This window comes from Miscanthus floridulus, chromosome 2 (genome assembly GCF_019320115.1).
Source record: "Miscanthus floridulus cultivar M001 chromosome 2, ASM1932011v1, whole genome shotgun sequence".
Lineage (NCBI taxonomy): Eukaryota > Viridiplantae > Streptophyta > Magnoliopsida > Poales > Poaceae > Miscanthus > Miscanthus floridulus.
In genome coordinates, this window is record NC_089581.1 from 54,438,746 (window position 1) to 54,510,414 (window position 71,669).

A 71,669-nucleotide genomic window follows, 5' to 3' on the forward strand; every position below is an offset into this window, starting at 1 on the left:
TTCCAGCCCCAGCCGGCAGCCGCCAGGTATCTCTGTCTATGATCCTAATTAATCATGTATAGCCGACGCTGCCCTATGCTGAATCCGATAGTGTTTTTGTGATTGATTAATCGGTGATTCATAGACCCAGACGGATGGACATCATTTGGGATTTGCAAAAACTGCGATTTAATTGAGTATTCAAATATTCAATCTGCTAGCACTTAACTGCCTAAGGTAATTATTTAATCTTTGTGAATTTTCTCTTTATATAATTATTTAATCTTTGACTAATTATTTTTCTAAATCTTAGCATTACCATGTCATCAAGGAAAGTGGTGCTTCGACGCACGTGGTTGAAGCACGAGGTCGGATTCACATCAAGTTCTACGCTCGGATTCACCACAAGTTCTGACTTCTGACCCTGATCTGGCCAGCAAAATTCTTTATACACCAATAATAACTGTTTGTTTCTGTGCACGTCAGGATGCAGGCAGGGCGGGTTTTTAACTTTGTCCACCAACCCGCCCCGCAAAATCAACGTTCGCGGACAACGCGATTCAGCTGCAAGTTTCTCGTAGCCTAACATCGTTTGGTCCGCTAAGCCCACTGGACAACACAGTAAGCTCGCTAAGAACCCGCAAGAACCACAGCCGCTGTCGTCGAAGCTGACGGTGTCGTACTACCTCGAAACCCCGCAGATGGAAAGTATGCTTGCCGCCATGCCAAGCGCCGGCGACATGCCCGCGGTGGAGGAGGAGGAGGCAGAAGGCAAGAGAGGATGGGGCCGACATGGCTGCCACGCAGATGCAGACGTTCGCTTCTGGGGGATGCTGATGCCGCACAGTGCACGCCAAACTTCACATGTACCAAACCCAACAATTACCGTGGACTTTGCATTACGCATCACTGTGATTCAGAACGCTCATTTGTGTTCATCAATTCGCATCACTATGATTCAGAACGCTCCTTTGTGTATTATGTTCATCAATTCGTAGTAAAACTAACACTTAAGCCTAGGAAAATGCACTCTGGCATGATCATGTGACACGCAGGGTTTTTAATTTCAGTATTGCAAAAATTTCTAAAAAATTAAATTAGATCCAAACAAATATTAATATGATTTATGACTATGCATCCGCATAATTCCGATGAAATTTTGCCGAAATTTTTGAACCCTGGTGACACGCGCAAGTAAATGCAGACGAACATTGGATCTTCAAATGACACACATCTGAAATTTGCAGAGTCCCTCGAGAATCTCTGCACAACACAATTGCCGTTTTGGAGCCCATAATAAGGGGGGGGGGGGGGGGGGGGGGGGGGGGGGGGGGGAAATAAAAAGGAGTCACAGATCCATCAAATGTCAGCGCCGCATATTTTTTCTTGGCTCGGAACACAACGGATCAAGCAAGAACTAATGATAAATCAATAAATGGATGGTATCATCACGCATGCTGAACGCCCGGCCGGCCCCGCGATCCATGCCATGCCTGGTCGTCACATCACATCTTGGCGGTGGCGAAGGAGGCGGAGGATCCGGACCGGTCGTAGTAGTACTCGGGGATCGCCTGCGGCGGGCGGGAGAAGGAGCGGTTGGCCTCCTCGAGGTCCTCCTCGTCCTCGTAGTCGCCGTCGTCCTCCGCGGTGTGGAGGTGGATGCAGGAGCAGCGCTCCAGGGACGCGAAGAAGGCCGACGCCACGCCGGTGGCCACCCACATCGCGTAGCCCTCCATGTTCCCGTACGACAGGATGCCGCCGTTGGCGTTGATGCCGTTCATGGCTGCCGGCGGAGGGAGAGCGGAGACGAGGCGATGGATAACGGATTTGGTCGGTTGGTTTGGTTTGCCTTCGGTTTCAGACCCGTCTCTGTGTGGGTTGTTGTTGTTGTTGTTTCGATTTTTTTTAGAGAAAAGACAGTGATGATTGTTCCAAAATTAGGAGAGTTAGCCTGTCAATTCTTACTTTAGAAGGTTGTAACTTGTGAGCCATGCACAATATTGGGTTGTTCTGTGCCCAAAAGAGAACAAAAGAGAGTTACTAGAAAAGATGGTGATCGTGGCAGTCTATAACTACTTGTATCTGGCTTGGCTTATCAGCTAACCTAATAGTATTTTTCTCTTACATCAAACCAGCTAGTAGTACTTTCAGCATGAGCTTATAAGCCAATCCCGCCGAAACGAGCAGGCCGGATGTCCCTGAAAAGTGGGCGTCCTCACCAAGTCAGCAGGCATAATTGCTTAGTGATGCACAAGACAGCGCAAGAGATGTTTGTTCTTCGACATGCTGCTGATTGGAAGATGTAGGAGATCCTAGATTCCTAGCAGATGAAACAGCAACCCTGAGTGGCAAATAGATCAACTTAATAGCTAAGGTAGCTAGGTCTGAACGAATGCAACGTTTAGTTGCTCCTCCATGTATCTTTCTGTTGGCTGGTATTGTTTGGGCTGGTTAAACTATGGTGAACCACCATGTTTATATTATGGCACGAGTGCTCACAAATTACCATTTCAAAGTCTCGTTGTAGGTCCACTAATTAAATAGAATGAATAGGTTCCACAATGAATAACACAAAATCTATTCAATCCGTTTACTGTGATTGCAACACTCTGGGCGCTCGACGAATCCAGTGTAAACAAAACCTAAATAAAAGAATCGATCTTGCTCAGCTTGACCCGTTGAGGGCAATCGTAATGTTTGTTACTCAATTATGGCCCTGTTCGCTTTACTGAAAAACCATGGCTGAAAATACTGTTCGCTTGATTTGCTAGTGAGAGAAAAACACTATTCGTTCACTGAAATAGTACGATTCATAAGACAAGCGAACATCGCATATACCTATCTTAGAAGAAAGGAGAGAAAATCATTTTTTATTCACTTTGGATAGCTACAAGATGGAGGTGCATCATAAGAAACTTATTGTTTCCCTTCGAAAAAAAATAAGAAACTTATTGTTCATGTCAAGATTGTTACTCAACTATATCCATTACTCCCTATGTCCGTGACAAAAAGATTCCGAGCGAGTTTAGGACAGATTGATATCATATAGAAAAGATTACATTATCCTTTATTAACTAGAGTAGTTGCATACTTACACACTGATCGGTGATTGTTCCAATGGCACATTAATTATAGCATTATTACACACATCCAACCGTAGAAACCCAACATTAGATTTTGAGATATGGGGGGTGTAGTAAATGCAAGGAGACTTTGACAAAAATAAATGACCCGATGAACCATTTAGGCTCCGTTCGGCTTACCCCATATTCGGCATTGTTCGGCTTCTTTTTTCAGCTGGAACAGTATTTTTCTCTCACAACAATTTAGTCAGAACAGTGTTTTTCAGCCAGTTTCAACCAAAATTCTGCCAGCCGAACGGGGCCACTCCAAAAGATTGATTTATTTTGTAAACAATTTTTTAAGCTGAAACAAAGCCAGATGGAGTAGTTTTTTTTAATAAACTTTTAGCTCTTCGGCACATCAAAAATAGGAAAAGTTATTTAAAGCGTACTTTTAGCTTTTAGTTCATTTCAAAATTTGTTTTTCGAATGCCAACTCAATAGCTAGTTGTTTGTTTTAGCTTCTGAATTTCAGCTTCTAAGTTTTCAAAATCCAACTCAACTGCCCAGTTGCATCGAACGGAACATGAGGGAGAAAGAACCAGAACTCGTCCGAAATAGACCGGGTGGGTGTACGTGCTCCCAAATGGCCGCGGCGGGTCGGGAGTCGGGACGCCTCGAGTCTCACGTGGGCCCCGTGGGGCTTCCCGCCAAGTCGGGACAAGAGGGACACGGTGGCACGGATAAGCCGATAAGATAGCGTGGAGAGCTCGCTCCGACTCTGCCTCGTCGCCACCCTCTCCTCTCCCTCCCCTCCTTCACCTCACACAGGCCAAGCCAGCCGCACCGCAACCGCATTGGCATGGCGTCGTCCTGCCTCGCCTCGCCGTCTGGCGCCGCGCTCTGCCGCCCGCGGCGGCCGAGGTGCCGCGTGGCGTGCTCGGCGGGGGCCGACGCCGGCGGGAACACCGAGCCGGCGTGGGCCAAGGGCGCCGGCCGCCTCGCGTGCGGCGTGCTGGCGGCCTGGGCCGTCGCGTCCGCGTCCAATCCGGTCATTGCCGCGAGCCAGGTTGGTGAATCTGAATACCCCTCTTTCTTATCACACATTCGCGTTGTGGGTGGGGTGCAATTTCTGGAATGTAATGTAGTTTTTATCGATAACGTCACGTTACAACACTAGGCAGTAAAAGGGAGCTATTGCTGGGATGGAATTTTTAATCTCTGTCAAATGTTAGTCTCGGTCTCACTGGATGTGATATTTCATTATTATTTTTTTCCTGATTGAATCGGCCTCACATTTTACGATCTGATAGCAGGCATAGTCACTATTTACTGATTCCCTTAATTCGGTTCAGATAAGTTGCTGTAAAATATATAGAGCTGCTCCATTGAAAATTTGTATACATGGAAAAAAGTAACTAGTTAAGTACAAGATGCTTGAGTTCTGTTAAAAGCGGTATTGGTACTTCACTACTCAAGAGTTAAGCACAAGACATTTCTTATGATGATAAAATCGGATCAATCTCAAGAGTTTGCCCTATTCACTTAAAAGAATTGTACAGCGACCACAGAATTTGATGTGGATACTGCAACATCAGTTGTTGAAGTTCAGCACGTTATTCAATTCAATTCTCTATATGATCTGGAAAGCACCTCAAATTTAGCATCACTTGTGTAGTTGTGTTCAATGTAAAGCTAGAAATTCTGTTCTTGGTTAGTCTTATGAGACTTCAGATTGGCATTGCGTGTTCAAAAGTGGGTTCTGGTACAGCTACAGAGAAGAGGGGAATATTTGTGGAGAAATAACCATTTTGCTGTATTTGGTTATCTGATTAACCAGATGAACCATGCCCATTTTCACTTTGCTTAGATTGAGTTCTGAACTATGAATACATTTTAGCTTTAAGGCAGAATTATTCTTCATTTTCTTTTTGATCCTGCAAGTGTGACCTGAATATACAACCAGTGTTCTCAGCATTTTCAAAAGCTTCATCATAAATCTAGGACTCATTTTTCCTTACTACAGCTGGTTTACTTTACTGAAATTACATTGTTCATTATTTGTTTTTTTCTTTTTTGCTAGAGATTGCCTCCACTCTCAACGGAGCCAAACAGATGTGAGCGTGCATTTGTGGGGAACACAATTGGTCAGGCAAATGGGGTGTATGACAAGCCCCTTGATCTCCGGTTCTGTGATTACTCGAACGAGAAAACTAATCTAAAAGGCAAGTCTTTAGCTGCAGCGTTGATGTCCGAGGCAAAGTTTGACGGTGCTGACATGTCTGAAGTTGTCATGTCCAAAGCTTATGCTGTTGGTGCAAGTTTCAAAGGTAGTAACTAATTGTGCACCTCTTTTTTTTTAAGGAAAAATTGTACAGCTTATTCTGTTCTTGTTCACTGCACAATATTGCTGAATTGTTTTTATACTGTAATACAGTAATACTGAATGAACAGAATGATGAGCTCTTCTGGTTCAAATGCTTTTTCAGGAACCGACTTCACGAATGCAGTGATAGACCGTGTCAATTTCGAGAAGGCCGATCTCACAGGGGCAATCTTCAAGAACACAGTTTTGTCAGGATCGACCTTTGATGATGCGAAGATGGACAATGTCGTGTTTGAGGACACAATCATTGGCTACATTGACCTTCAGAAGCTATGTAGAAACACCAGTATCATCCCAGATGCGAGATTGGAGCTGGGCTGTAGGTGATTCAACAGAGTTCATCCCTATGGTTCATGTTAACATGTCGATATGCCTGTCTATAGAGCCACCAAGACAATTGACAAGACGCGATCCCCAGCAGGAAGACGTGATGCCGATTTTCTCCATAACTATGTATCTATCGATCTATGTACAAACCTCTGTATATCTCAAATATCAGCAGCAATGTAACCATGCTCCTTAGTTCTTACACTTGCAAACTTAAACATCCCATATATATACTGTCGGTATCATAAATCGGGGTACCCCGAGCATACACCAAAAGAGTCACTTAAATCTCATCAGCAAACAAAGCCAGAAGGTATGTCATGGGTTCACCACCAGCCCTGTCCGAGCCCACCGGCTCTCCGCCTCGCCCGAGGCCTCGCGCGGGAGGTCTCGACACCCTGACGAAATCTCCGCCTCGCCCGAGGCCTCCCACGAGAGGCCTCGGCAAGGAGCCCAATTTCCGTCTCGCCCGAGGCCCCGTGCGTACAGCCTCGGAGGAGACAACTATTCTCCATATCGTCCGAGGCTGGCTTGGCAATTACCCGTCGCTCCCGCCTCGATCAGTCTTCCCGACAGCATGTCACGTCCTATTAATGCGTCAACCACTCCCGCAATCTCAGCCGGACGATGGCTGGACACCATGGAGTGGCCGACGGGACAAGGAGTCGCATCAACACCATACCGGCTAAGATAAAGCACGGCGGGGATTATCGGTCACTGTGTTCCGACGCTGTGCCCGCAATCAGCGTCGGCGCTACGCTGTGCCCCATAACACCAGCCCCGAAGACAACGCGGCATGGGAGGTCTGGCCCGGGTCATCATCACCTCCGAACCAGCGTACCAGACGGACCGCTCCCTTCGAGCCTCGGCACCCTACTTCAGGGCCTCGGTCATCTCAAGATTCGCGTCTGCCGAGACCCCCACCATGGTTCGGCCTCGGCACCAACCGAGCCTCGGCCTCGCGCACAATCAACCTACAGCGACCCGCACGATGACCGTCGCGCCCGTTTCGAGGTAGCCCTGGAGCTCCCATGACGCACAGGATCGGATGTGACCAGCACATCGCCCCAGCGCTTCAAGAACGGACCACTCCAACGACAACGCCGCCACAGGAACAGGCTACAGGGCTCGGACACGCCGCCTCCGTTCGCACGACGCCGTATAGTTAGCACACGTACTACCCTGGTCCTTCCTTGAACTATAAAAGAAGAGGATTTGGGCCGTTTCTAAGGGGGGGAGGGGAACACAGGCACACACAAAAAACAACACCCTGTAACACGCATACTCACCCGCTGTCTGAGAGCAACGTCTCAAGCAGCCCCCATCACTCCGTGCCGAGACCTAGGATTAGTTCCCCCTCTCACCCGGCTTGTAACCCCCTACTACAAGCACCTCGGTGCAAGGAATACAAGATCAAACTCTCAGACTGGATGTAGGGCACTGATCGCCTGAACTAGTATAAGCCTTGTGTCTCTTTGCATCTCCATCCGGGATTGGGAACACGCAGTACAAATTTACTAGTTGGTTGAGGACCCCTCGGTTCGAAACACCGACAGTTGGCGCGCTAGGTAGGGGCCTCTACGTGTCAGTTTCGTCATCCCAACAAGTTCCGGATGGCAGACCCCGTACGACCGTTGCGTCTCGGCACGGTGGTTTGGTTTGGGAGCCTAGAGTTCATGTCTTTAGGGCATGAGTACGACATGGTACTCCTCACGCCCCGAGCCCCACCAACCGACGACGAAGTCACGCACCGGCAGCCCAGGCGCAGGCGGCGCCCGGGCGGCCGCTCTCGCCGCGCTCGCCAGACACGATGCGAGCAGGATCACCCCGACGCTACACGAATCCAGGGCGACACGCCGCTCCCCGCCGATATCCTACGACCAGCTGTTGGCGCAAGGTCCCTGGTTGGGGACCTGTCTAGCCTAAGCTTGGACAAGGGAAAAACACCGGTGGCACGCGGCGACGCCCAGTCATCAAGCTCCGCTCCACCACTCCCTGAGGAGCCAACTCCAGCGGAGCAGAGCCCGGCGACGGCACCATCCCCATACCCCTTGGGGTTGAGAAATGCCGCCGCCTCTTATGCTTACGCTTACACTGCCGCTCACGAGGATCCCTTAGGACGCCGCCAGTGCTTCGCTCTCGACCTCGACACCCATGCCGACTCTTCGAAGGAGGACGAGGCATGGCCCAGAGTGGATTTCTCCGGACTCCACGACCCTAAAGTCATGCACCGCTTCTTGGCCGCAAGCGACTACTGCTTCGGCTACTCCGACTCCGACGACGAGGGCACCTACGATCCCACTCATGAGTGTTTCCACATCGGGCTCAGGATGCCGAGGGCAGACGAGGAGGACGAGGGGGCGGGTAGCCGTTCCCCACCTCGCCCGGGTACAGGCGCCGCCACAACTCCACGCGTTGTCCTACCGACAGCACGGAACGAGAACCTCGCCCTTGCACGACCTCAACACTCGGACCTGGAACAGCTTCGTGAGCTCCAGGCCAAGGTCGAACAAGACCGACTCCTTCTATAGAAGCTTCGAGACTCTCTCGAACAGGAGCAGCGAGGTTGTGGCGACGGCAGAGGAGCACGATGGAGGGCCCGCGATGTGCATCACCGCATCCACGACGACGAAGGGAGTGAGCAACCCTTAGTCTTCAATCGCGCTAGCCAGAACATCGTAGCTACAGCAATGCTGGTCCGCGCGATGCCCGAGCCTTCTACCACGGAGGGGCGCCGAGTCCGCGGTGAGCTCGAAGATCTCTTAGAGACCGGCACAGTACAGCAGGCTGAGAGTTCCGCCTCTCGACGGCACGGGGGCGCCTCGAACCTACCCACGGCACCGCCTTGGTAGGATAGGGAAGCCTCGGTTTGTCCTGAGCCCGCTCAAGCACCGATAGTCCACAGGGTCCCCCTGCTGCTTGACCGCCTCGGCAATCGATGCAATGCGTAGGGAGACCATGAGGTGGTCAGCAGGCGACGATGCCATGACAACGAGGGGCCTGCCTGGGGCTACCACCCACACCGAGGTGGCCGTTACGACAGCGAGGAGGACCGCAGTCCTTCTCCTGAACCGCCAGGCCCTCGGGTCTTCAGCAGAGCCATCCGCGCTACTCATTTCCCGGCCCGGTTTTGGCAACCAGCCAATCTTGCGAAGTATAGCGGCGAGACCAACCCCGAACTCTAGCTTGCCGATTACCGCCTGGCCTGCTAGCTAGGTGGCACGGATGATGACCTACTCATCATCCGCAACCTCCCCTTGCTCTGTCAGACTCGACGCGAGCCTGGCTCGAGCACCTTCCTCCCTCACAAATCCACGACTGGCGCGACTTGGTTAGGATCTTCGTCGGGAACTTCCAGGGCACATACATGTGCCCTGGGAACTCCTAGGATCTTAAGAGCTGTCGCCAGAAACTGGACGAGTCTCTCCAAGACTTCATCCGGCGCTTCTCCAAACAGTGCACCGAGTTGCCCAGCGTCGGCGACTCGGAGATCGTCCAGGCTTTCCTCTCTAGCACCACTTGCCAAGACTTGGTCCGAGAGTTAGGTCGGAACGTGCCATGCTCAGCTGCCACACTCCTCGACATCGCCACCAACTTCGCCTCGGGCGAAGAAGCTGTTGGAGCCATCTTCCCCGACAGCGACGCCAAGCGGAAGAGGGAGCACAATGCCTTCATGATCTTTGGCGGACCCTCGGCGTGCCTCATAGCGCGCCTGCGGAAGAGGGAGCACTGAGAGGTCTTCTCAGTCAAGGTGGCCACTCCCCGATACCTCGACTCATCTTGGGAAGCGATCACCTTTGATCGAGATGACCACCCCGACCATGTCCCGAATCCTGGGCAGTACCCGCTTGTTGTCGACCTAATCATCGGCAACACCCGGCTCACCAAGGTATTAATGGACAGAGGCAGTGGCCTCAACATCCTCTACACCAGCACCCTAGAGCTCCTAGAGATTGACCATTCGCGGCTCCAGGGCGACGCCGCGCCCTTCCATGGCATCGTGCCGAGGAAACGCACGTGACCCCTCGGGCGCATCGACCTTCCCGTTTGCTTTAGCACCCCATCCAACTACCGCAAGGAGGTACTTACCTTCAAGGTGGTTGGATTCATGGGAACCTACCACGCCATCCTAGGGCGGCCGTGCTACGCCAAGTTCATGGCAGTCCCCAACTACACCTACCTCAAGCTCAAGATGCCGGGTCCCAATGGCGTCATCACGATCGAGTCTACGTACGAGCATGCATACGACTGTGACATCGAGTGCATCGAATATGCCGAGGCTCTCGTGGAAGCCGAGACCCTCATCGTCGACCTCGATCGGCTCAGCAGTCAGCTGCCTGAGCCCAAGCATCGAGCCAGGATGTTTGAGCCTGCGGAGGCCATCAAACTCATCCCAGTCGACCCCGCCTGCCCTGACGACCGGGCGCTGAGGATAAGCGCCACCTTCGACATCAAATAGGAGGCCGTGCTTGTCGACTTTCTCCGCGCAAACACCGACATGTTCGCGTGGAGTCCCTCAGACATGCTGGGCATACCAAGGAAGGTCGCCGAGCATGCCTTAGACATCCGAGCCAGCTCCAGACTGGTGAAGCAGCGCCTATGCCAATTTGATGAGGAAAAGCGTAGGACCATCGGCGAGGAGGTGCAGAAACTTTTGGCGACCGGGTTCATCAGGGAAGTATCCCATCCAGAGTGGTTAGCTAACCCTGTGTTGGTCAAAAAGAAAAATGGGAAATGGAGGATGTGTGTAGACTACACCGGTTTGAAGCCTGTCCAAAAGTCCCCTTCCCATTACCTCGAATCGATCAAATCGTCGACTCCACTGCGGGATGTGAGACTTTGTCTTTCCTTGACGCATATTCTAGTTACCATCAGATCAAGATGAAAGAGTCCGACCAGCTCATGACTTCTTTCATCACCCCATTCGACATGTACTACTACGTGACTATGCCTTTCGGCCTCAGAAATGTAGGGGCCACTTACCAGCGGTGCATGACCTAGGTCTTTGGAGACCACATCGGGCGAACCATCGAGGCCTATGTGGACGACATCGTAGTCAAGTCTAGAAAGGCCGAGGATCTTGTTGACGACTTGAAGATAGCCTTCAAATGCCTTAGAGAGAAGGGCATCAAGCTCAATCCCGAGAAGTGTGTGTTCGGGGTCCCCCGAGGCATGCTCTTGGGATTCATAGTCTCAGAACGCGGCATCGAAGCCAACCCGAAAAAGGTCTTAGCCGTAACTAGCATGGGACCAATCAGAGACCTCAAAGGAGTACAGAGGGTCATGGGATGCCTTGCGGCCCTGAGCCGCTTCATCTCGCGCCTCGATGAAAAAGGCTTGCCTCTGTACCGCCTCTTGAGAAAATCCAAACGCTTTTCTTGGACCCCCGAGGCCAAAGAGGCCCTCGCCAAGCTTAAAGCGCTGCTCACCAATCCTCCCATCCTAGTACCGCCAGCTAGGGACAAGGCCCTCTTACTATACGTCACCACAACAACCCAAGTGGTCAACGTGGCCGTTGTAGTAGAGAGGCAGGAAGAGGGGCATGCTCTACCCATCCAACGACCTATCTACTTCATCAGTGAAGTGCTCTCTGAGACCAAAGGACGCTACCCCCACATCCAAAAGCTTATCTATGCCGTAGTCTTGGCTCGACACAAACTGCGCCACTACTTCGAGTCCCACACGGTAACGGTAATATCATCTTTTCCCCTGGGAGAGATAATCCATAACCGGGAGGCCTCGGGTAGGATAGCCAAATGGGCCGTCGAACTCATGGAGGAAGCCCTGACCTTTGCGCCTCGAAAAGCAATCAAGTCTCAGGTCCTGGCCGATTTTGTGGCTGAGTGGACCGACACCCAACTGCCACCTGCTCAAATTCAGACGAAGTGTTGGACCATGTACTTCGACGGGTCCCTGATGAAGACCGGGGCAGGCACGGGTCTCCTCTTCATCTCGCCCCTCAGAGTACATATGCGCTACATGGTTTGGCTCCACTTCGCTGCCTCCAACAATGCAGCCGAGTATGAAGCCCTCGTCAACGGCTTGCAGATCGCCATCGAGCTTGGAGTATGGCGTCTCAACATCCGGGGCGACTCGCAACTCATCATTGATCAAGTCATGAAGGAGTCAAACTGCCTCGACCCCGAAATGGAGGCGTACTACAAGGTGGTACGTCACCTAGAAGACAAGTTTGACGGTCTCAAACTCAATCACATCGCCCGTAAATACAATGAGGCCGCGGATGAACTGGCAAAGATGGCCTCGACATGGGCTCCGGTCCCCCCGAACATCTTTGCTAGGGACCTCCACAAGCCTTCCATTGACTATGCCTCGGCAGCAGAAGAGGGCCCACCAGCCAAACCCACCGCGGGCTCAACGCCTCCTCGGTTGCCAAGACCCCTTCGGCCGAGCCCGAGGTCATGGAAGTGGGCACGAGGCCTCCCCAGACCGACTAGAACACGGACTAGCAAGTCCCGTTCCTTGATTGGCTCGCTCAAGGAGAGCTTCCTAGCGATAGGACCAAAGCCCGACGGCTTGCGCGACAAGCCAAAACTTACATCCTCTGCAATCATGAATTGTACAGACGAAGTCCCTCTAGCGTCCTCCAATGATGCATCACCACCGAGGCAGGCCAAGCCCTACTTTGGGACTTGCATAGAGGGGCCTGCGGGCACCACACGGCGCCTCAGACGCTCGTCAGAAATGCCTTCCTCCAAGGATTCTACTGGCCGACGGCGGTTGACGACGCCACCAAGTTAGTACGCTCCTACGAAGGATGCTAGTACTACGCACGGCAGACGCACCTCCCGGCCCAAGCCCTCCAAACCATCCCCATCACTTGGCCTTTTGCCGTCTGGGGGCTCGACATGGTCGGGCCTCTACAGAAGGCACCTGGGGGCTACACCCATCTCTGGGTAGCAATCGATAAATTTTCCAAATGGATCGAGGCTCTTCCGATCAATCAAATCAAATCCGAGTAAGCAGTGCTATTCTTCACCGACATTATCCATAGGTTCAGGGTCCCAAACACCATCATCACCGACAACGGGACGTAGTTCACCAGCAAAAAATTCTTAGCGTTCTGCAATGACCACCACATCTGTGTGGCCTGGTCGGCCGTAGGACACCCAAGGACAAATGGCCAAGTAGAACGTGCCAATGGCATGATCCTACAAGGCCTCAAGCCAAGAATTTACAACCGGTTGAAGAAGTTTGGCAAGAAATGGCTCGCCGAACTCCCATCGGTCACTTGGAGCCTGAGGAACACTCCAAGCCGAGCCACGGGGTTCACACCTTTCTTCCTGATCTATGGTGCCGAGGCCATCCTCCCCACTGATTTGGAATATGGTTCCCCGAGGCTACAGGCCTACAACGAGCAAAGCAACCGCACCGCCCGTGAGGACGCCCTCGACCAACTGGAAGAAGCTCGAGATGTTGCGCTGCTACATTCGGCCAAGTACCAGCAAGCCCTACGGCGCTATCAGGCTCAGCGCATTTGAAGCAGAGACTTGAAGGTAGGTGACCTGGTGTTGAGGCTAACATAGAGCAACAAGGGCCGCCACAAGCTGACCCCACCATGGGAAGGGCCGAACATCGTCGCCCAAGTACTGAAGCCCGGGACCTACAAGCTAGCCAACGAGAAGGGCGAAATCTTCACCAACGCTTAGAACATAGAACAGCTATGTCACTTTTACCCTTAAAATTCCAAGCATTGTATATATTGTTTCTCGGAATACAATTAAGAAGCGTTCTTTAGTTGTTCTAATTTTTCGAGAAATCCCCCCGAGCCCATCGTGAGTCTCGGCAATACGATAACACTGTAAGGCAGACTCGGCTCTGCCTCTGCAGAACCAAGCCTCCCTCAGGGGCTAGATGGGGGACTCCCCCTGAGTCCCACGCACCATTTTTCAAGCACCGTTCCTTAGTCGTTTTTCAAAAAAATTCCTACACCAAGTCTCTAGCACGCTCTGATGAATCGGTTGTAAAAAGCCCACGGACCAAAGTCTGTTTCCTACGCAAGAGGCTGGTAGAGTCGCGAGACGGCCTACGCCTCCGGGCTACGGCACTCCCTCACCACCTCTCGCCCAAGGGACGGCTTAAGCTCCAAGGAGGTTTTTTGCAAAAGAAATCGGATCAGAAGCAACAGAGGGCAGAGGCTCGAAAACACGAGAAAAACAACTAAGAAACACAAATACTTCAAAAAGAAAGGCCTCGACGGCCACAAGCATTACGATACAAAGATAATTCCTACTCTATTTTTACATGGCCCCTTGGGCCCAGGTCAAGGCTCAGGGCCTCCAGCATCGGTAGACGGCAGGGGAGGGTCCACCTCCTCTTTGAACAGCGTTGCCAGCGCCGTGCAAGGGCCTTTCGCCGCCTCCATCAGCTTTGTGACCGCCGCATCGGCCTCCTCGTCATCATGAGGTAGGATATAGCCATCACTGATGGCCGGGAGGTCGACGCCAATGTAGTGAGAGGCGATGACGGCCGACGCATGCTTGACACCCATGTGCAGCGCTCCTCAGAGCCACTCGCGCATCTGGCTGCTCAGCGTAATCAAACGGCTCCCAAGGGAGCTGCCGGACTGAACCCCTTTGACTTCCAAGGCCTCACAGGCGGAAAGGGCGGCACTTTTTAGCGCCTCATGCTCCCTAATCTCGGTCTCGAGCACCGTTTGCACCGCACTGGAAGCCTCGGCCGCCCGAGTGACCTCCACCTCCAACTCTGTGCCCAAGGAAACGGAGTGAGATTGAGTGCGAAGAAAAAGCGAGCCAAAGAAGGGACGGAAGCCTGCGGAACTCACCCCTGGCCTTCCGCTCCCATCGTCGGGCCTCGACCTAAGAGGCCTCGACTTTCTCTCCCCAGCATTGGGCCTTGGCCAGGGAAGCCTCGGCCTTTTCCTTTAGGCACTGGGCCTCGACCCGAGAAGCCTCGGTAGCCCTGGAAGCCTCTCTCCCCAGCTCTGCATCACACCAGGGAGTTAGGAGGTGAACACAAGAAAAATGAAGAAAACGAGGGGGATAGTACTCACCCTCGGCCTTTCCCCTCTAGACCACAGCCTCGGTCTGGGAGGCCTCAACTGCCATAAGGGCCTCATCCAAGGCACCTTTTGTTAGCTGGTGCGCACTCTGCTCTGCCCCCAGCTGCCCAGCAAGGGCCTTGCCCAAGGCCATCGCTTCTTTAGCCCAGGACCTGAAGGCATCCCGATCACCGGCGATGCGGGTAAGCTCCTCCTCCAACTCCTTGACCCGCGCTGCCAAAGGGGCAACCTGCCCCTAGGCCGTGACCACCTCGACCTTCGCATCGGCACAACGAAGCCAAAGGTACTCCACCTCCGCGCTCCATGCCGCCAGAAGCTCATTAGCACCCGCGAGCAGACCCTTTTGCTGCTGGAGCTGGTCCCAGACGTCCCTCTCCCACTAGAGAAAGACCAACTTCCCAAGGGACTGGGTCTCGAGCTCCTGGGGAAGCAGAACAGGGGTCATTCACTGCAACAAAACTCAAAAAAGACAACGTCGCATGAGAAAAGAAAGCACGAACCTAGGCGACTCCGGGCAGTTCGTCGGCCACCACGAACAGCGCCGTCCGTAGTGATCGCTCCACGAGCTGGCGGTATTGCTCGAAGGTGTCCCAGCGCCCGCCCTTGTCTATGTCCTTAAGGGTGAATAGAGGCTCCCCCTTAGGGTCGTCTTGGCTCCGCCATAGTACACGCGGGTGATCCCACCCGTGAGGCTCGGGTCGCACCCGCACAAGGGCCAAGCTTCCCTTGCCTAGGGTCGGAGCCGGCTGTTCCACGGCGCCGGTCTCCTCAGCATCGACCGCCTCCCGCACTCGGGAAGTATCATCGGAGGAGATCGGGTAGACCTCTGCCTCCCGGGCACTCTCTCGTAATAACGGCGGGCCCTGAACCAAGGGCGCCACCAAGGCCTCCACCACCTTCATCTCCACCTCCTGAGCAGATGGCCTCACCGCCATCACGTCAGCCTCATTGATCTCGGGGGGTCCGGCCTCCGCAATCATGGCCTCGACGGTCTCAGGGGCTCCGGCCTCTACCATCGTGGCCTCGGTGGTCGCGGCAACATCGACCCCCGCCACTGCGGCCTCGGCGGTCTCGGGCGCCCTGGCTTCCATCACCTTAGCCTCAGAGACCCTAGGGACCTCGGCCTCGGTGGCCTCGGCAACTAAGGGCACCCCGGCCCCGTCTGACTCATGAGCCTCGCCCTCGCAGGGCAGAAGCACTCCCTCCCCCATCTATGTCGGGGTCACCTCGATAGCCCCTCCTTGGGTGGCCGACTCCTTTGAGTCGGCCCTCGCCGACGCCGCGCCGCATTGTAGGGTAGCCTGCGCCTCCGCCACCCAGTGGGCGGAGGAGCCAGGGCTCACCTTGAGCGCCTTGAGGGGCGCCAAGGAAAGCACCTCCACAGGCCGCTTCCGACTAAGGACAAATCACAGACAGGGTCAGCACGGGACCAAAGAGCAAACAGAAAACACTGTGGCTCTACCCAAAAATACACTTACCCCAAGCGAGGCTGTGACTGCTTCACCACTGCAACCCTTGTCTGCGCAGGCAGTGGCGGAGGCAGGGGCACGACCTCCATATTCATCGGTGCCGGTTGGTCCTCGATGGACCCCGGCGCCCCCTCGGTGTTCCGCGGGGGCAGTTGTGTCACCCCCGCCGCCACTTGCTCCACCACTGATACCGAGCCCACCAGGCTAACAGCATGTTTGCCCAACACCCGCTCCTCGGGTGTGTCGCCCTCGGCCCCGAGGTAGGCAACTACCGACCCCGGGGTAGCTCCTCCTCCTCCTCCTCCTCCTGGGAGCGCTGGGCTGCTTGCCAACGCCCCAGGCACCGTCTCCCCTACGTCAGGGAGATGGTCCAAGGGACCTCACCCCATCTCGCCCTCGTCATCCTTGTCCGAGGCATCCGTCAATAACGACGGCGACGGGGACTCCTCCAACGGGAGGCCATCCTTCCTTTGCTGCCGGTGACGCTCATCTAGTTTCTCGCGCGCGAGAATCTGCTTCGTACGCTTCGCCGCCTTGGCATCCTTCCTCTTTTTTTGAGCCTCGGCGTGCGCCCGGTTGACCGCCCGCCGCCTCATGTCCTCGGGAACAGGTGACAGAGAGGCTCGCACATCCCTCATCCCCTGTAGGAACGACAATCGCGCATAAGGGAATGAGAAATAGTGGAAAACAGAGAGGGCTCGGGGGCTGCAGCGGCGCACGACTTACCAACGAGAGGAACCCCCGTGACGGGCACATCGCGATGGGGTTTAGGTTGCCGCCTCTCAGCTTCGCCTCCACCGTCTCCCCCACCCAACGAAGAATTTCCTTGTCGGAAAGGGCGGAGGAGGACATCCGGATGCCCTCATTTGGCTCACCCGACCTCATCTCAAACAGGCGCCGCCACCGAGCCATCAGCGGCAGCACCCTTCAGTGGTGGAAGGCAGCCACGACCACGGCCGTAGTAAGGCCACGGCTCTGTAGCCTCTCTAGCCCCTCTAGAAGCGGCTTCAGCTTGGGCTGATCCTCCCTCAGGACGCCGTACTTCCACCTTTCCAGGTAGCTCCCCACAATCCACCCAGTGTAGGGGGGAAGTCCTTCGTCATCATTGCAAAGATAGAACCAGCTTGTGTACCAGCGATGATTGGATGACGCGAGCTGGGCCGGGATGTAGAGGTGCTGGCGGTCCTGACGCACTTGGAGAGTGCAGCCATCGGCCCTCACCGCTTTCCTCATGCCCGACATGCCCATCGGCTTAGTGGTGTGCCCTGCCCAGAAGAGATGGAGCAACAGCTCCTAATGGGGAGCAATCCCCAAGTACCCCTCGTAGACAGCGACGAAGATGGCCGCCTGCACGATGGAGTTGGGGTTGAAGTTGTAGAGCTCCACGCCATAGTAATGCGAGAGCACCTGCATGAACCGATCCGCCGGAATGCCGAGGCCGTGCTCGTGAAAGGAGACAAAGCTCACGACATAGCCGTCCTGAGGCCTCGACTCCGGCTCACCCGACGAAGCGATCCACTCCGGCCTATTGGGGTCTGTCACCGGACGAAGGAGTTCGCCATCGATGAGCGACTGAAGCACCTCCATGGTGACGTCAGACGGATCCCAAGGGTCCACCTCGATGACAATGATGTCACCGGCCATAAGGGCGGTGGAGGGTCCGAATGCGGTGGTGAGTTTGTCTCTCTCTCTCTGGCTCGCCGTTCTCCCTTCTTCTTCTTCCCAGTGTCCGCTGCTCTAGCGACGGCTCGATGGGGGCAGAACTAACGTAGGCAAGGTAAGGTAAGGAGGGGCGATGCTCGTTGCATATTTATGCAGGGTAAAGGCAAAACGGATGGACGATGAAATCAGGGAAGTTTCCCCTGAATCCGACGCGGTTAACCCTGATCCGATTTTACCACCCACGCGCCCATCTTTTTCTCATTAATTGTAGGAACAGTTACGTCCCGTCCGCTGACACCACGTCGCGCCCGACCGCTATGGCAGCAGGCGATGTTCCATCTCCCCAGAAAACTACCTCAAAAGGCATGCCAGCCGTTGCCGAGCCAATGGGGAAGATATTCCCCCCTGCCCTATTCCTTTCAGGTGAAGGAACCAGGCGTCGAGCCCGTTATGGTCCAGGGGTTCGAAGGCTGGGCCCCTAGGGGTTTCAACAGCCGCCCCAGGGCAACAGAGTCAGGGATGACCACGGGCGAGCCCATATGTGGCCAAGACCCAAGCAAGCGAAATGCTTGGGACGCCCAAAGTCGTGTCCGAGACCGGCAGGGAGATCTCTGAATGGGATCCCACCGTAGGGAGGCACCGAGCCATCGAGGCCCAGCGAACAGCCCCGGCACCCACTAGAGAAACTCTCCGGTACTCTTGGAGTGCGTCTCTAGACCACTAGCCGACCCTAAGTGAACGGGGCTCAGGCCTCCACTCGGACTATCCGATAACAGCTCACCGGAAGTGCCACTGCTCGTACCCACCGAGGGTAGCGAGGCACATTCCACCCCTCCTTCCGAGCAAAAAGGAAGCATGAGGGTCATACAAAAAGCCAGGGGAACCCCTGACGGCCTTCTTGCTCTGTGCAGAGGCTAAGGGGCTCTTCCTGCAACCTTGCCGAGACCCAGCGACCCTGGCTCGCACTCGAGGGGGCTCGGCAAAACAAACCCTCCTTCTGAGCGAAAAGGAAGCATGAGGGTCATACAAAAAGCCAAGGGAACCCCTGACGGCCTTCTTGCTCTGTGCAGAGGCTAAGGGGCTCTTCCTGCAACCTTGTCGAGACCCAGCGACCCCGGCTCGCACTCGAGGGGGCTCGGCAAAACAAACCCTCCTTCCGAGCGAAAAGGAAGCGTGAGGGTCGTACAAAAAGACAGGAGAGCTCCTGATGGCCCTCTCGCTCTGTGCATAGGCTAGGGGGCTCTTCCTGCAGATATGCCGAGACCCTGCGACCCAGGCTCGCACCCAAGGGGGCCTCGGCAAAACAAACCCTCATGCGCGAGGGGCGTACAAAAAGCCAGGGGGACTCCTGACGGCCCTCTCGCTCCATGCGGAGGCTAGGGGGTTCTTCCTACAATCTTGCCAAGACCCAGCGACCCAGGCTCGCACCCGAATGGGCTCGGCAAACAACCCCTCCGTCCAAATGAAAAGGATATGTGAGGGTCGGACAAAAAAGTCAGGAGGACCCCTGACCGCCCTCTCGCTCTGCGCGGAGGCTCAGGGGCTTCTCCTGCATCCAAGACAAAGACAAACAACCAAAGCCACACTGGAAGTTTTGTTAAAAACACGATAAAGGGCATCAAGCCTGTTACGGTCTAGGGGTTCGAAGGCTGGGCCCCCTAGGGTTTCAACAGCCGCCCTAGGACAACAGAGTCAGGGACGATTGGGGGCAAGCCCAAGTATGGCCAAGCCTCGAACGAACAATCACTCAGGATGCCCCAAGTCGTGTCCGAGACCGGCAGGGAGGTCTCCGAATGGGATCCCACCGTAGGGAGGCAACGAGCCACCGGGGCCCAGCGAACGGCCCCGACACCCACTAGAGAAACCCTCCGGTACTCTTGGAGTGCGTCCTCGGACTGCTAGCCGACCCTTAGCGAACGGGGCTCGGGCCTCCACTCGGACTACCCGATAACAGCTCACCAGGAATGTCACCGCTCGCACCCACCGAGGGTAGCTTGGCATATCCCACCCCTCCTTCCGAGCAAAAAGGAAACGTGAGGGTCATACAAAAAGTCAGGGATGCTCCCGATCACCCTCTCGCTCCATGCAGAGGCTCGGGAGCTCTTCCTGCGACCTTGCCTAAACCCCACGACCCGAACTCGCACTTGTGGGCTTGGCAAATGCAAAATCTCTCGCTCAAAGTGAGAAAAAAGACCCTAGGGGAATGAATCCACTCCCCCAGGGCCTCGGGGGCTACACCCGGCAGGTGCGCTCGCGCGCACCCACCGAGGCCTCGAAGTACAAAAAATGCAATCCCTACAGGAGCGGCTGCAAGCCGAGTCTCGACAAACCCTCAGGGAGAGTGCATGCACTCCCCCTAAGGCTCGGGGGCTACTGTCGGGTACCATAAATCGGGGTACCCCGAGTGTACACCAAAAGAGTCACTTAAATCTCATCAGCAAACAAAGCCAGAATGTATGTCATGGGTTCACCACCAGCCACGTCGAGCCCACCGGCTCTCCGCCTCGTCCGAGGCCTCGCGCGGGAGGTCTCGACACCCTGACGAAATCTCCGCCTCGCCTGAGGCCTCCCACAAGAGGCCTTGGCAAGGAGCCCAATTTCCATCTCGCCCGAGGCCCCATGCGTACAGCCTCGGAGGAGACAGCTATTCTCCGTATCGCCAGAGGCTGGCTTGGCAATTACCCGTCGCTCCTGCCTCGACCAGTCTTCCCGACAGCATGTCACGTCCTATTAATGTGTCAACCACTCCCGCAATCTCAGCCGGACGACGGCTCGACACCACGGAGTGGCCGACGGGACAAGGAGTCGCATCAACACCATACCGGCTAAGATAAAGCACGACGGTGATTACCGGTCACTATGTTCCGACGCTGTGCCTGCGATCAGCGCCGGCGCTATGCTGTGCCCCGTAACACCCGCCCCAAAGACAACGCGGCATGGGAGGTCTGGCCCGGGTCATCATCACCTCCGAACCAGCGTACCAGACGGACCGCTCCCTCCGAGCCTCGACACCCTACTTCAAGGCCTCGGCCATCTCGACATTCACGTCTGCCGAGACCCCCACCATGGTTCGGCCTCGGCACCAACCGAGCCTCGACCTCGCGCACAATCAACCTACAGCGACCCGCACGATGACCGCCGCGCCCGCTTCAAGGTAGCCCTGGAGCTCCCATGACGCACAGGATCGGATGTGACCAGCACGTCGCTCCAGCGCTTCAAGGACGGACCACTCCGACGACAACGCCGCCACAGGAACAGGCTACAGGGCTCGGACATGCCGCCTCCGTTCGCACGACGCCGTATAGTTAGCACACGTACTACCCTGGTCCTTCCTTGAACTATAAAAGGAGAGGATTTGGGCCGTTTCTAAGGGGGGGAGGGGAACACATGCACACACAAAAAAACAACACCCTGTAACACACATACTCACCCACTGTCTGAGAGCAACGTCTCAAGCAGCCCCCATCACTCCGTGCCGAGACCTAGGATTAGTTCCCCCTCTCACCCGGCTTGTAACCCCCTACTACAGGCACCTCGGTGCAAGGAATACAAGATCAAACTCTCAGACTGGATGTAGGGCACCGATCGCCTGAACTAGTATAAGCCTTGTGTCTCTTTGCATCTACATCCGAGATTGAGAACACGCAGTACAAATTTACTAGTTGGTTGAGGACCCCTCGGTCCGAAACACCGACATATACATATATAAAAGGAAGCACTATGGTTCCCCCCCACACATATTATTATTGTTCATTCACAATGCAGATGCAGTTATAACAACATTACTATCTCATGATGGATCCATGCCGTGGAATGGAAAGATGCATGGATGCTTTATTCTCCATACTACTAGTACTAGCATCACACGCTCTAACATGCGCTAGCTTTGCCAACCTTATTTGTTTGCCTCCTGGTCCTGGGTTGGCTCCTTGATGTGCATCCATTTACTAGTATACTGGAAAACTGGCCCCTACAAGGGCCGATGCTGCTCATGGATGATGCTATGCTTGCTGCATAGCCATTGCCGGGCACGTGGCACCTAGACGCACCATCTAAATGGCCGGCCCGCCGCCGGGCACTTGCCGGTGGTAAGGTCTTGTCTTCTTGTCTTGTTTGGATGGATTGTATTTCCGATCGAAGGGCTGCGGTTCACTCGACGTCGTTGCCGTTGTTCTGCTTGCCGCTGTCGATGAGGCAGGTCTCGACGCCGCCGGTCATCCAGAGGAACCACGCGTAGCTGCTCCGGTGGTGGCTGCTCTCGGGCTCCTCGTCGATGGCGCCGGTAAACATGTCCTCCGCGCCGCCCATGTCGCCGCGGGCGTGCCAGAGGAACATGCCGTACCTCCGCATCGCTTCGCCGTCCGGTGGTTCGGCGGCCACCGTCTGCTTGAAGTACATCTCCGCCCTGTCGTCACATGTGTGCCGTGATCACGCGTAAGAACTAAGAAACCAAGATTCCTAACAGGTTGGTTAATTAGATCGTGATTGAATGAAGGGTCGCATTTGAAAGCATGCATGCATGCATGGTCCAAGAGGCACCTGTTGATGTCCTTGTCGAACTCGTAGAGGAGCTGTGCGTAGTTGGACAGGATGAGCGAGTTGGCGCCGCCTGAGGCGATGATCCTCTCGTACGCCGACTTCCGGCGCCGTGCGCGGGCGCTGTCGATCTCCTTGATCTCTTCCTCATCGAGTTCCTCCTGGCCGTAGCTGTCCCCGAACAGGCCGCCGCCATGCAAGATTCCGATCTGGCCCCACAGCTCCTTCTCCATGTCCGCCTCCACCAGCTCCGGCATGTTGTCCTCGGGTGGTTCCTCCGTCGCGTCCCCGTTGCCGTCGGGGTGGTCAGCCTCTGCTGCGTTGCCCAACGCCGCCGCCTCGGGCTTCTTCGCCTCCATGCGGCCCCTTTCCGCCTCCACGATTGTGCCGAGGCAGCAGGCGACCATCCCGAGCAGCCCGACGGCGAGGTCTGGCGACTGGAGGTGAACCATGCTGAAGACCCACGCCACGGCGCCCCCAGCGCCGCGCGCGGCCTCAGCGGCGCCCCCGACCGCCGCGCCCTGGACGGCCTCCACGGCCTTGACAAGGGCCGCCACGGCGCACCCGGCCGCGCTCGTGGCCATCGCCCGCGGCACCCCTCGCTGCGCCGCCGCCTGCTTCCTCCTGGCCTGAATGGCGCGCAGCGACGCCGGCATCACGGCCATGGACGGTGGCTGCTGCTGGTCGTCCCTGGCGCCGCACGCCGCGGGCCTGAAGGACCGGGAGTTCCTCCGTTCCCCGGCCCTTGCGGGCGCCGGGAACGCCGCCAGCGCCAACGGGACGCTCCTGGGCATGGCGACCACGCTCGCCGGCGTCATCCTCGCGACCCACCGACAAGGCAACGCAAGGGACTCTCTCGAACGGAAAGGGTGTTGTGTTGGTTAGGAACGGAGCCTCCAACAGAAGGCGGAGTGGAATGGCGATCTAGCTTGCGGATGCGGAGAGGGAGGGAGAGGCAATGGCGGCATTTATAGGCCCCCTGGGCCGTGCCACGTCGGGGGAGGGTCGTGCTCCTGGACGATGCGTGCCTTGCGCGCCAGTTCGGGCCAGTTCAGCGCCTGCTTATTTCGTCGCGGAGCAAGGGGAAAAAGGCTCGGCCGCGCGCTGCTCTCGGCGAGGGTCGTTTTGGCCGCGCGCGGTGGCAGCACCCGCTCGTGTGATGCGCACGGCGATCTGGCGTGGCACTGCAGACTGCACGGGAACGTGTCCTTTGCCGATGCGAGCAGAGAACTGGCCGGAGAGGGATACCGGGAAAAAGATTAACCAATCATTTGCAAAATTAATTAATATTACTCCTGTTTCTAAGAAATTATATATTGTTTATTTTCTTTTTAGGAAAAAACAGCATTGAAGAAATTACTCATGGTTTGCTGCGGCATGTGACAGTGTTCAGTGTTGCAAGTTGCGTGTCGTTTATGTAGCGTTGTCACTGCCCGGGTTTTTAAGAAAACTTGAAACGATACTTAACATGACTTGGATTGATTGTTTTAGATTATAATTCTTTTCTTATAACAAAACTAATTTAATTGTCTTATATTACCATGGGGTCCATTGTGTGTCATGCGATGTGCGTACACGAAACCAATGCATCGAGGTTGGATCGCACGCTATGATATGCGGTTGTGGCATTACATGTAAAAAGGGAAAAACAAATGTGTGGCCTATTGTCACTTTTAAAAATCTGACGTGGGAAAATTGTCGTACATTGCTTTGTCGTATTAGCCTATATTGATATAGCAGAATCAAAGATAATTATGAGTTGGCATCGATATTCACACTAAACCCAGCTGCTGATGCAAGAAACAACACGCGGAACTTGTACAAAATAAGGTACACTGTGCACCAAACCAACACTACAGGTTGGATTGCACGTTAAGTGTAAGGTGTATGGTTGTCGCATTACACGTCAAAAGAAGGAATCAAATATGTGGTGCAATGTGGCGACTTGGATTGATTGATTTAGATTATATTTCTTTTCGTTTAGTGAAACTAATTTAATTATCTTATATTTACCATGGTCCATTGTGTGTCATGCGATGTGTGTACACCAAACCAATGCTACGAGGTTGGATCCCACGATAAGTGCATGATGTGCGGTTGTGGCATTACACGTAAAAAGGGGAAAAGAAATATGTGACCCATTATCACTTCTAACGATCTGACGTGGAGAATTGGAGTATGTTGCATTGTCGTATTAGCCTATACTAATCTGGCAGAATCAAAGATAACTATGAGTTGGCATCTATATTCTCACTAAACCGAGTTGTTGATGCAAGAAACAACACGCAAAAGTTGTACAAAATAAGGACCTAAAAAGGGGAAAATAAATGTGTGGTCTATTGTCACTTCTAACAATCTGACGTGGGAGAATTGTCGCACGTTGTGTTGCCGTATTAGCCTATATTGATCTAGCAGAATCAAATATAACTATGAGTTGGCATCGATATTCTCACTAAACCCAATTGTTGATGCAATAAACAACACACGAAATTTGTACAAAATAGGGTGCACTGTGCACCAAACCAACATGCATGTGACATGTTTTGTGTTCCAAATTACGTGTCATTTTTGTAGCATTGTCACTGCTTGGGATTTTTAAGAAAACTTGAAATGATGCTTAACATGACTTGGACTAATTGTTTTATATTATAATTCTTTTCCTATAACAAACTAATTTAATTGTCTTATATTACCATAATCCATTGCATGTCATGCGATGTGCGTACACCAAACAAATGCTATGAGGTTGGATTGCACGATAAGAGTATGATGTGCGGTTGTGGCATTACACGTAAAAAAGGGAAAAACAAATGTGTGGTCTATTGTCACTTCTAACAATCTGACGTGGGAGAATGGTCGCACATTGTGTTGTCGTATTAACCTATATTGATCTAGCGGAATCAAGGATAACTATGAGTTGCCATCGACATTCTCACTAAACACAATTGTTGATGTAAGAAACAACACGCGGAAGTTGTACAAAATAGGGTGCAATGTGCACCAAACCAACACTACAGGTTGGATTGCATGTTAAGTGTAAGATGTATGGTTGTCGCATTACACATAAAAAGAAAAATCATATGTGGCATAGCATGGGCTTCCACTATCTGATGTATGGTTGTCGCATTACACATAAAAAGAAAAATCATATGTGGCATAGCATGGGCTTCCACTATCTGATGTGGGAGAAACAACACGCGGAAGTTGTATTAGTCCATATATTGATCCAGTTGTCGGCGCCGCTGGACCATGGGGTCCCACCTAACACATAATGGCCATGACCCAATGCCCCGCTGGCTGTTGTTCAACATTGAAAATGACATGGTTATTGGGGGCGTGCCCCGCCTATGGGCACCCTGTGTGGCTCAATCACCGTCCTGGTTCCTCGTAAGAGCAAAATAACAGGAGTTGGACTCTAGCGCACTCAACATTTTGCTATAATAACGGGCGGAAGGGCTGACCATGTGCGAAGAGAAGGATGTGTCGAGCCCCCTTCTCACCGCAGCGAAGCAAGGGCGGCGCTTGCTGTCCCATTCTGAGAATTCCCTTCTCGCTATGGCAAGAGGGTGGACTCTGCGGCTAGGATCAGGTTCCGCCAAAGGAGGGCTAAAAGGTCCTAATGGCTAGAGGGGGGGTGAATAGCCTATTAAAAATTTCTACAACAATACTTAACAAACCGGTTAGACAATTATGAGGCGAAGCAAGTGTTGCGCTAGCCTACTAAAAAGCAAGCCACCTACCACAATTCTAGTTTCTATAGTTACTTCCCACACAATGGCTATGTCACTACACTAAGTTAGTGTGCTCTCAAAGACTAACTAAAGAGTCACACTAACCAAACTAACAAGCCCTCACAACTAGCTACACTAAAGAGCTTGATGACTAGTTTGCGGTAATGTAAAGAGAGTGAGCAAGATGGTTATACCACCGAGTCGAGGAGTGAACCAATCAATCACAAGAATGAATACCAATGAAGACCAATCACCTCGGAATCAAATGATGACACAATGATTTTTTACCGAGGTTCACTTGCTTGCCAGCAAGCTAGTCCTCGTTGTGGCGATTCACTCACTTGGAGGTTCACGCGCTAATTGACATCATACGCCAAACCCTCAATAGGATGCCACACAACCAACACAAGATGAGGACCACACAAGCCACGAGCAATTCACTAGAGTACCTTTTGGCTCTCTACCGGGGAAAAGTCAAGAACCCCTCACAATCACCATGATCGGAGCCAGAGACAATCACCAACCTCCGCTCAACGATCCTCGCTGCTCCAAGCCATCTAGGTGGTGACAACCACCAAGAGTAACAAGCGAATCCCGCAGCGAAACACGAACACCAAGTGTCTCTAGATGCAAACACTTAAGCAATGCACTTGGATTCACTCCCAATCTCACAAAGATGATGAATCAATGATGGAGATGAGTGGGAGAGCTTTGGCTAAGCTCACAAGGTTGCTATGTCAATGCAAATGGCCAAGAGCGTAAGCTTGAGCCAGCCATGGGGTTTAAATAGAAGCTCCCATGAAATAGAGTCATTGTACCCCTTCACTGGGCACAACACGGGGTGACCAGACGCTACGGTCAGATCAATCAAACATAGGACCCTAGCATCCGGTCGCCGATGCTTGCCATGTGTCATCGGCTTCAAACGCTGCTCGCCTGATCTTAATGGTCAAGTGATGACCGGACGCGCTGCTCAAACTGACTGGATGCTCTAGCACCAACGTCCGGTCGTTTTCAGTAAGGCACTAGAAATGAAAAATCATGACCGGACGCATTCGGTCATGCTCGACCGGACTCACCCAGTGTCCGATCACTCAACGTCACTTCTGCGTGCGCCACATAGGTGCGATCGGACACACCCAGCTAGTGTCCGGTCGAAGACCGACGCTGCGTGTCCTTAGCTGCCACTAATTGGACGTGCCAGTCCAACCGAGATCAGCGTCCGGTCGCTGTGTGACCATCGTGACTAACTCCTTTTCACCTCTATCTTCTTCACCCTTGCTCAAACGTGCCAACCACGAAGTGTATCACCTTGTGCACATGTGTTAGCATATTTTCACAAACATTTTCAAGGGTGTTAGCATTCCACTAGATCCTAAATGCATATGCAATGAGTTAGAGCATCTAGTGGCACTTTGACAATCGTATTTCGATACGAGTTTCACCCCTCTTAATAGTACAACTATCGAACATAAATGTGATCACACTCTCTAAGTGTCTTGATCACCAAAACAAAATAGCTCCTACTGTTTATAGCTTTGCCTTGAGCCTTTTGTTTTTCTCTTTCTTCTTTTCAAGTCCAAGCGCTTGATCATTACCATGGCATCACCATCATCATGATCTTCACAATTTCTTCATCATTTGGAGTAGTGCCACCTATCTCATAATCACTTTGATAAACTAGATTAGCACTTAGGGTATCATCAATTCACTAAAACCAAACTAGAGCTTTCAAGGGCGCATAGTCGGTCTCGGCTATTTGCTCAAGCGAATAGCCGTTAATGGTTTGACTGATCATTTCTGTAGGTTCCGCCAGAGGGCACGTAGCCAGTCTTGACTATTTGCTCAGGCGAATAGCCATTAATAGTTTGGATGATCGTTTTTATAGGTTCCGCCAATGGGGGCGCATAGGCAGTCTCAGCTATTCGCTTGGGCAAATAGCTGTTAACGGTTTGGTCGATAGTTTCTATAGGTTTCGCCAAAGGAGGAACCGCCTACCTCCACATGGCCTATAGCTTCTATCGATAGTGGCCCCCATGATTGGTTGGGTAGGCGACATAAGGCGGAGCCGGTCGGGCCTCCCTAGGTCAGTGTTATCCAAGGAAGGCGGGCACTCCAAATGGTGAACAAGCCAAGGCTACATGGATTATTCCCCGAATTTGCAGTAGTTGAGAGGGCATTTATGTCCTATGAGAGGCCTACGGGCATGTATAAATAGCCCCCGCTGAGGGATTGTAAAAGAGAGAGAAACAACTTCAATAAAATCGCTCGTCTTGTTTCGCTCAAGTCTTGTTTTATCCACTTCTCGTGCTTGATTTTGCTTGAGTGGCAACCGATGTTCGAAGGCCGTGGCCTAGAACAACATTGGCGTCCACCATGGTTGTTGCTTGAGCTTATCATGCCACAAAATAAGACGAAGATAACGATGGATAAAGCAGCACCATCTGTGTATATAGCCATTACGGCGGTAGTGGAAGTAGCCGCGTGAAATGATGCAGCAATAGTTATGGAACCAGCCACGCCACAGCCACAAATGGATAATACCATAGCACTAGGAAGGCAAGAGCAAATGCCAGAAGGCGACATCAAAGAAGTCAAGATCGACCAAAATGGCGATTGGGTCAAAGAAGATGAAGACGACGAGATCACTGAGCAAGCAAGAAACCTAAAGACCCTGAATCAGTACCAGCAAGACATCCTTAGACTCTAGAACAAGAAGGAACAGCTGCTCAGGCAAGCCGCTGCCCATAATAGAGCCGAATAGACGTAGAGGGCAATTAGGGAAGCCAAAATCGAGAGGGATAGATTGGCGAGACAAATTCAAGGACTGTAGGGAGCAAGAGCAGGAGGTGCCATCCGCACTGGCGGAAACATTGTAATACTAGATGATAACCTCCAAGAAGTAGACAAAAGTGCATATGACCCACTTCACCTTTGTCGAAAGAACTCCAACTATACCTGTGGCTAGCCAGCTACAAGCCTTGCATTCTGGTCTTCGACGGAAAGTCAAACCCAAGGAAGTACCTCATGAGTTATGAGACTACGGTAACATCAGCCGGGGGAGACGCTCAAATCCTCACAAAGTCACTCATCATGGTGGTCAAAGACATCACACATGATTGGTATACTTTGTTGAAGCCATTATCCATCAGGTCTTGTGGCCAAGTCAGAGCGGAGCTAGTTTCCACCTTCCAAGGTTATCATCCAGGAACAAAAACAACGAGAGATTTGCTAAATTACATTCAGCGAGATAACAAATCACTGTCTGAGTTTTTGGAAAGATTCATTCAGACCAAAGCTCAGGTGCCAAATGCGCTAGATGAGATGGTTATAGCAGTAGCCATGGAAGGGTTGGCCATAGGCCAGTGTGCAGCTCACTTCGCTAGGAATTACCCCACCTCCGTAAGGGAGCTATTCAAGGTAATGAGGCAATACGCAAGATCGAATGATGACTCAAAGGTGCAAAAAGTGACAAGAAATTCATGGAGGCAAGCAGGCAAGGCCCCCAGGCCACCACCAACACCAAGCTAGCGAAATATGAGACCATTCCGTGCAATCAATAATCTACAAGGGTGGCCAGAGCACAACTCAGTAGAACAAAGTCTCCAAGGACCACCGCCTAACCAATAATACAGAAGTTTTGATCAATCTTCATGTGGCGGGCGAAGAGGACGAACTCCCCGTGGAAGATGTGAAGGCAGAGGAAGGGGACAAGCTCTAAAAAGACCATATTGCACTGTTTATGGTGAAAACGCAGGACATTTCACGAAAGACTGCAAATATAACAAAATGGCTAGAGAACTCAAGGAGAAAGATGAGGCCACAAGAAGTAGCAAAACATCTAATCATGTGTTCCACAACATTGGTCACAAAACAGTAAACAATCAAGGTTATAGCAGCCACTATTTATCGGCAAACAGCAGCGCTTTCTAGCACCCTACCTTTTCACACGGATACAACCAGCATCCGTACGTCTAGTAGCAGCCGCCGTTTCTAGTATACCAGCATTTTGCCCAGATCCTAGGGCAGTCAGTAGTTGCATCCTCGCTAGTTTAGGAAGAGCAGTAACATTCAAGTCAGCCTCAGCCCACAAAGTAAGAAAATACTCAAGAACATCAAGCCGTGAACAATATCTTACCATCGCGAGGCCATATATTCGCAATCACTGGCGGATCAAACCAAGAGCACAAAAATAAGAGAGCCAAAAGAGAATTTGAAAGAATAGTGCACACCATCTCGCCAAGGGTACCTCTCAACAGGCCGGCTTGGTCCATGGTGCCCGTTACTTTTGACGAAAATGACTTTCAAGTGTAGAATTTTCCACACACAGATGCCTTTGTAGCAACAGCAAATATAGCTAGGTTCACTATACACAACATCCTCATCAACAATGGAAGCTCCGCCGACATCTTGTTCATAAAGCCTTTCGAGCAGATTAACCTTGACAAGCGAACGTTGGAGCCAACCGGGAACTTGTTCGGTTTCGGTGGGAAAAAGATAGACGCCTTGGGAAAAAGGCAATCCTAGTCTCCTTCGTAGAAGGCAAGAAGGTTCGCATAGAAACCATAACTTTTGACATAATCAACATGGATTATCCATACACCGCAATCTTTGGGAGGGGAGTTCTCAGCATATTTGAAATCATGATAAAGCAAAGCTATTTGTGCATGAAGATGCCTTTCCCTTTCGGCATCATCATGGTACACGGAGATCAAGCTGCATCTAGGCGAATAGAGGGCAAACCGATCCCTAGTTACAGCCTTGTAAATGAAGTTTCCAAGAAATCGCCTAGCGAAGCAGTAGACAGTGAAAACAAAGTTGAACCAAGGGCCGAAGCAGCCGAAGACACTCAGAAAGCCCCATTGTCAAATTAGTGCTACCTTGCGCTCGTGGGCTGCAGGCTCCCGTGTTTGCGGCCTTGGCCTGCGAGCGAGCCCGGCTCCCATGAGTCAAATACGACGCCGCCGCCGGGCCCTGGAGAAACGCTGGTAGGCTTCGTTTCTATGCGGCCAGGCTCGCGCGAGCGCAGCATGCATGCGGATGGGACATGTCAGTGAGACAGCGGATGCTCGCATGCAGTGAACCAAACAAGATCTCCGAACAGCCAGGCTCTGTGAGTGCGATAACCAAACACCAGTCATGTGCATGCGCTCGGCCTGGCAACCTGCAGCCTGGCTGCTCAGGTACAGCCTGGCTGCCCAGGTACACCCTCGCAAACGCACCCTCAGTGTTTCTCAGCCCAGTATAACATACATATGCTATACGCAGGCTGGGCACGCAGCACTGCAGCGATCGTCTCCGCGCGACTCGGCGCCAGTGCGACGGCGCTGTTCGACTTCCTCTCATCCTCTTTCCTCTGCATAGACTGCGAGTCGCCGGGCCGGCGGCTTGGCACGACCGCATAGGGCGAGGGCCACTCGGCGACGACGTATTCCAAGCTTCCAGCCCCAGCCGGCAGCCCACCAGGTACCCTCTGTCTATGATCCTAATCATTGTACAGCCGACGCTGCCCTATGCATAAATCCGATAGTGTTTCTGTGACTTGATTAATCAGTGATTCATAGACCCAGACGGATCATTTGGGATTTGCAAAAACTGCGATTTAATTGAGTATTGAAATATTCAATCTGCTAGGCACTTAACTGCCTAAGGTAATTATTTAATCTTTGTGAATTTTCTCTTTATATAATTATTTAATTTTTTGGACTAATTATTTTTCTAAATCTTAACATTACCATGTCATCAGGAAAGTATGCTTCGACGCCCGTGGTTGAAGCACGAGGTCGGATTCATATCAAGTTCGACGCACGGATTCACCACAAGTTCTGATTACTGACCCTGATCTGGCTGGCAAAATTCTTTATACACCAATAATAACTGTTTGTTTCTGTGCACGTCAGGATGCAGGTGGGGCGCCGCCCCGCAAATCAACGTTCGCGGACAACGCGTGTTCAGCTTGCCAAGTTCCCGTGGCCTAACATCGTTTAGTCCGTCAAGCCCACTAGACAACACAGTAAGCTCGCTAAGAACCCGCAAGAACCACAGCCGCTGTCGTCGAAGCTGACGGTGGTCGTACTCCTTCGCCACTCTGGCTCCGTTCGCGTGCCCTTAAACCCGGCTTGATCTTTGTTTCTTTTTTCATCCGGAACAGTGTTTTCCTCTCACAAATTACTCCAGATTCATCCAGAATTCCTCTAAGCTACCTCGAAACCTCGCAGATGGAAAGTATGCTTGCCGCCATGCCAAGCGCCGGCCGACATGGCCGCGGTGGAGGAGGAGGAGGAGGCAGGAGGAGAGGATGGGGCCGACATGGCTGCCACGCAGATGCAGGCGTTCCCTTCTGGGGGATGCTGATGCCTCACAGTGCACGCCAAAACTTCACATGTACTAAACTCAACGATCACCGTGGACTTTGCATTACGTATCACTGTGATTCAGAACGCTCCTTTGTGTTCATCAATTCGCATCACTATGATTCAGAACTCTCCTTTGTGTATTATGTTCATCAATTCATAGTAAAACTAACACTTAAGCTAGGAAAATGCACTCTGGCATGATCGTGTGACACGCAGGGTTTTTAATTTCAGTATTGCAAAAAATTTTAAAAATTTAAATTAGATCTAAACAAATATTAATATGATTTATGACTATGCATCCGCATAATTTCGATGAAATTTTGCCGAAATTTTGAACCCCGGTGACACGCGCAAGTAAATGCAGACGAACATTGGATCTTCAAATGACACACATCTGAAATTTGCAGAGTCCCTCGAGATCTCTGCACAACACAATTGCCGTTTTGGAGCCCATAATAGGGGGGGGGGGGGGGGGGGGGGGGGGCGGGGAGGGGAATAAAAAGGAGTCACAGATCCATCAAATGTTAGAATGGGGACGCAGCGCCGCATATTTTTTCTTGGCTCGGAACACAACGGATCAAGCAAGAACCAATGATAAATCAATAAATGGATGGTATCAGCACGCATGCTGAACGCCCGGCCGGCCCCGCGATCCATGCCATGCCTGGTCGTCACATCACATCTTGGCGGTGGCGAAGGAGGCGGAGGATCCGGACCGGTCGTAGTAGTACTCGGGGATCGCCTGCGGCGGGCGGGAGAAGGAGCGGTTGGCCTCCTCGAGGTCCTCCTCGTCCCTCGTAGTCGCCGTCGTCCTCCGCGGTGTGGAGGTGGATGCAGGAGGCAGCGCTCCAGGGACGCGAAGAAGGCCGACGCCACGCCGGTGGCCACCCACATCGCGTAGCCCTCCATGTTCCCGTACGAACAGGATGCCGCCGTTGGCGTTGATGCCGTTCATGGCTGCCGGCGGAGGGAGAGCGGAGACGAGGCGATGGATAACGGATTTGGCCGGTTGGTTTGGTTTGCCTTCGGTTTTCAGACCCGTCTCTGTGTGGGTTGTTGTTGTTGTTTCGATTTTTTTTAGAGAAAAGACAGTGATGATTGTTCCAAAATTAGGAGAGTTAGCCTGTCAATTCTTACTTTAGAAGGTTGTAACTTGTGAGCCATGCACAATATTGGGTTGTTCTGTGCCCAAAAGAGAACAAAAGAGAGTTACTAGAAAAGATGGTGATCGCGGCAGTCTATAACTACTTGTATCTCTGGCTTGGCTTATCAGCTAACCAATAGTATTTTTCTCTTACATCAAACCAGCTAGTAGTACTTTCAGCATGAGCTTATAAGCCAATCCCCGCCGAAACGAGGCAGGGCCGGATGTCCCTGAAAAGTGGGGCGTCCTCGCCAAGTCAGCAGGCATAATTGCTTAGTGATGCACAAGACAGCGCAAGAGATGTGTTTGTTCTTCGACATGCTGCTGATTGGAAGATGTAGGAGATCCTAGATTCCTAGCAGTGAAACAGCAAACCCCTGAGTGGCAAATAGATCAACTTAATAGCTAAGGTAGCTAGGTCTGAACGAATGCAACGTTTAGTTGCTCCTCCATGTATCTTTCTGTTGGCTGGTATTGTTTGGGCTGGTTAAACTATGGGTGAACCACCATGTTTATATTATGGCACGAGTGCTCACAAATTACCATTTCAAAGTCTCGTTGTAGGTCCACTAATAATAGAATGAATAGGTTCCACAATTGAATAACACAAAATCTATTCAATCCGTTTACTGTGATTGCAACACTCTGGGCGCTCGACGAATCCAGTGTAAACAAAACCTAAATAAAAGAATCGATCTTGCTCAGCTTGACCCGTTGAGGGCAATCGTAATGTTTGTTACTCAATTATGGCCCTGTTCGCTTTACTGAAAAACCATGGCTGAAAGTACTGTTCGCTGATTTGCTATGAGAGAAAAACACTGTTTGTTCGCTGAAATAGTACGGTTCATAAGACAAGCGAACATCGCATATACCTATCTTAGAAGAAAGGAGAGAAAATCATTTTTTATTCACTTTGGATAGCTACAAGATGGAGGTGCATCATAAGAAACTTATTGTTTCCCTTCGAAAAAAAATAAGAAACTTATTGTTCATGTCAAGATTGTTACTCAACTATATCCATTACTCCCTATGTCCGTGACAAAAAGATTCCGAGCGAGTTTAGGACAGATTGATATCATATAGAAAAGATTACATATCCTTTATTAACTAGAGTAGTTGCATACTTACACACTGATCGGTGATTGTTCCAATGGCACATTAATTATGGCATTATTACACCACATCCAACCGTAGAAACCCAACATTAGATTTTGAGATATGGGGGGGTGTAGTAAATGCAAGGAGACTTTGACAAAAATAAATGACCCGATGAACCATTTAGGCTCCGTTCGGCTTACCCCATATTCGGCTTGTTTCGGCTTCTTTTTTCAGCCGGAACAGTATTTTTCTCTCACAACAATTTAGTCAGAACAGTGTTTTTCAGCCAGTTTCAACCAAAATTCTGCCAACCGAACGGGGCCACTCCAAAAGATTGATTTATTTTGTAAACAATTTTTAAGCTGAAACAAAGCCAGATGGAGTAGTTTTTTTTTAATAACTTTTAGCTCTTCGGCACATCAAAAATAGGAAAAGTTATTTAAAGCGTACTTTTAGCTTTTAGTTCATTTCAAAATTTGTTTTTCGAATGCCAACTCAATAGCTAGTTGTTTGTTTTAGCTTCTGAATTTCAGGCTTCTAAGTTTCAAAATCCAACTCAACTGCCCAGTTGCATCGAACGGAACATGAGGGAGAAAGAACCAGAACTCGTCCGAAATAGACCGGGTGGGTGTACGTGCTCCCAAATGGCCGCGGCGGGTCGGGAGTCGGGATCGCCTCGAGTCTCACGTGGGCCCGTGGGGCTTCCCGCCCAGTCGGGACAAGAGGGACACGGTGGGCACGGATAAGCCGATAAGATAGCGTGGAGAGCTCGCTCCGAATCTGCCTCATCGCCACCCTCTCCTCTCCCTCCCCTCCTTCACCTCACACAGGCCAAGCCAGCCGCACCGCAACCGCATTGGCATGGCGTCGTCCTGCCTCGCCTCGCCGTCTGGCGCCGCGCTCTGCCGCCCGCGGCGGCCGAGGTGCCGCGTGGCGTGCTCGGCGGGGGCCGACGCCGGCGGGAACACCGAGCCGGCGTGGGCCAAGGGCGCCGGCCGCCTCGCGTGCGGCGTGCTGGCGGCCTGGGCCGTCGCGTCCGCGTCCAATCCGGTCATTGCCGCGAGCCAGGTTGGTGAATCTGAATACCCCTCTTTCTTATCACACATTCGCGTTGTGGGTGGGGTGCAATTTCTGGAATGTAATGTAGTTTTTATCGATAACGTCACGTTACAACACTAGGCAGTAAAAGGGAGCTATTGCTGGGATGGAATTTTTAATCTCTGTCAAATGTTAGTCTCGGTCTCACTGGATGTGATCTTTCATTTTTTTTTTTCTGATTGAATCGGCCTCACATTTACGATCTGATAGCAGGCATAGTCACTATTTACTGATTCCCTTAATTCGGTTCAGATAAGTTGCTGTAAAATATATAGAGCTGCTCCATTGAAAATTTGTATACATGAAAAAAGTAACTAGTTAAGTACAAGATGCTTGAGTTCTGTTAAAAGAGGTATTGGTACTTCACTACTCAAGAGTTAAGCACAAGACATTTCTTATGATGATAAAATCGGATCAATCTCAAGAGTTTGCCCTATTCACTTAAAAGAATTGTACAGCGACCACAGAATTTGATGTGGATGCTGCAACATCAGTTGTTGAAGTTCAGCACGTTATTCAATTCAATTCTCTATATGTTCTGGAAAGCACCTCAAATTTAGCATCACTTGTGTAGTTGTGTTCAATGTAAAGCTAGAAATTCTGTTCTTGGTTAGTCTTATGAGACTTCAGATTGGCATTGCGTGTTCAAAAGTGGGTTCTGGTACAGCTACAGAGAAGAGGGAATATTTGTGGAGAAATAACCATTTTGCTGTATTTGGTTATCTGATTAACCAGATGAACCATGCCCATTTTCACTTTGCTTAGATTGAGTTCTGAACTATGAATACATTTTAGCTTTAAGGCAGAATTATTCTTCATTTTCTTTTTGATCCTGCAAGTGTGACCTGAATATACAACCAGTGTTCTCAGCATTTTCAAAAGCTTCATCATAAATCTAGGACTCATTTTTCCTTACTACAGCTGGTTTACTTTACTGAAATTACATTGTTCATTATTTGTTTTTTTTCTTTTTTGCTAGAGATTGCCTCCACTCTCAACGGAGCCAAACAGATGTGAGCGTGCATTTGTGGGGAACACAATTGGTCAGGCAAATGGGGTGTATGACAAGCCCCTTGATCTCCGGTTCTGTGATTACTCGAACGAGAAAACTAATCTAAAAGGGCAAGTCTTTAGCTGCAGCGTTGATGTCCGAGGCAAAGTTTGACGGTGCTGACATGTCTGAAGTTGTCATGTCCAAAGCTTATGCTGTTGGTGCAAGTTTCAAAGGTAGTAACTAATTGTGCACCTCTTTTTTTTTAAGGAAAAATTGTACAGCTTATTCTGTTGTTCTTGTTCACTGCACAATATTGCTGAATTGTTTTTATACTGTAATACAGTAATACTGAATGAACAGAATGATGAGCTCTTCTGGTTCAAATGCTTTTTCAGGAACCGACTTCACGAATGCAGTGATAGACCGTGTCAATTTCGAGAAGGCCGATCTCACAGGGGCAATCTCAAGAACACAGTTTTGTCAGGATCGACCTTTGATGATGCGAAGATGGACAATGTCGTGTTTGAGGACACAATCATTGGCTACATTGACCTTCAGAAGCTATGTAGAAACACCAGTATCATCCCAGATGCGAGATTGGAGCTGGGCTGTAGGTGATTCAACAGAGTTCATCTCTATGGTTCATGTTAACATGTCGATATCGTCCTTTAAGTGTTCATGCCTGTCTATAGAGCCACCAAGACAATTGACAAGACGCGATCCCCAGCAGGAAGACGTGATGCCGATTTTCTCCATAACTATGTATCTATCGATCTATGTACAAACCTCTGTATATCTCAAATATCAGCAGCAATGTAACCATGCTCCTTAGTTCTTACACTTGCAAACTTAAACATCCCATATATATACATATATAAAAGGAAGCACTATGGTTTCCCCCCACACATATTATTATTGTTCATTCACAATGCAGATGCAGTTATAACAACATTACTATCTCATGATGGATCCATGCCATGGAATGGAAAGATGCATGGATGCTTTATTCTACATACTACTAGTACTAGCATCACACGCTCTAACATGCGCTAGCTTTGCCAGCCTTATTTGTTTGCCTCCTGGTCCTGGGTTGGCTCCTTGATGTGCATCCATCTACTAGTATACTGGAAAAACTGGCCCCTACAAGGGCCGATGCTGCTCATGGATGATGCTATGCTTGCTGCATAGCCATTGCCGGGCACGTGGCACCTAGACGCACCATCTAAATGGCCGGCCCGCCGCCGGGCACTTGCCGGTGGTAAGGTCTTGCCTTCTTGTCTTGTTGGATGGATTGTATTTCCGATCGAAGGGCTGCGGTTCACTCGACGTCGTTGCCGTTGTTCTGCTTGCCGCTGTCGATGAGGCAGGTCTCGACGCCGCCGGTCATCCAGAGGAACCACGCGTAGCTGCTCCGGTGGTGGCTGCTCTCGGGCTCCTCGTCGATGGCGCCGGTAAACATGTCCTCCGCGCCGCCCATGTCGCCGCGGGCGTGCCAGAGGAACATGCCGTACCTCCGCATCGCTTCGCCGTCCGGTGGTTCGGCGGCCACCGTCTGCTTGAAGTACATCTCCGCCCTGTCGTCCACATGTGTGCCGTGATCACGCGTAAGAAACCAAGATTCCTAACAGGTTGGTTAATTAGATCGTGATTGAATGAAGGGTCGCATTTGAAAGCATGCATGCATGCATGGGCCAAGAGGCACCTGTTGATGTCCTTGTCGAACTCGTAGAGGAGCTGCGCGTAGTTGGACAGGATGAGCGAGTTGGCGCCCGCCTGAGGCGATGATCCTCTCGTACGCCGCCTTCCGGCGCCGTGCGCGGGCGCTGTCGATCTCCTTGATCTCTTCCTCATCGAGTTCCTCCTGGCCGTAGCTGTCCCCGAACAGGCCGCCGCCATGCAAGATGCCGATCTGGCCCCACAGCTCCTTCTCCATGTCCGCCTCCACCAGCTCCGGCATGTCGTCCTCGGGTGGTTCCTCCGTCGCGTCCCCGTTGCCGTCGGGGTGGTCAGCCTCTGCTGCGTTGCCCAACGCCGCCGCCTCGGGCTTCTTCGCCTCCATGCGGCCCCTTTCCGCCTCCACGATTGTGCCGAGGGCATGCAAGGCGACCATCCCGAGCAGCCCGACGGCGAGGGTCTGGCGACTGGAGGTGAACCATGCTGAAGACCCACGCCACGGCGCCCCCAGCGCCGCGCGCGGCCTCAGCGGCGGCCCCCGGCCGCCGCGCCCTGGACGGGCCTCCACGGCCTTGACAAGGGCACGCCACGGCGCACGCCGGCCGCGCTCGTGGCCATCGCCCGCGGCACCCCTCGCTGCGCCGCCGCCTGCTTCCTCCTGGCCTGGATGGCGCGCAGCGACGCCGGCATCACGGCCATGGACGGTGGCCTGCTGCTGGTCGTCCCCGGCGCCCGCACGCCGCGGGCCTGAAGGACCGGGAGTTCCTCCGCTCCCCGGCCCTTGTGGGCGCCGGGAACGCCGCCAGCGCCAACGGGAACGCTCCTGGGCATGGCGACCACGCTCGCCGGCGTCATCCTCGCGACCCACCGACAAAGGCAACGCAAGGGACTCTCTCGAACGGAAAGGGTGTTGTGTTGGTTAGGAACGGAGCCTCCAACAGAAGGCGGAAGTGGAATGGCGATCTAGCTTGCGGATGCGGAGAGGGAGGGAGAGGCAATGGCGGCATTTATAGGTCCCCTGGGCCATGCCACGTCGGGGGAGGGTCGTTGCTCCTGGACGATGCGTGCCTTGCGCGCCAGTTCGGGCCAGTTCAGAGCCTTCTTCTTTCGTCGCGGAGCAAGGGGAAAAAGGCCTCGGCCGCGCGCTGCTCTCGGCGAGGGTCGTTTTGGCCGCGCGCGGTGGCAGCACCCGCTCGTGTGATGCGCACGGCGATCTGGCGTGGCACTGCAGACTGCACGGGAACGTGTCCTTTGCCGATGCGAGCAGAGAACTGGCCGGAGAGGGATACCGGGAAAAAGATTAACCAATCATTTGCAAAATTAATTAATATTACTCCTGTTTCTAAGAAATTATATATTGTTTATTTTCTTTTAGGAAAAAACAGCATTGAAGAAATTACTCATGGTTTGCTGCGGCATGTGACAGTGTTCAGTGTTGCAAGTTGCGTGTCGTTTATGTAGCGTGTCACTGCCCGGGTTTTTAAGAAAACTTGAAACGATACTTAACATGACTTGGATTGATTGTTTTAGATTATAATTCTTTTCTTATAACGAAACTAATTTAATTGTCTTATATTACCATGGGGTCCATTGTGTGTCATGCGATGTGCGTACACGAAACCAATGCATCGAGGTTGGATCGCACGCTATGATATGCGGTTGTGGCATTACATGTAAAAAGGGAAAAACAAATGTGTGGTCTATTGTCACTTTTAAAAATCTGACGTGGGAAAATTGTCGTACATTGCGTTGTCGTATTAGCCTATATTGATATAACAGAATCAAAGATAACTATGAGTTGGCATCGATATTCACACTAAACCCAACTGCTGATGCAAGAAACAACACACGGAACTTGTACAAAATAGGGTACACTGTGCACCAAACCAACACTACAGGTTGGATTGCACGTTAAGTGTAAGATGTATGGTTGTCGCATTACACGTCAAAAAAGAAGGAATCAAATATGTGGTGCAATGTGGCGACTTGGATTGATTGTTTTAGATTATATTTCTTTTCGTTTAGTGAAACTAATTTAATTATCTTATATTTACCATGGTCCATTGTGTGTCATGCGATGTGTGTACACCAAACCAATGCTACGAGGTTGGATCCCACGATAAGTGCATGATGTGCGGTTGTGGCATTACACGTAAAAAGGGGAAAAGAAATATGTGACCCATTATCACTTCTAACGATCTGACGTGGAGAATTGGAGTATGTTGCATTGTCGTATTAGCCTATACTAATCTGGCAGAATCAAAGATAACTATGAGGTTGGCATCTATATTCTCACTAAACCGAGTTGTTGATGCAAGAAACAACACGCGAAAGTTGTACAAAATAGGGTTCATTGTGCACTGAACCAATGCTACAGGTTGGATTGCATGTTAAGTGTAATATGTATGGTTGTCACATTTACACATCAAAAGAAGGAATCAAATATGTGGTGCAGCATGGGCTTCCACTATCTAATGTAGGAGGGATTAGCATACATTACGTATATTGATCTAGTTGTTGACGCCGCTAGACCAGGGGTCCCACCTAACATACGATGGCTATGACCCAGTGCCCCTCTAGCTATGGTTCAACCACTGAAAGTGGCGTGGTGGTCGGGCAGAGCAAGACACAACAGGGGTCCATGGCAATTGGCCACCTAGGGAGGGAGTGTGCTCGGCCAAGGACGCCCGCGCCAAGTAGTCCTGTACCGAGTATAGGACCAAGTCGGTTTGGCGGGTCCTTACGAAGGTGCTTGGAGATTTTAGAATTACCCCCTTGTCATGTTCACGCGTGGATTAGATCGACACATTAAATGAGATGGAACAGCTAGAGAGTGGGAGTGGGCAGATACTATTTTAATTACATGCTCATGTACCATTCATAGACATGCATCGGGTTTGCTGGGTTGTTGTGCCTACATCTCAATGACTTGACTTCCAAGGTGTGAGGACGACAAGGCAGCCCCCACAAACAGGACAAAAAGGGCACCGCCAACGTGAGCTAGCACGTGCTAGGGAGGCATTTGTTAGGAGTATGTGTGGGTGACCGGTTCTGAGGGGATGCACCCCCCTCCTGAGAGGGGGTATAAAAGGTGGCTTCCTTGGAGGAGAGGATTTCAGAAGAACAAGTACACACAAAGCTCTAACCTTACCTAGGATATACAACTTTACCCTAACGAGGGCAAACCGTCACACATCATCTTCCACCGAGCTAGAATTCTCCCTTCAAGCCCCCTCACCAAATATCAAGCCAGTCCCCGCTGGTCTGCCGGCGTACCACACCGCCGACACCAATGGAATCAAGAATAACTATGAGTTTGGCATCTATTATCATCACTAAATTCGATTGTTGATACAAGAAAGAACATACAAAACTTGTATAGGTAAGGGTGTGGTATTGGGCTCATATACTCATTTTTGTTAGAATTGGCATGTCTATTTCAGGATATGAGGGAGAGACAAGAAAGTATAGTACAAGTATGAAGTGCAAATGCAAGTCAAAATAAAAAATGGGGTATGTGCACCACCTGAGTTTTCACTATTTAACGTGGAAAGATTAAAACGTACGTCGTGTTTGCATGTGCAATTCTTGGAAGACTAGGAACAATCATGAATATTGACATGTAGTATATCATAAATTTAGTTTTGTTGGTTTGAGGAGGAAATAACAAATACACAAAGGTTGAATAGAACTAGATGATATTGGGCAATCAATGTATGAATTATATTTATTCTTACATATTGATAGGAAACCATTATGTGTCAAGCGATGTGCGTACACCAAACCAATGCTATGAGGTTGGATTGCACGATAAGAGTATGCTATGCGGTTGTGGAATTACACGTAAAAAGGGGAAAATAAATGTGTGGTCTATTGTCACTTCTAACAATCTGACGTGGGAGAATTGTCGCACGTTGTGTTGCCGTATTAGCCTATATTGATCTAGCAGAATCAAATATAACTATGAGTTGGCAATCGATATTCTCACTAAACCCAGTTGTTGATGCAATAAACAACACACGGAATTTGTACAAAATAGGGTGCACTGTGCACCAAACCAACATGCATGTGACATGTTTTGTGTTCCAATTACGTGTCATTTTTGTAGCATTGTCACTGCTTGGGATTTTTAAGAAAACTTGAAATGATGCTTAACATGACTTGGACTAATTGTTTATATTATAATTCTTTTCCTATAACAACTAATTTAATTGTCTTATATTACCATAATCCATTGCATGTCATGCGATGTGCGTACACCAAAACAAATGCTATGAGGTTGGATTGCAACGATAAGAGTATGATGTGTGTGTTGTGGCATTACACGTAAAAAAGGGAAAAAACAAATGTGTGGTCTATTGTCACTTCTAAACAATCTGACCTGGGAGAATGGGTCGCACATTGTGTTGTCGTATTAACCTATATTGATCTAGCGGAATCAAGGATAACTATGAGTTGCCATCGACATTCTCACTAAACACAGTTGTTGATGTAAGAAACACATGTGGAAGTTGTACAAAATAGGGTGGCAATGTGCAACCAAAAACCAACACTACAGGTTGGATGCAGTTAAGTGTAAGATGTATGGGTTGTCGCATTACACATAAAAAGAAAAATCATATGTGGCATAGCATGGGCTTTCCACTATCTGATGTGGGAGGATTAGCATATGTTACATTGTTGTATTAGTCCATATATTGATCCAGTTGTCGGTGCCGCTGGACCATGGGGTCCCACCTAACACATAATGGCCATGACCCAATGCCCCGTTGGCTGTTGTTCAACATTGAAAATGACATGGTTGGGGGCGTGCCTCGCCTGTGGGCACCCTGTGTGGCTCAATCACCGTCCTGGTTCCTCGTAAGAGCGAAATAACAGGAGTTGGACTCTAGCGCACTCAACATTTTGCTATAATAACAAGCGGAAGGGCTGACCATGTGCGAAGAGAAGGATGTGTCGAGCCCCCTTCTCGCCGCAGCGAAGCAAGGGCGGCGCTTGCTGTCCCATTCTGAGAATTCCCTTCTCGCTATGGCAAGAGGGTGGACTCTGCGGCTAGGATCAGGTTCCGCCAAAGGAGGGCTAAAAGGTCCTAATGGCTAGAAGGGGGTGAATAGCCTATTAAAAATTTCTACAACAACACTTAACAAACTGGTTAGACAATTATGAGGCGAAGCAAATGTTGCGCTAGCCTACTAAAAAGCAAGCCACCTACCACAATTCTAGTTTCTATAGTTACTTTCCACACAATGGCTATGTCACTACACTAAGTTAGTGTGCTCTCAAAGACTAACTAAAGAGTAACACTAACCAAACTAACAAGCCCTCACAACTAGCTACACTAAAGAGCTTGATGACTAGTTTGCGGTAATGTAAAGAAGTGAGCAAGATGGTTATACCACTGAGTCGAGAAGTGAACCAATCAATCACAAGAATGAATACCAATGAAGACCAATCACCTTGGAATCAAATGATGACACAATGATTTTTTACCGAGGTTCACTTACTTGCCAGCAAGCTAGTCCTCGTTGTGGCGATTCACTCACTTGGAGGTTCATGCACTAATTGACATCACACGCCAAACCCTCAATAGGATGCCGCACAACCAAGCACAAGATGAGGATCACACAAGCCCACGAGCAATTCACTAGAGTACTTTGGCTCTCTACCAAGGAAAAGTTAAGAACCCCTCACAATCACCATGATTGGAGCCGGAGACAATCACCAACCTCCGCTCAATGATCCTCGCTGCTCCAAGCCATCTAGGTGGTGGCAACCACCAAGAGTACAAGCAAATCCCGCAGCGAAACCACGAACACCAAGTGCCTCTAGATGCAAACACTCAAGCAATGCACTTGGATTCACTCCCAATCTCAACTAAAAATGATGAATCATGATGGAGATGAGTGGGAGGGCTTTGGGCTAAGCTCACAAGGTTGCTATGTCAATGCAAATAGCTAGAGCGTGACTTGAGCCAGCCATGGGGGCTTAAATAGAAGCCCCCACAAAATAGAGTCGTTGTACCCCTTCGCTGGGCACAACACGGGGTGACCAGACACTCGGTCAGATCGACCGGACGTTAGGACCCCAGCATCCGGTCGCCGATGCTTGCCACGTGTCATCGGCTTTCAAACGCTGTCGCTCGATCTCAATGGTCAAGTAATGACCGGACGCCAACTGCTCAACTGACCGAATGCTCTAGCACCAGCGTCCCGGTTGTTTCCAGTAAGGCACTAGAAACGAAAAATCATGACCGGACGCGTTTGGTCATGCTCGACCGGACTCACCAGCGTTCGGTTACTCAACGTCACTTCTGCGTGCGCCACCATAGTGCGATCGGACACACCCAGCTACGCGTCGGTCGAAGACCGACGCTGCGTGTCCTTAGCTACCACTAACCGGGACATGCCGGTCCCAACCGATATCAGCGTCCGGTCACTGCGTGACCATCGTGACTAACTCCTTTTCACCTCTATCTTCTTCACCCCTTGGTCAACGTGCCAACCACCAAATGTATCACCTTGTGCACATGTGTTAGCATATTTTTACAAACATTTTCAAGGGTGTTAGCTTTCCACTAGATCCTAAATGCATATGCAATGAGTTAGAGCATCTAGTGGCACTTTGATAACCGCATTTCGATACGAGTTTCACCCCTCTTAATAGTATGGCTATTGAACATAAATGTGATCACACTCTCTAAGTGTCTTGATCACCAAAACAAAATAGCTCCTACCATTTATACCTTTGCCTTGAGCCTTTTGTTTTTCTCTTTCTTCTTTTCAAGTCCAAGCGCTTGATCATCACCATGGCATCACCATCATCATGATCTTCACACTTTCTTCATCACTTGGAGTAGTGCCACCTATCTCATAATCACTTTGATAAACTAGATTAGCACTAGGGTATCATCAATTCACTAAAACCAAACTAGAGCTTTCAAGGGCGCGTAGTCGGTCTCGGCTATTTGCTCAAGTGAATAGCCGTTAATAGTTTGGACCGATCATTTCTGTAGGTTCTGCCAGAGGGCACGTAGCCAGTATCGACTATTCGCTCAAGCGAATAGCCATTAATAGTTTGGATGATCATTTTTATAGTTTCCACCAATGGGGGCGCATAGGTGGTCTCAGCTATTCGCTCGGGCGAATAGCTGTTAACGGTTTGGTCGATAGTTTCTACAGGTTTTGCCAAAGGAGGAACCGCCTGCCTCCACATGGCCGACATCTTCTATCGATAGGGGCCCCCATGGTTGGTTGGGTAGGCGACATAAGGCGGAGCCGATCGGGCCTCCCTAGGTCAGCGTTATCCAAGGAAGGTGGGCACTCCAAATGGCAAACAAGCCCAAGGCTACGTGGATTATTCCCCGAATTTGTAGTAGTTGAGAGGGCATTTATGTCCTATGAGAGGCCTACGGGCATGTATAAATAGCCCCCGCTGAGGGATTGTAAAAGAGAGAGAAACAACTTCAATAAAATCGCTCGTCTTGTTTCACTCAAGTCTTGTTTTATCCACTTCTCGTGCTTGATTTTGCTTGAGTGGCAACCGGTGTTCGAAGGCCATGGCCTAGAACAACATTGGCGTCCACCATGGTTGTTGCTTGAGCTTATCATGCCACAAAATAAGACGAAGAGATAACGATGGATAAAGCAACACCATCTGTGTATATAGCCATTGCGGCGGTAGTGGAAGTAGCCGTGCGAAATGATGCAGCAATAGTTATGGAACCACCACCACGCCGTAGCCACAAATGGATAATACCATAGCACCAGGAGGGCGAGAGCAAATGCCAGAAGGCGACATCGAAGAAGTCGAGATCGACCAAAATGGCGATTGGGTCAAAGAAGATGAAGACGACGAGATCACTGAGCAAGCAAGAAACCTAAAGACCCTAAATCAGTACCAGCAAGACATCCTCAGACTCCAGAACGAGAAGGAGCAGCTGCTCAGGTAAGCCGCTGCCCATAACAGAGCCGAATAGACGTAGAGGGCAATTAGGGAAGCCAAAATCCAGAGGGATAGATTGGCGAGAGAAATTCAAGGACTGTAGGGAGCAGGAGCAGGAGGTGCCATCTGCACTGGCAGAAACATTGTAATACTAGATGATAACCTCCAAGAAGTAGACAAAAGTGCATATGACCCCACTTCACCTTTGTCAAAAGAACTTCAGCTATATCCATGGCCAGCCGGCTACAAGCCTTCCATTCGGTCTTTGACGAAAAGTCAAACCCAAGGAAGTTCCTCGTGAGTTATGAAACCACGGTAAAATTAGTCGGGGGAGACACTCAAATCCTCGCAAAGTCACTCATCATGGCGGTTGAAGACATCACACATGATTGATATACTTTGTTGAAGCCATTATCCATCAGGTCCTGGGGCCAAGTCAAAGTGGAGCTAGTGTCCACCTTCCAAGGATATCACCTAGGAACGAAAACAACAAGATTTGCTAAATTGCATTGAGCGAGATGACGAATACATGTCTAAGTTTTTGGAAAGATTCATTTAGACTAAAGCTTAGGTGCCAAATGCACCAGAGGAGATGGTTATAGCAGCAGTCATGGAAGGGTTGGCCATATGCCAATGTGCAGCTCACTTCACCAAGAATTACCCCCACCTCCGTAAGGGAGCTATTCGAGGTAATGAGGCAATACGCAAGATCGGATGATGACTCGAAGAAGCAAAAAGTGACAAGAAATTCATGGAGGCAAGCAGGCAAGGCCCCCAGGCCACCACCAACACCAAGCCAGCGAAATATGAGACCATTCCGCGTAATCAACAATCTACAAGGGTGGCCAGAGCACAACTCAGTAGAACAAAGTCTCCAAGGGCCGCCGCCTAACCAACAATATAGAAGTTTTGATCAATCTCCACGTGGCGGGCGAGGAGGACGAACTCCCCGTGGCGGATGTGAAGGTAGAGGAAGGGGACAAGCTCTAAGAACACCATATTGCACTATTTATGGTGAAAACGCAGGACATTTCACAAAAGACTGCAAATATAACAAAATGGCTAGAGAACTCAAGGAGAAAGATGAGGCCACAAGAAGTAGCAAAACATCTAATCATGTGTTCCACAACATTGGTCACAAAATAGTAAACAATCAAGGTTATAGTAGCCACTATTTGTCGACAAACCATAGCGCTTTCCAGCACCCTACCTTTTCACACGGATGCAGACCTAGCATCCGTACATCTGGTAGCAGCCTGTCCATTTCTAGTATACCTGCATTTCGCCCTAGATCCCTAGGGCAGTCAATAGTTGCCATCCTCACCTAGTTTAGCAAGAGCAGCAACATTCAAGTCAGCCTCAGCCCGACAAAGCAAGAAAATACTCAAGAACATCAAGCCAGTAACAATATCTTACCATCCCAAGGCCATATATTCACAATCACTGGTGGATCAAACCAAGAGCATGAAAAACAAGAGAGCTAGAAAGAGAATTTGAAAGAAGAGTGCACACTATCTCACCAAGGGTACCTCTCAATAGGCCGGCTTGGTCCATGGTGCCCATTACTTTTGACGAAAATGACTTTCAAGTGCAGGATTTCCACACACAGATGCCTTTGTAGCAACAGCAAATATAGTTGGGTTCACTATACACAACATCCTCATCAACAATGGAAGCTCCGCCTGACATCTTGTTCATAAAGCCTTTCGAGCAGATTAACCTTGACAAGCGAACGTTGGAGCCAACCGGGAAACTTGTTCGGTTTCGGTGGGAAAAAGATAGACGCCTTGGGAAAAAGGCAATCCTAGTCTCCTTCAGCAGAAGGCAAGAAGGTTCCGCATCAGAAACCATAACTTTTGACATAGTCAACATGGATTATCCATACACCGCAATCTTTGGGAGGGGAGTTCTCAGCATATTTGAAATCATGATAAAGCAAAGCTATTTGTGCATGAAGATGCCTTTCCCTTTCGGCATCATCATGGTACACGGAGATCAAGCTGCATCTAGGCGAATAGAGGGCAAACCGATCCCTAGTTACAGCCTTGTAAATGAAGTTTCCAAGAAATCGCCTAGCGAAGCAGTAGACAGTGAAAACAAAGTTGAACCAAGGGCCGAAAGCAGCCGAAGACACTCAGAAAGCCCCATTGTCAAAATTAGTGCTAGAAAAATACGTGCATGTGGGCTCTGATCTGGTAGAGCACAAAAAATAGGTTGTTAGCTTTTCTCATTGAGAATCAAGATGTATTCGCCAGGTCAGCAAAAGACCTGCAAGATGTCAGTCACGATCTCGAGCAGCACAACTTGAATGTAGCAAAAGGGGCGAAATCCAAGAAGCAAAAGCTGGGAAGATGTCCATAGAGAGGCGAAAGCAGCAAAAGTGGAAGTACAGAGGTTACTCGACGCCGGCATCATCAGGCCTGTATAGTACCCGGAATGGCTGGCCAACGTTGTAATGGTCAGAAAGAAAAACAGGAAATGGCGAATGTGCGTTGATTTCACCAATCTGAACAAGTGTTGCCCAAAAGACCCATATCCACTCACAAGAATTGATAAGTTAGTGGACATTGCAGCCGGGTCCAAAGTGATGAGTCTATTAGATTGCTTCTCTGGGTATCACCAAATCTAGTTGAACCCGGATGACGAAGACAAAATGAGTTTCATCACCCTAGGAGGAACTTATTGTTACTGGCAAATGCTCGAGATTCTAGGATGGCATATGGTGTTTTTGACAAACAGAAAGGCAAAAAATCTCGTTGCATATGTCGACGACATCATGGTCAAGAGCTATATGGAAACCCATATTCAGGACCTTCAGGAAACATTATAAAACCTATGAAAGGCCAGCCTCAGGTTGAACCTAGATAAATGCATATTCGGCATCAAGAAAGGCAAACTACTCGGTGGTCTAGTATCAGCAAGAGGAATCAAAGCAAACCCTAAAACATAGCAGCAATAGTAAACATGAAACCGCCAGCAAGCAAGAAGCAGGTACAGAAGCTTATGGGAAGACTAGCAGCATGGAACAGATTCATCTCGAGATCAGCCGAAAAAGGCCTACCATTTTTTAGAACTCTCCGAAGCTCAGATCATTTCGAATGGGGGCATGAGCAACAACAAGCTTTTGACGAACTCAAAACTTACTTAACCAAGTTGACAACTTTGTCCAAACCATCTCCATCTGCAACATTGTTGTTATATCTAGAAGCATCGCCAACAATCGTTAGTGCAGTGCTGGTCAAAGAAAAGGAACACGAAAACAAGATGAAGCAGTTCCCAATATATTTTGTATTAGAGGCCTTTTCAGGAGCAAAGCTCAACTATTCCAAGCTAGAAAAAATAGATATACTGTGGTCATGGCATCAAGAAAGCTAATACATTATTTGCAAGCTCATCGCATCAAAGTCCTTTCAGCGCAAACCGCTGGAAGCGCTATTTTGCAACAGCGAAGCCATCGACAAAATCAGAAAATGGGCCACCGAGTTAAATGAATTCATAGTGGACTTCGAGCATAGATCCGCTATCAAGTCTTAAGCACTCATAGATTTCATTACAGATTGGACCCCAGCAGCTTATGACACAACAATACAATTCAAAGAACCAATTTGGACTGTGCATTGTGATAGAACATGGGGAATGAATGGTGCGGGAATAGCAGTGATATTAACACCGCTAAAAGGCCCAAAACTTCGCTATGCAGCAAGGCTCGAATTCCTCACAACCAACAATATAGTCGAATATGAGGCAGTGCTCCTAGGGTTGCGAAAGCTCAGAGCTCTAGGAGTCAGGAGGTGCATAGTCAGATCGGATTCCCATGTAATAGTAGGACATGTCAAAAAAGAGTTCACTATGAAGGAACCAAAGTTGATCAAGTACTTGGTAGCGGTAAGAAGAATAGGAAAGCATTTCACCGGCTTCACTTTTTGCCACATTCCAAGAAGTGAGAATGTGGAAGCCGATGAGCTGGCAAAAGCAGCTGCGTAGAAAGCACCAATGCTAGTAGATGTTTTTTTGTCAAGAACTGTCAGTCAAAGCAATATGAGAAGAGGAGGAATGGCCTAGCACCGTGCATGTCATCTCAAGGATTGGAGATCGCACATATTCGCCTACTGTTGATGGTCACTAACATCAATTATAACCGTCAACATAACCTGTATTTATACTTAATTCTATCACCAAACATAGGTATAGGGGTTTAAACTAATAAATTCCACGAGTTTTGTTGAATCTGTGTTTTTAGTAGGGTTTATCTAGAAAACCGTCAAGGGGGACCTATTCGTCAAAGAAAATTATGGAATTCCATTACATAAACAGTGTGGAAAGATTCTAGAAGACTCCAGGAGGCTCTCCACCAAAGCAGATCCTGAGGGGCTACCATGTGGGGCCAGTTGGCCCCACCTACAGACTGCTCGACCCCTAGGCCCACCTATCAGCCTTCACGCCGCAATGTTGGTTCTCTATCGCCTCTTAGGTTGCATCTACGCCATCCTTTAAGTTGGTTTAGTCCAAGGGCTCATGTTGGATGCTTTGGCCTATATATACCAGCCCCTGCCACCCTCCCTGAGCCATCTAGAAACCCTAATTCATATTCTCCTTGTTAGGATCAGAGCTAGCTATCGATAGAAGATTAGTCCTCCATAGAATCTAGTCTTGTATTAGAAATAGAGAGATAGAGTGTGAGGGAAGAGTTTGAAGGTAGTGACGGCCTATCGGTGCTCTCTATGGCTTGTACCCTAGCAGAGTCAAGTTCTACTTGAGCTTGCTTCTAAGGATTCTTTGGTAATCAACTTCTAATTTAAGTAAGCATCGTGTTTATATTGCTCATCAGGTTCGCAACTCTTTTGAGTACTTTAATCTATAGGACGCTTAGGTTAAAGTAGTAATTGTAGGTGTAAGCATGGTGCTTAGACTGGGTTACTTGTGGATGTACCCTACATTCTGGATTGGTGGTAGCTCGCAAGGGTGACTCTTATAGCCTCGTTGAATCCTCTATAGTCCACCTCCCATTTGTAGGCCTAGCAGGATTTAGTTACTATAGGAAACATACTCTGCCTGTGCTTCCATTAGTAATATCCCTAGTTGAACAATAGAAGACATAGCTTACTGAAGTTAGGACTAGAAGACCTTTGTAATCTCCTCTATACTCCTGTTATCTTAAGTCTTGTTGCTACTCTGGGTTAAGTTAGATGTAGTTAATCTCACATGTTTCCTTGTGGATATGATACTTAGAATATTTCCGAGTGAAAGCTACATCGGTATCCATGCGCTTGCGGATTTATTTGTGTGCGTTAAATATACCAACACCTACCTCAGTGGAACCTATGATCCGCATAGCAAGCACGAGATAGATATAATGAATTCCAGGATGAAACAATACTCCATTATAGTGGGAGAGCTATACAAGAGCAAAATAGTCACACCAATGCTAAAGTGCATAAGCAGAGAGCAAGGAATCAAATTGCTAAGCAAAATGCACGTTGGAATGTGCAGAGCTCATAGGAGATCGCACGAAATAGCTCACAGAGCGATAAGACAAGGATTCTATTGACTGACAGCAGCAAAAGATGCAAAAGTCCTGGTCCACTATTGTGAAAACAACCAGATGTTCACCAAAAAGTAGAGAGCCCCAGCTAACCCAACCACGTCAATCATCCTAACATGGCCTTTGCAGAGGTCGGGAGTCAACATTGTGGGGCCATTACCGATAGTGCCCAACAACTTGTGTTTTGCAGCAGTAGCTTTAGAGTATTTCACCAAGCAGATTGAGGCCAAGGCACCATCAAAAATCACTTTGGGTACCTTAATCAGTTTTGTGTGGCAAAGGATCATCTGCTGTTTTGGGGTCCCATCCTACATCACAGTCGACAACAGAAAGCAGTTCGATTGCACAAAGTTTAGAAATTTTTGCAGCGAGTTGGGGATCAAACTAGCATTCATCTCGGTGAACCACCCAGAGAGCAATAGAGCAGTCAAAAGGGCAAATTGCTTGATCTTCAGTGCAATATCAAAAGCATTATTTGACTTCCCAAAAGGAAGATAGGTCTAGGAATTGGTCACTTCCATCTAGGGTCACAACATCTCACGTACTCGAACAACCGGGTTCACCCCTTTTCGCCTGTTGTACAGTGAAGAGGTAATCACGCCAGAGGAGCTCAAGCTAGGGTCTTTCCGCACCCAAATTACAGCAACCACTCCAATACAGCGATACGTGGAGCTCGAAGTGGTAGAAAATGCATGGTTACATGCAGCGACAAACCTCGACAAATATCATCAAGAAATGAAGACCTAGAGAGACAAGAAAAATCTACGAAAAAACATCAACCCAGGCGACATGGTGCTAATACATCAACCTGACAAGCAGGACAAGCTACAATCCTAGTGGTATGGGTTGTTCATGGTGGCAAACATGGTTAAGCTAGGAGTTTACATGCTACTCAATGAAGGAGTTGAAATAAGTCACACGTGGAATGTGACAACTTGCGTCGCTTCTACCCATAGCAATTTTGCCCCCAGAGGGTTGTAATTTTTCTTTTTCAACATTTATGTAAATAGCAAAAAAGGAATCCGCACTCTTTTTCCTCACTTGGGAAGCCTTAGCAAAAAGGTGTGAGGTTTTTTAATGAGGCGATCCCATGTACCTTTCTTAACTTAAGTTGAGCCTTCCCCCACAAATGATGTAAAATATAAGATGTCAAAACAAAACCTGGCTTCGACAGGTCATGGATATTGATGACAGCAAGCACCCAAGAAGGTTGCGCTGTTTTGCACTCGTGTGAAATGTCACGATCGAAAACTGAACAACCCAGAAAAGCCTAGAGGCTGCAAAAACTTTCTGCTTCACCAAAAAGGAGTGAGTGAAAAGAAATGGCCAATAAGCCATAGCAAGCATCTCGTCGCACAAAAAAGGAGTGCAGAAAGCCAAGTAGGCTAAAAACAATTCGCACCGCCAAAAAGGAGTGGTGAAGAACAAGAAAGTCTTAAGAGCCATAAAGCATGCGGAGACAAAGGTTGCAAACATGAGTGTGAAAACATCCACTCATTGTCATAAAAAATAAAAGCATTATAAAGAAGCGCATCCGCAAGTACGTGCATGTACTACAAAAGGACAACAAAGATTAAGAACGGCAACAAACACTGGTGTTAAACATTGCTACCAACCTCAACAAACAAAATTAATGACGTCGAACCCCTGGAACCCTATAAATAAGAGGCCCGGGCACCCCTAGGTAGCATATCAAGTTTCATCTAGAGCAAAAGCATTAGGTTAGACACCCACACTGCTCAAGTCAGGAGCGATAGCGAGAGAGGAGTTCTCGCTATAAGGAAAATGGACCCTAGGCCCATTTACTTTAGATTTTGGTGTTTGATGACCAACACAACCAAATTGGACTAATGAATTTGCAAGTAATTGTTTTGTAGTTCAATAGGGTGCAAACATGACCCTAGAGGCACAAGAGAGGATCTAAGATATCAAACAAAGTCCAAGCACGAAGATAGGAACCAAGCCGAATGCAAGATCACGAAGAAACGAGCTCCACAGAAGTGACCAGACGTGGCCCTATGAGGCCGGATGCGTCCGATCAGTTGCTCGGCAACAATAGGCATCAGCGGTAGTGACCGGACACTAAGCGAGGCAGTGACCGGAAGCACGGACTTCACTATTCATCATCGTGGCAACAACTCAGTGAGGACCGGACGCAACAGCACTAAATGACCAGATGCACAAAGTGCAGCGTCCGATCATGTCCATAGAGGTTCTAGAGCGGCACAAATGCGACCGGACGCGTCCGGTCGATGATGACCGGACTTGGCAGTGTGTCCAATCTCTACGTGTGTGCTCAATGGTCGGGATGACTGGACGACAGCAGTGTTTGGTCAGTAGCAGAAAGCTAGGTTTTGTCCCCAATGGTTACTTTCTCCATGGAACTTATAAATAGACCCCTAACTGGCCATTTGAGTGTGGAGAGCTGAGGAAATATACCAAGGGTGTTGATACACCATTTTAGTGATCTCCACTTGCATAGTGCTTAGTGATTCATTAGGTGATTAGCGTAGGTGATTTGTGAAGTGCTTAGGTTGATTAGACCACCGCTTCTGCGTTTGCTCTAGGTTTAGGCCTAGTATTTAGTGAGGTTTGTACACCTCTTATCACTCGATGCTTGTGCGCACCATTGTTGTACATCGGTGTGGTAGAACCTCCTAAATTATAGGACCCACATGCACTTGTCACTATCCAACGACCTTTGACAACTATGCATATGTTTCTGGTAACTTAATAATTCTGTCGGGTGTCCTCGGGGAACCCCGAATCATCCATGATTTCCGAGCAGGATCACATTACAGAGTCATTGCAGTATTACAACATTTATTCAAATATCCACACCAGAGTAAAAACAGCAAAAGTCTTACGATAACATAGTTTACAAACCAGTTATTTCAAACCTTACAAACTAAGTTCGATACTTATTACAAACCATAGTAGTAGTGGAGTGGCATATTTAGCATATACATAACACACAAAATAAACATCCTGCCCAAGGATCATTATCAACTAATGACCCAAGGTCATCACTCAATCCAAAATTTCAAACAAAACCTAAATCATTAAAGGTTACTATTTGCTTTTATGAATTAATTATTTAATTCAAAATTATGAAATAAATCAACTTATTCTAATTGAGCTCAAAATTTTAGTAAATGTTCATTACATGATAAGTAAGTGGCAAAACAAATTTCATAATTTTTGGACAATTAAATAAGCCTAGAAAAATCATGGAAATCCATTTATTAATAAATTGAGCAATTTTTATCACATTCAAAAAGTGCTGAAAAACAATATTTCATATTTTTATTAAATAATATACATCACATAGAGGTCACATAAAAATTTTCATAATTTTTGGAGCTCTAAATAAATCTATACAAAAATAACAAAAACCGATACTATTCATTCATTACTGAAAATAGAAAAATCCATTTTTGAACTACGCAGTCACTGACAACCCGACCCCACCTGTCATCCCTAACCTCGCGCGTTTGACCACGACGGCGACGGCACTGATCGATGTAAACTCATCGACGATGAGTCCAACGGCGATGGCCAAAATACCAAAATGATCACCAAGACTAGGCGCATCGATTGACGTCCCTATCAGCACTGATTACGACCCTATACTAGCTCGTCGTCAGCCATGGCGGACGCGGTGGCATGGCAGCGCTACGCCGGCGGCGTGCAACTGGTAGAGCTCAAACAAGAGATCCAGGAAGCACCAGTGGCTCACCCCGAACGTGTTGAAGCAAGGAGCGAGGTCGGAGATGCAACGGAGAGGCGTGACGACGATCACGGTGATCACGGCGGAGCAAATATCGTCGGTGAGGAAGAACCGGCGACTGCAGTGGTCAGAATGAGCAACCAACTATGGATTAAGTACCACAGCATCGAAATGAAATGGAATCGACCAAAACCAGGGACGGAGATGCACCGTGGAGCTTTGGCCGCGGCGAATCATGCTCGGCGGAGGAGTTGCCGGCCATGAGGAAGAAGACGATGCAACTCGAGTTCCCGACAAAGACAAGCCGAATTGGTGGGTCGACTGGATGCGCAAGGAGTAAGCAAAGCTAGAACTAGCTTATCAGCAACGGTGGAGCACAACAACGACAGCACGGGCTCGCCGGAGATGAGCAAGGCGACGGGAAAAACAGAGCAAGAAGAAAGGGCAAATACAACGGCGGCTCAGGCTATAAAGGGAGCCAAGAAGCTCGAGGAAGCTGCGTTGTGGCCTTCACCGTGCCAGCGCGACGCCAAAACGGCCACGGCCGCGCCTGGAACGCCGAAGAAGGAAACGCCGGCAATGTAGCTTCGGCGATGGACACTGTTCACAAAAATTACAGATTTGCCATTCGCCAAATTTCACAAATTACTCCCAAATTTTCATAACAACTCAAAAATCTCCAAAAACAAAAGTTGTTCAAAATCAAAAGTTCTACAACTTTTCTTTAGAAACCTTACCCAAATTCGTCCTACATTTTGAAATGAACTTTTGAATCCAAAGCGGGGATATTTAAGGAATTTTGCCTTTTTGAATAACTTCAAATTTTACTACACAACTTGAAAAACTCCAAAAACAAACTTTGCTTAACTTGTCAAACCCTACACTTTTGCTTTTGGACTCAACCCCAAAATATGCATAGATTTTGAAACGAGTTGTCAGGGTAGGATTTAAGTATTGAAAATCAGGGTTTTCGGAGTTCCAAATCAATACAAAGATTTCAAACTTGATTCAAACAATACCGAGCAATGCTTATAACATAAATGTAAACTTATTTTAGTGAATGCATACAAAGTGTTTAATATGACCAATTGCCTTGCAATGCATATGATGACATGGTCGTTTTAGTATTTAAACACCCGGGGTGTTACAATCGGAGGGGCTTGTAGTCTTGTGAGATCACACCAACCGCGTTTGTGGTATGGCCGCCACCGTGTACCAAAGGAAATAAGGCCCGTGGTGGTTGGGGCTAGAAGCTTGATAGTGAAGACGTTGGGGAGCGGTCCGGGAGAGGCTTGTTAAAAGGCACACCGGAGACCCACTTGCGCGTGGGGAAGGCCCGAGGCTATCCACGGAGTTACCCAACCAGGAGCTTGGCCCTTGTGAGCGATTCCTTGCGAGGGGCTTCAATGAGGACTAGGGGGAAGCTTGCACGCTTCTCGATACCTCGGTAAAAATATCAGAGTCGTTGACGGGAGTTTGCATATCTCTACCTTACTTTTTAGCTTCTGCATTAACATTGCAATCTTGGTTTGTGCTTTACTTTCCTAGCTTAGTGATAGGCTAGTTGGTAGGTTTGGAACCTAGATTGCATAACTCCTTTTTGTGGTAGACATAGCAACACACTAGCAAAACCGTAGTTGCACATTTAGATAGTTTATCTTTTGCATAGGTTTTTGCTAAGGATAGAAAAAGAGGCCATAGTTTAGAGTTAGAGTTTTAAGTTGCCTAATTCACCCCCTCTTAAGCGTCACGGTCCCTTACACTCACCTAATAAAGGCGATGAGTGGGCTTGAGAGGGTGTCAGGATTTTTGGCATTTGCCAAAATAGGAAAGTCTCGAGTGTGGAACAGAAAGTTGTACAAGCACAAGGCCACCAGTAGCAAAAATTGGATGTTGCGAGAAACCACATAAACTTTAGGGTGCATACTGTCCAAGAGGAGCATGCACCTTATATTCGCCAGCCATGAAGCTGAAAGATGAGGCAAGAGGATGTGGCCGTGCCACAGCGACAAGCAAGGATGGAGGGATGTTGCAAGAAAAAACGTAACACCCCCCATACGGTGAAACCACAAAGCAAGGCCATGTACCTGCACGAGACAAGATTCTTGCTGTAGCTCTGCGCTGGGAAGCACGACATCACAACACCGCACGCCAATTTAGCTAAGTCACCCAACAATAGTGTTGATTCACTCTAACAAATTAACAAAACAAACTAGATGTTGTGAGCCAAGAAGCAGAAGGAAAGATACCAATTGTATATATCTGCCAATACACCTAGCCGAAAATCAAATGTAAAACAACTAGGATCAAAAAGAAAAATGAAAATATGTCAAGATGATGAACAAACCAGCTATCCCCTCGTCCTATAGGTCGGGGAGACGACGTCTATCTTTTTGCCTAAGCGATATGCTAAGGGGCTAGCAGTGGAGCCACCTCAAGTAAATGTCTTAGCGTATCCCCTCGTCCTAAAGGTTGGGGGGGACAACGTATCTCTTTTCGCCTAAGCGATATGCTGAGGGGCTAGCAGAGGAGCCACCTCAAGTAAATGTCTTAGCGTATCCCCTCATCCTAAAGGTTGGGTGATGGCACCTCTCCTTTCGCCTAAGCGATATGCCGAGGGGCTTGTAGAGGAGACACCTCAAGTAAAAGTCTTAGTGTATCCCCTTGCCCTAAAGGTTGGGGGATGGCATTTCTCTTTTTGCCTAAGAGATATGCCGAGGGGCTAGCAGAGGAGACACCTCGAGTATGCGTCCTAGCATATCCCCTCGCCCTAAAGGTAGGGGGACATCGTCTCTCCCTTCACCTAAGTGATATGCCAAGGGGCTAGTAGGGGAGCCACCTCTGAGTATTTGTCTAAGCATATCCCCTCGCCCTAAAGGTTGGGGGGACGACATTTCTCTTCTCACTAAGCGATACGCCGAGGGGCTAGCATACGAGATTACCAACACTAGGTAATGTCCACAAACGAACAACATAAATGAATAGCTTTACACAAAGACCCAACATATGAGATTACTAACGCTAGGTAATGTCCATACACCAAACTACACTTCACCCCTTGTAGGGCGAAGATAAAAACTATAACGACGGTTTTCAAGACCAATGTCATATCCTCAACCGGCTCCTCCTTAGGATCCTTGAGGCCAGACCCCGAGGGCTCCCTGTGATTTTGTTCAAAATGCCCATGTTGGGCCCTCTGCTCCTCCAAAATAGCTAGATCAAATTTCAAATAGAAGTACCTATTAAGCAATCCTTCTTTCCGAAGATAGCACCGGAATCACAACCTCAAAAAACCGGTCATACTAGACCCAGGAAATTTCTCGCGGTGGCAAAACCACAAAGCGCCTCCAACATAAAAGCCATTGCAATTAATCATAAGCGGATAAGCATCCAAAGGTTGCGCAGGCTCCTCATCCGGAACCTGCGCACCGAAACCACAAAGAGTTCCAAAAGAAGTTGTCTTACAAACATTCAAACGAACATTGTGTTCCAAAAGATACAAACATCTTTTCCTTGTTATCTACCCCATCTCAAGCCACGTTTTCTTTAGGAGTGCCAGCATTCTTGCCGTCTAGAACCTCGGCAACTAGAGTAGGCAGGGCCTCTGTATAACCAGAACCGCTTCCCGCCATACCTTCACAGGCATTTCATTCAGTGATATACTTCTTCAACTTCTCCTTGACTATTGCACATTCTTCGACGGACTGCAAAACACATGCCAAAGAGGCGCAAATAATTATCCACGCTGCATATCGCGGAAGCAAAAACAAAGCAAAAACAACAAGTATTCGAAATAAACGCAAACCTTGCCGCGGCTCATAGCAGCCCTAAGAAGGCCAAGATCCCTGCCTCCCAGGCACCAAAAGACCTCAAAGAACCTCTGCACAGCCTCATGAGCGCGGCTGGGGGCACTCCAGTAATTCTACAGATCCTTGACCTCGAACTTCTCGAGATGATCACACCCGCACTCCTCCAAAGCTTGAGCGAAAGCGCGGAGGGAAACAAAAGAGGTGTACTCCCACCCAACGGTCATGTGATCGCTCACGGTGGCTAGCTCATTCGCTAGCCACTCCATGAAGTCAATAACAGGAGCATCATGGGGGGTGTTTGACTCCTCGCCCACGCTCTCGATGAGATCTTCGTACATATTCATGAGCATAGGATGAAGGAAAGATGAGAGTGCATGGCTCCTCTAACCCAGGCGGGGCTTATATAGGCACCTGTCAGGCCTGGTGCATGAACCGAGGAAGCAACACGATGATTCACTTAACCGCTGCGACAGTTCAAATTTCGAGAAACAGTTACACGGCGCGATAACCAAAAAATAGTTACACACTGTGCAAAAAAATCATCATCACAATATTAACAATAACAACAACAAAATACACACACATATACGCGTATAGCAACAGCACAGACTTCCACCCTTCGCCTGGGACGGTGTACGTGCCCCACTGCAACAGTCCCATAAATTCACAAGGCAAATGCGCTCAGACTGAGCCTACTCATGCATTTCCGAGGGGCTGATGTTGGGGGTGTGCCCCGCCTATGGGCACCCTGTGTGGCTCAATCACCATCCTGGTTCCTCTTAAGAGCGAAATAATGGGAGTTGGACTCCGACGCACTCATCATTTCGCTATAATAATGGGCGAAAGGGCTGACCATGTGCCAAGAGAAGGATGTATTGAGCCCCTTCTCGCCGCAGTGAAGCAAGGGCGGCGCTTGCCGTCCCATTTTTAAAATTCCCTTCTCGCTATGGCGAGAGGGTGGTCTCTGCGACTAGGATCAGGTTCCGCCAAAGGAGGGCGTGCAGTCGGTCTCGGCTATTCGCTCAGGCGAATAGCCGTTAACGGTTTGGCCAATTGTTTCTGCAGGTTCCGCCAGAGGGCGCATAGTCGGTCTCGGCTATTTACTCAGGCGAATAGCCGTTAACAGTTTGGACAATCGTTTCTGCAGGTTCCGCCAAAGGGGGCACATAGGCGGTCTTAGCTATTCGCTCGGGCGAAAAGCTATTAACGGTTTGGTCGATAGTTTTTGTAGGTTTTGCTAAAGGAGGAACCACCCACCTCCGCATGGTCGACAACTTCTGTCGGCAGGGGCCCCCATGGTCTGTTGGGCAGGCGACATAAGGCAGAGCCAGCCGGGCCTCCCCGGGCTAGCGTTATTCAAGGAAGGCGGGCACTCCAAATGGCAAACAAGCCCAAGGCTGCACGGAATATTCCCCGAATTTGTAGTAGTTGAGAGGGCATTTACGTCCTATGAGAGGCCTACGAGCATGTATAAATAGCCCTCGCTGAGGGATTGTAAAAGAGAGAAACAAGTTCAATAAAATTGCCCATCTTGTTTCGCTCAAGTCTTATTTTATCCACTTCTCGTGCTTGATTTCACTTGAGTGGTAACCGGTGTTCGACGTGGCCTAGAACAATAGTGGTGTTTGGGCGGAGTAGTAGCCAAAAGGGTCCTTAGGGATCGACCAGCTCAGGTGGGAGTGTGCTTGACTAGGGACTGTCGGCGCCAAGTAGTCCTGCATCGAGTACAGGACCAGGTCAGTCGGACGGGTCCATGGGAAGGTGCTTGGGGATTTTAGCATTACCCCTAGCTATGTTCATGCCTGGGTTAGATCTATGGGGGAATTCCTTGTGTGCCATTAAAAAAGATTGCAATGCCCTATGTGCCCCTGAAAAAGTTCAGCGGTCTTCAACGCTACTGCTCCAATTTTTTTGTGCCCTCCATGCCACTGCCGTTAGTTTGGGCTCTAACGCCGTTAAACTGCAGGTGTGAAAAGTCAAAAATACCCTTAAGTCTGAATATGTCATTAATTTTATTTGAGCATCTTAACGACTTCAAATGAAAAAACTCAAAACTAGAAAGTTGTAGATCTCATCGAGATCTATAATTTTTATATAAAAATTATCTTCATTTAATTCCACAAAAAAAGATATGATTTTTCTAAGATATATTAATCATATCAAATCATTTTTTTGTAGGTTTCTAAGATTTAATTCCATGGCCGGATCCGGTCGTTCCCCTAAGTCTGTGTAGAGCACCAAGTGTGAAGCTTTGGGGGCCTCCATGACCGGATCAGTCCTCCCGCGCCTATGGCCGTCCCTTTTGGGTTTTGGTTACCGTTGTTCCTCGCCCCTTCTTTCTGCGTCGTGCTTCTCGGCTTCCCCAGCCGCTGCTCGGTCCTCCTTGCTATGGTTGTGTTTTGCCTTGTGCCTTCGGTTCTTCCTGCATTCCACCTTATTGACCGCCGTGTTCCTCCCTCTGCTCGTGGATTGCCATTTGTTAGGGTTAGGCACTACAGTAGGCGCCGCCGCCGACCCGCGCCATCTTTCATGTCTCAACCGCAACCTTCCTGCGCTTGCCGTTCTGTTCTTTGCCATTCGGTTTGCTTCCTTTTAATTTTTGGCTTTAATCTTTGGTTTCTTGGCGGCCGCCCCTTTTGCCTTTCATGCTTCGCCTACGCGGCTCGATTGAGTGCTGTTTCAACCTTTGCCTTCGTTTGCAGGCTCCTCGATGGCCCGTCGGTTTGCCGTCTTTCCGACGTCAGCATATTATGTAGGTAATTTGTTCTTGCTCCGGCTCTGCGCCCCCATGTTTGCCAGCTTCAAGATTTCTTTGCTTATGTCCTGCTGATTCGTTTGGTTGCAATGTCTATAGCCGCGTCTGGACCATCCGCCGCCACATTGCAGACACATAGAAATTGTGTTCCTGCTGGTCCACAGCATGCCAATTTTTTCCCCTTCAATATTGTATTTTCTATTACCTGAGTTGAAGTCTCTTTGTTTGTTCGAAAAAGTAACTTGAGCAGCTCTATCCATTAGTTAAAATGGTTATAGGTACCAGCCTGGTATATTATTGTGCCTACAGATTCAAGTCTGCTCATGCATCAACGTATTGCATTTTGCTATCATCGTTACCTCAAAAGAAAAGATGTTGTCCTTATTTTCAGACAATCCCCTAAACCTGCAGTTAAAAAACTCTTTTATCTTCCTCCATGCATCGTGATATTATTTTCCCCCTAATGATTGAATTTTTTTCAATTTATAACTCTGTCTAATATGTCATATGTGCAAGGTGATATTATTTTTCCTCTAATGAAATGAATGTTGCACATGGTTGCTCAGTGATGTACCTCTTTCAGCTCTGTAGCACAAGAGAGTATGGCTACTGCATATCCAGTCCTTCGGGTAATAAACCACACCCTTGTATATTGATGGTCTTTCTCAATATTTTTTTCTCCTCAATCCATTATTACAGCCTTTATTTTCCTATTGCAATATATTTCTCAACCAATTGATGTATTAAAAAAACTAATAGGGTCGAAACCCCGTCCATATGAGATGGCTTAATGCTGTGCACACGGGGATTCGAACCGTGGTTGCTAGCTCAACTCTAACACGAGCTAGCCAACCAGGCTCGAGCTTATATCTGTTCAAAAGGGATCAACCACTTTGCCGGTCGCTACCAATCGTACTATCAGAGTGGACAGGCAATATCTCATTTTTGAGGATTGAGGTGACACCTGATTTTCATAGAGCTAATTTTATACAAAAGTTCAATGAGACTGAAGCTCATTTGTCTTTATTGTCTTTATATTCAGTTCGTTCAGTGGATTGTAATGTACAACACTAATAGAATTTCATGGGGGTGACCTAATCTTGATGGGGCTACTCATTGACAAAAGTTTTAGAGATACAACTCTGTTCAAATATGGAAATGATATTTTTTCGACTCTTTAATTTGTGGCTGCGTTAATAAAATGCCAATGGGGCAGTCCATGAACAACAACTTTTCCTACTACCACATGTTTTGTTATGGTTCGGTCATCTATTGTTTATGTTTTTCCTGTGCGTGACTTAATTTGAATCTTTCATGTACCTATGTATGCCTTTTACCACCTTGGAAAATGGTAGAAAGCAAACTACACATGAGGTGGTTCAGGTTCTGTTCTTTTGGTGAGCTTCTTGCGGCTCAGGCAGTTTCCCCAGTCCGATATTTGTGCTGTTTTAGTAGGTTTCCTTGGTCTGTTATTACTTCTGTGCTTAGTGCATTGATTCCCGAGAAAAAAACCGTTACATGGTTCGGATGGTCTCTTGGAATTATTGGTGGTCTGTTGGAACTATTGCATGTTGTTATGTTAGTATAGTAATTTACAGGCTACAGTCAAGGGCTGATGGATAGATCTGCTTATTTTCCTTCCTTTCCCCTTTTTTTAGGCATTCTATTTTCCCTTGTTTAATTTCCTTTTAAGCATTTTTCCCTCCTGGTATCCCATGCTAAAACTGCTGTTGTCCCTTCCCTCCTCCCCTTCCCCTTCTAAATTTCCTGGATGGTAAAGTAGCACATTTTGAAAAACTATTTATAGTTAGGCTAAAATAATATAGAACTACAAGCAAAGATGGCTTAATTCCTTCCCTCCTCCCCTTCCCATCTTGAATTTCCTGGATCAAAGTAAAGTAGTACATTTTGAGAAGCTATTTATACACTACTAGAGAACAGACTTTAGAACGATGTCCCAATTTGGCATTAGCCTCGGCATTTTTTGCCCCCGGGACTAAAGGACCCTTTAGTCCCGGTTGGTAATACCAACCGGGACTAAAGGTCCCTGCCCAACGGTCGTCCGCGGGGCAGGGGCCTTTAGTCCCGGCTGGTATCACCAACCGGGACTAAAGGTAAACCTTTCGTCCCGGCTGATAATACTAGCCGGGACTAAAGCTTTTAGTCCCGGTTTGGGTGATGCCCCGGGAATAAAGATTAATCTTTAGTCCCGGTTTGGACCCCTAACCGGGACTAATAATCCCGGCCTATAATTCAGCTCATTTCTTCCTCCCCGAGCCCGAGCCATTCCATTCAAACTCACTGCCTCTGTTTAGCTTGCTGTTGTTCTTGCTCTCTCCCCCTCCATTGGTGTTGCTCTTCGATTTTGGAGGTAACAAACTTAATCCTCTTATGTTTTATCAGTAGCTTATCTCATTTTGCGATGTAGATGCATGTGTAACTTTATATGTTGGACTTTATTATGATTTTATATGTAAACTTAGAAAATTGTAGAAAATCCGTACTAGTTGAACTTGCGGACCGTGTTCAAGTCGGCGAGCATGTTCTCTGCCGAGCGGTAACGGACGTCAAGGAGGAGCTTTGATTCTACGAGGGAGAGCGGCAACGGTCGTGGAAGACCGTGTTCCCTTTCTCGTAGAATCGGAGCTCTTCCTTGGCCTAGTACGGTGCCGTCCGGTGGAGAAATGCTCGCCGAGTTGATCACGTAAGCAAGGTCAACTAGTACGGATGGTTATTTATTGAAACATGTTTTTGAGCTATAATTTGATGGATATTTGATAACTTCAGACCTACAAATGTCATCTACAAATGTTACTATCCTCGGCAACCTAAACATCCGCGAGCTCGCCGATATCGAGCAGGTCACTTAGAATTATTTTTTCCATAAAATGAACTACATAGAAATCATGCCTTTTTTTAGAATTAAATTTTCCATGAAATGAAAAACTTAGTAAATAGTTAGAAAATTATAGAAAATCCGTACTAGTTGAACTTGCGGACCGTGTTCAGCTCGGCCAACATGTTCTCTGCCGAGCGGTAACGGACGTCAAGGAGGAACTTTGATGCTACGGGGGAGAGCTGCAATGGTCGTGGAAGACCGTGTTCTCTTTCTCGTAGAATCGGAGCTCTTCCTTGGCCAAGTACGGTGCCGTCCGGTGGAGAAATGCTGACCGAGATGATCACGTAAGCAAGGTGAACTAGTACGGTTGGTTATTTATTGAAACATGTGAAATCCGTACTAGTTTTGTTTAAATATATCATTTTAGAAAATATGAAATTTACACTAGTTTGCAAAAATAAGTATAGAAAGTAGATGACAACTGGTACCGGATCATCGGCCTCTTGTTCGGTTGCGAAACGACTGAGGCCAGAACTCCCTCTCATTATCTGCGGCAAGTGTAAGCAGAAGATTGTGATGGAGTACCGAGTCAAGAGACAGGGACCCAACAAGGGCCGTGTTTTCTACAAGTGCCCGGATCGCGATGTGAGTTTCTTACGCATTTTATCTTTATGGCTAATTGACCTGCTTTTCTTGAATATTTTTGACTAAATATTTTTTGGCTTTAATTACAGTGGGAGGGCAATGGATGCGATGGTTGGTACTGGGAGGAAGATTATGCTACATACATGTAGAATTTGGGTGCGCTTGAGGTAGCGGCTGCTGCTGATGAGACAGTGAGCCAGCAGGAGAAGCTTATTGATATTCAACAGAAGAATGATTTGTCTGTTTTAGTTGCGTACGATCACGAAATAATTATGTTACTGAAGTGCATTGTAGTTTTAGTTTGTTTAGTGATAGTTGGGATTGCTTACGTTGTAGCCAGACTTAGTTAATTAATCAACCGTGTGTGTGTCATTTATGTTGTGTAATAAAATACTAAATTATATTCAAGGTTTTCATAATTTGTCGTGTAATACAGATTATGTCACGCCATTGGATGTACAATGCCGATCGCCGCTCCCAAGACTTTATTGAGGGCTTGCACTATTTCTTAGGTGTGGCCGAGGCAAATAAGCGGGATGGTTTCATGTGCTGTCCATGTGCCCTATGTAAGAATTTAAAGGAATATTCAAGCTCAATGAGTCTTCATTCACATTTGCTTAAGTCAGGTTTCATGTCAAACTATATATGTTGGACTAAGCATGGAGAAAGCGGGGTCATGATGGAAGAAGGTGAAGGAGAAGATTTAGACATTGATGACATTATTGCTCAGTATGGTGCCTTTGATGATACTACAATGGGGGGAGATGAAGAAGAGGTAGCGGTAGAAGATGATCTCGGTGATGCTCTTGGCGATGCCATTCGTGATGCACAACAAGAATGGGAAAGTGAAAAAGAGAAAGTTAAGTTCGAGCGCATGCTTGAGGATCATAGGAAGTTGCTATACCCGACGGTCGAAGAGGGGCAAAAAAAGCTGGGTACAACACTGGAATTGCTACAATGGAAGGCAAAGAATGGTATATCCGACAAGGCATTTGGGAATTTATTGAACCTCATAAAGAAGATGCTTCCGAAGCCAAATGAATTGCCCACCACTACGTACGAAGCAAAAAAGGTTGTCTGCCCATTGGGATTAAAAATCCAGAAGATACATGCATGTCCTAATGACTGCATCCTCTACCATGGCAATGAATACGAGAATTTGGTTGAATGCCCGGTATGTAAAGCATCGCGGTATAAGATCAGGCGCGATGAATCCTGGTGACGTCGAGGGTGAACAACGTCCTAGAAAGAAAATCCCTGCCAAGGTTATGTGGTATGCTCCTATAATACCACGCTTAAAATGTTTGTTCAGAAAATAAAGACCATGCAAAGTTGTTGCGGTGGTATAAAGAAGACCGTAAGGTAGACAATATGCTGAGACCACCCAGCTGATGGGTCCCAGTGGAGAGCGATAGACAGGGAATTTCTAGAGTTTGCAAATGAGGCTAGAAACTTAAGGTTCGCCTTAAGTACAGATGGTATGAATCCTTTTGGAGAGCAGAGCACTAGTCATAGCACTTGGCCAGTTACTCTATGTATCTACAACCTTCCTCCATGGTTATGTATTAAGCGGAAGTTCATTATGATGCCAATCCTCATCCAAGGTCCGAGGCAACCTGGCAACGATATTGATGTCTATCTGAAGCCATTAGTTGAAGAACTTCTAGTTTTATGGAACAAACTAGGTGTACGTGTCTGGGATGAGTACAAAACAAGAACACTTTGACCTACGAGCATGTTGTTCGTAACAATCAATGATTGGCCTGCTTTAAGTAATCTTTCAGGTCAGACAAACAAAGGATATAATGCATGCACACATTGTTTTGATGACCTTGACAGTATATATTTGAAAAGATGTCGAAAGGTCATGTAACCTTGGCCATCGTCGATTCCTTCCGTTGAATCACCAAGTAAGAAAGAAAGGGAAGCATTTTAAAGGTAAGCCAGACCATCGAAAGAAGCCTCATAACCGAACCGGGGAGAGATGTACTCGCAATGGTCAAGGATGTGAAAGTAGTATTGGAAAGGGACAAGGCAGTGAATCTGTTCCCAAAGATGCTAAGGGACACGCACCCATGTGGAAGAAGAAGTCCATCTTTTGGGAGCTACCCTATTGGCAAGTCCTAGAGGTCCGCAACGCAATCGACGTGATGCACCTAACAAAGAATCTTTGTGTGAACCTGTTAGGATTCATGGGTGTGTATGGGAAGCCAAAGGATTCACTTGAAGCACGCCAGGACTTGCAGGGCATGAAAGAACGAGACAATCTTCATCCAGAGAAGACAGATGATGGACGTCATTACTTAAGTCCTGCTAGCTACAACGCTTAGCAAAGAAGAGAGGGACAACATGTTCGAATGTCTAAGCAGCATCAAGGTCCCATCGGGATTCTCCTCCAATATAAAGGGTATAATAAATGTGCCAGATAAGAAATTCCTAAACTTAAAGTCCCATGACTGCCACGTGCTTATGACGCAATTGCTTCCAGTTGCTTTAAGAGGAATTCTACCTCCACATGTACGTCTAGCCACCGTGAAGCTATGTGCATTCCTCAATGCAATTTCTCAGAAGGCAATCAATCCAGTGGAACTAGCTACTCTACAGAATGATGTGGTTCAATGTCTTGTCAGCTTTGAGTTGGTGTTCCCTCCATCCTTCTTTAATATCATGACACACATCCTAGTTCATTTGGTGAAGGAGATTAGTATTCTTGGACCTGTGTTCTTACATAACATGTTCCCCTTCGAGAGGTTTATGGGAGTCTTGAAGAAATATGTGAAAGTCCGTTCTAAGCCTGAAGGAAGCATCGCCCAGGGCTATGGAACAGAGGAGGTCATTGAGTTCTGTGTTGACTTTATTCCTGACCTTGCCCCGATTGGTGTTCCCGAATCACGACACGAGGGGCGACTCAGTGGTAAAGGAACTTTAGGGAAGAAAACATATATCGGCATGGAAGACGATTATTTTAATAAAGCACACTACACAGTTCTTCAGAACTCGTCATTGGTGTATCCGTACATCGAGATACATAAGGAGTTCTTACGATCCAAATTTCCAGGGAAGACTGAAGCTTGGATTAGGCGTCAGCACATGGAAAGTTTCAGTGGTTGGTTGCGAAAAGAATGTCAAGGCGATGACAATATTGATGAGCAACTGTATTTGTTGGCTAGACAGCCATCGTGGCATATCCTCACGTACCAAGGGTACGAGATAAATGGGAATACATTTTACACAGTTGCCCAAGATAAAAGGAGCACCAATCAAAATAGTGGTGTTCGCATAGATGGAACAGATCCAAATGGGAATATACAAACATATTATGGCCGCAAAGAAGAGATATGGGAACTAGACTACGCACCTAATTTTAAAGTCCCTTTGTTCCGGTGCCAATGGGTGAAGCTGACCGGAGGAGGGGTAACAGTCGACAAAGAGTATGGAATGACAACAGTGGACCTCAACAATATTGGGTACAAAGAGGAACCATTCGTCCTTGCTGCCGATGTGAGTCAGGTGTTCTATGTGAAAGACATGTCTACAAAATCAAAGAGAGGAAAAAACGAAGACATCAACTCAATGATCAATGAGCCAAAGCGCCACATAATTCTTTCTGGGAAAATAAATATAGTGGGAATTGAAGACAAGTCATACATGTCAGAAGATTATGAAAGAAATGTCCGAATTCCATCCTTCATAGTGAAGAAAGATCCAAGCATCATGTTAAATGATGAAGACACTCCATGGTTACGACAAGATCATAACCAAGGGTCATACGTCAAGAAGAAATTCACTATTGTGCCCGCATGATACAACGATGCATGTTTAATATATTATGTTTTAGAGACGGATATTATGTAATATGTTATGACTTCACAATTGTAGAACTTTCTGAGATGATCAAACTTGGTATTCAGAGTTTTTTCATCTGAGGTCATTTAGTGTCTCATTTGAGCAAGTTTGACCAAGTCAAATTTGGTCAAATAAAAAAACAACACTTTGACTCTAGTATTATGAACTCTAAATGACTTCAAATTGAAAAGTTTTGAATACCAAGTTTGTTAAACTCAAAAAGATCTACAATTGATGTTTTGGTCAACTTTCCATTTGAGAAAGTTTGGACGGTTCAAATTTGTGATTTTTTAATTTCGACGCCTACAAACTAGTTTTCGGGACCCTAGATTGTCTCAAATTGAAAAGTTTTGAATACCGAGTTTGTTAAGCTCATCAATATATACAATCCTTATATAGGCCATTTTTTCATTTGAGATAGCTTGAACAAAATGTAGTTCAAATTTCACAAGTGTGTGACATAGTTTTAGAAAGTATATATGAGATTCAAGAAGTTGTGACTAGTGTTTGATAAAAATTTCTCAAATGGGAAAATGAGCTATGTAACAATTGTAGAACTTTCTGAGATGATCAAACTTGGTATTCAGAGTTTTTTCATCTGAGGTCATTTAGTGTCTCATTTGAGCAAGTTTGACCAAGTCAAATTTGGTCAAATAAAAAAACAACACTTTGACTCTAGTATTATGAACTCTAAATGACTTCAAATTGAAAAGTTTTGAATACCAAGTTTGTTAAACTCAAAAAGATCTACAATTGATGTTTTGGTCAACTTTCCATTTGAGAAAGTTTGGACGGTTCAAATTTGTGATTTTTAAATTTCGACGCCTACAAACTAGTTTTCGGGACCCTAGATTGTCTCAAATTGAAAAGTTTTGAATACCGAGTTTGTTAAGCTCATCAATATATACAATCCTTATATAGGCCATTTTTTCATTTGAGAAAGCTTGAACAAAATGTAGTTCAAATTTCACAAGTGTGTGACATAGTTTTAGAAAAGTATATATGAGATTCAAGAAGTTGTGACTAGTGTTTGATAAAAATTTCTCAAATGGGAAAATAAGCTATGTAACAATTGTAGAACTTTCTGAGATGATCAAACTTGGTATTCAGAGTTTTTTCATCTGAGGTCATTTAGTGTCTCATTTGAGCAAGTTTGACCAAGTCAAATTTGGTCAAATAAAAAAACAACACTTTGACTCTAGTATTATGAACTCTAAATGACTTCAAATTGAAAAGTTTTGAATACCAAGTTTGTTAAACTCAAAAAGATCTACAATTGTTGTTTTGGTCAACTTTCCATTTGAGAAAGTTTGGACGGTTCAAATTTGTGATTTTTAAATTTCGACGCCTACAAACTAGTTTTCGGGACCCGTAGATTGTCTCAAATTGAAAAGTTTTGAATACCGAGTTTGTTAAGCTCATCAATATATACAATCCTTATATAGGCCATTTTTTCATTTGAGAAAGCTGTAGAACAAAAAATACTATATTTTCTCTATTTTTATAGGTTCAACAAAAATTCCTGTCAATTTTGGTCAAAAACCGAGAAAAAATTGAAACATCGACGTTACAATAATGTGATAATAAATTTCCTATTGAATAATATTAGTTTTATTAATTTTAAGTTAGAAATATATTTTTGCATTAACAAAATACTTAGTATTAGTAACATTTATATTCTATATTCATAAAAGAAATTAAAAACTTTAGGTTACAAAATTTTCCTATTTACAATAAATAATTAGTTAATCAATAGTATTTTTTAAAATAAATATTGCAAAGTATTGAAGTTGCTATGGAATTAATTGATTAACCTAGTATTAAACAAAAACAAAATCCCAGGCCTTTCCAATTACGCTGACGGGTTGGCAAATTTTTCAGGGCTTCAGTCCCGGCCCAGACCAAGAACCGGGACTAAAGGGTGGGCGGCAATTTCGGTGCCCGCCAAAAATACCTTTAGTCCCGACTGGCAACACGAGCCGGGACTAAAGGACATTTAGTCCCGG

General features: G+C 48.2%; 3 protein-coding genes and 3 pseudogenes across 3 annotated transcripts; 2 read left to right on the top strand and 4 right to left on the bottom strand.

Annotated features, from left to right (window-relative positions):
• Nucleotides 1-1,317: 1,317 nt before the first annotated feature.
• Nucleotides 1,318-1,860, bottom strand: LOC136538830 (uncharacterized). The gene has a single exon (XM_066530781.1). It carries the CDS (start codon nucleotides 1,758-1,760, stop codon nucleotides 1,485-1,487), a length of 276 nt encoding a protein of 91 aa, XP_066386878.1. The 5' UTR covers nucleotides 1,761-1,860; the 3' UTR covers nucleotides 1,318-1,484.
• Nucleotides 1,861-3,816: 1,956 nt separating this feature from the next.
• On the top strand, nucleotides 3,817-5,966 carry LOC136538831 (thylakoid lumenal 17.4 kDa protein, chloroplastic-like). Its single transcript, XM_066530782.1, has 3 exons — nucleotides 3,817-4,110; nucleotides 5,125-5,371; nucleotides 5,531-5,966. The coding sequence occupies exons 1-3, from the start codon at nucleotides 3,904-3,906 to the stop codon at nucleotides 5,752-5,754; spliced, it is 678 nt and encodes a 225-aa protein (XP_066386879.1). The 5' UTR covers nucleotides 3,817-3,903; the 3' UTR covers nucleotides 5,755-5,966.
• Nucleotides 5,967-21,661: 15,695 nt separating this feature from the next.
• Nucleotides 21,662-23,379, bottom strand: LOC136538832 (uncharacterized). Its single transcript, XM_066530783.1, has 2 exons — nucleotides 22,465-23,379; nucleotides 21,662-22,330 (listed from the first exon to the last, which is right to left on the bottom strand). Exons 1-2 carry the CDS (start codon nucleotides 23,277-23,279, stop codon nucleotides 22,075-22,077), a joined length of 1,071 nt encoding a protein of 356 aa, XP_066386880.1. The 5' UTR covers nucleotides 23,280-23,379; the 3' UTR covers nucleotides 21,662-22,074.
• Nucleotides 23,380-33,044: 9,665 nt separating this feature from the next.
• LOC136538834 (uncharacterized) lies at nucleotides 33,045-33,692 on the bottom strand (annotated as a pseudogene).
• Nucleotides 33,693-35,561: 1,869 nt separating this feature from the next.
• On the top strand, nucleotides 35,562-37,789 carry LOC136538836 (thylakoid lumenal 17.4 kDa protein, chloroplastic-like; annotated as a pseudogene).
• Nucleotides 37,790-37,942: 153 nt separating this feature from the next.
• On the bottom strand, nucleotides 37,943-39,411 carry LOC136538835 (uncharacterized; annotated as a pseudogene).
• Between the last annotated feature and the right edge of the window lie 32,258 nt (nucleotides 39,412-71,669).

What these genes read in the sequence shown, in the direction of transcription:
- LOC136538831 (XM_066530782.1), top strand. Translation starts at nt 3,904, where the DNA reads ATGGCGTCGTCCTGCCTCGCCTCGCCGTCTGGCGCCGCGCTCTGCCGC. An exon ending in CGGTCATTGCCGCGAGCCAG is followed by an intron (nt 4,111 to 5,124) that starts GTTGGTGAATCT and finishes CTTTTTTGCTAG; the next exon opens with AGATTGCCTCCACTCTCAAC. An exon ending in TGTTGGTGCAAGTTTCAAAG is followed by an intron (nt 5,372 to 5,530) that starts GTAGTAACTAAT and finishes ATGCTTTTTCAG; the next exon opens with GAACCGACTTCACGAATGCA.
- LOC136538832 (XM_066530783.1), bottom strand. Translation starts at nt 23,279, where the DNA reads ATGACGCCGGCGAGCGTGGTCGCCATGCCCAGGAGCGTCCCGTTGGCG. An exon ending in TTCGACAAGGACATCAACAG is followed by an intron (nt 22,331 to 22,464) that starts GTGCCTCTTGGA and finishes ATGTGACGACAG; the next exon opens with GGCGGAGATGTACTTCAAGC.
- LOC136538830 (XM_066530781.1), bottom strand. Translation starts at nt 1,760, where the DNA reads ATGAACGGCATCAACGCCAACGGCGGCATCCTGTCGTACGGGAACATG.